The sequence below is a fragment of the Blennius ocellaris genome (genome assembly GCF_963422515.1).
Source record: "Blennius ocellaris genome assembly, chromosome: 5".
Classification (NCBI taxonomy): Eukaryota; Metazoa; Chordata; class Actinopteri; order Blenniiformes; family Blenniidae; genus Blennius; species Blennius ocellaris.
The window spans coordinates 26,750,719-26,821,746 of record NC_137654.1 but is presented as its reverse complement, the minus strand read 5'-3'; the positions used below and the strand labels follow the sequence as shown (position 1 = coordinate 26,821,746).

Here is a 71,028-nt window from a genome sequence, read left to right as displayed (position 1 = left end):
ATAGCTTTTACACAGGGAACCCATCAGAACCAACAAGTCTTTTGAGGGTTGTGTAACATGAGTGGAGAGAAAGACGGACAGAGAGAGAGAGAGGGGGGGAGAGAGAGAGGGAGAGAAAGAGAGACAAGGTAACCTGATGTCCCAAGAGTTTTCTGAACAGTAAATGGTTTCCCATTGAAGTTTGGAGAACCCCCTCATTTTTTTTCTCCTAATCCTTTCTCGTATAGTCTCCTTTCTCCTTCCAGTCACTATGTCCATCTGTAAAAATGTGGGAAAAATACTCTAAATGACTCAAAGTAGTGACACAACACAGCAGCCATACATTAACAACTTTATCTTGTTTTTTTTTGTGTGTGTTTTTTCTTTTTTTAAACAGTACCCCCCTGTATGTTATCCTCAGCTGGAACTTTCTCCTCTCTGAACTTGCTGCTGCTGTTGGGCTCAATTCTCAATTCAGATTCACTCACTTTCACTTAATGACAGGTATGAATACAGCAGAGCTACAACCTCGGGCATAAACTACTTTTACCTGTTCCACATGGACACACACCCCACACAATTACACCATGTTTAATGAGAGTTTTGACAGAACAAGACAAAACTCACCACCCTGCAATGCCTCCTTCTCCTGAGTCCCCAGTGAGTGAAAACTCCCACAGAAAGTCTGATATATTCCTCCTCACTCTCCAGGCCACAGGCAGAATTATCCAAAGTCCCGCTCCTGCTTCTTTTCTTTTTTTTGTTTTTTTTGTTTTTTTATAACTGTGAATCCAGGTCCCGGGCCATCCACTTCTGTCTGTCTCCCTCCCACACTCTTTGGGAAATGGATTGTTCAAAAAAGTTTAGTGAGAGGAGTCCCAAAGCTGCTCCCTCCCTCCTGCCAGGCTCACAGCAGGTCCTAGTGCCTACCCTTTCCACGTGTTTCCGTGACATAAAGAGAAAAAAAACACACACTCTTCTTGCACATAGCTGTCAGTCACTTTCTTCCTCCATTCATCATTTCGCTCCCATGTGAGCCGTGTGCTGAACAGATGAAAAACGTTCCTTCAATCGGCTTGTGTTCCTGCGAGACCTGACGTCACCTGGGGGGGGGGGGTTCAGGCCTTTACCCCCTCCGTGCACGCAAAGCGCTTCACGAGATTTCCATTCCGGTTCCAGTACCCAAGTCACCGGTGCCTGCAGAGAACACAGTTGTGGAGGCCCAATTTAAAGAGTTTAGGGTTTAAAAAAACAACCCCCCCCCAAAAAAAAAAGTCGTCAGCTATTTCAGTTTGTGTCTAAACATTCTGTCATTTTCTAAAAAACCTGCCATTGTGCACAAGCGCCTGCGGTCCCGCCGTGAAAAAAAAAAAATGCGTACAGTCCAGTGAAACTTGTAACTCGTAGAGTTACAATAGAACTTTGATGGTCTGCTGCAAAAAGGAATTCATAGCTGCGGCATGTCAATAGTGAACGGAGAGCAAAAAAGGGGAACGAGAGCGACCAGAGGAGTCAAAACCATGCAATGATATCTCTTCGCCGTGGTTGCTGTCAAGCCACACCCTGCATTCAGCAGGGCCTCCAGGCTCCAGTATCACAACACTTCCCTTTCTGACATTTCTCTCCCTTTCTCGTTTATGCATCTTTATTTTCCTATCTCTCGGCCCTGTCTTCTCGCCCTCTTTCTGCTTGTACGCGCTTCTCCCTTTCCCTGACCCGAGCCATATCATTGTCGGAGCCCCTGGCGCTGAGCAGACAGACATCCTACCCATCTCCTCCGACGTGACAGCGAGAGGGGAGAAAGAGAAAAAAGGGAGAAAGGAAGGATTGTGTGTCAGTGTCATCCCTTTCTTCTCCTCTTGGGAAAAATGAAATTCCTTTAGCTTCGGGAAAAACGAAAAAAGAAGAAGAAGAAAAGTCAATGCCGTGGTGGTGTTAATGAGAAAAGTTTATTGGTTGCAAATGGACCCTGGAAGAAATAACACAGGTGAGAATTTGAGAAGGGTCTCTCGCTTTTTTTTGCTCCTTTCAAGAATTTTGACCCCGACATTCGAGTTCAAACCCGAGTGGGCATTTCCCTGAAGGTGGCACGGCTCTTTTTCACAGTTTGTCTGCTTGTGTGTGTGTGTGTGTGTGTGTGTGTGTGTGTGTGTGTGTGTGTGTGTGTGTGTGTGTGTGTGTGTGTGTGTGTGTGTGTGTGTGTGTGTGTGTGTGTGGGTGTGTTTCTGTCAGAACTGCCTTGGCCCTTGTTATCGAGACTCGGCTTGAAAGGGGAAACCCCAGACAGCGAACTCTAACCTGCACGCCACTCTGGGGTTGGTTCAGGGTGAGAAATGCTGAGGAGGGGTGAACACTTTGCTCTGTGAGGGTGGCGGGGAGGTCAAGAGTGCTGCGATATCCTCACATCTCAGGCATTCTGTGTGGCTGGGGTGGCTATCGACGAGCCGCATGCGTGAGTTTGACCTTGTTTTACTGCGAGGGGCTGAATTTTAAAAATACAACAAAAAACAGCATTGTTGGTCAGGCTTCCTCATGATTTCTGTCGCTCTTCCTTTTCTTCATGACATAAAGCTTCAAGATGTATTTGTGTATCTTGATCTTGTGTATTGTTATTTTTCTTGTTTGTCAGAGTTCTACGTGGCGAAATATGCAATTAATCATGATCACATGTGCGTACCTGTGTTTGTGCATGTGTGTGTGTTTTTATTTTAATGTTATAATAGCTGATGTGAGTCACTATCCATTCCCAATGTGTGGTCTTCAATTTACAGCTCTATAAATTCCAGTAAATGCCTGTAAAGACTTGAAAGCTTGTTCTGTACATTTCAGTTTAGGTGCTGTTCTTTCTGCACAATGCCAATTATTCTCAATGCCCCGAAACACAATTTGAGTACATACCGCCCTGATATGCGGCTGTAGGGCACAAATGCTGTGCAGCAACGTATGACATTCTGGTCCAAATACCCCGACCGTGTTTATTCAAGCGATGAACAGGCTAATCTTTAGCTATGCTTGATAAGTATCTCAACAATACCCCAAAGAAGTGGTTGGACAGGTTTTTTTTTTTTTTTACTGGCATGAATTCAATGTTCAGGGACACACACGTTTTCGTCTTCATTGTGAGGCACAGATTCATCTCAAGCACTTCAAGATGCCATAGACTTCTGACCTTTAAAGTTTTTTTGTATTCATACAGGTCAAAGTTAACTCAAAGAGTTACACAATACACCGAAAGAAATAATTATATCAGTTTGTCAAGATTTACACTCCAAAATGAAAGTTTAAAGATATTTAAAGAGTGAATTCAGTGATAACAATGTTAATGTTGGTATATAAACCTTTTGCTGAAGATTTATCTGAAGACCGTTTGGCTGCAAAAAGTTAAGCTCTCTTGTGTTTTGTCATATCATCTAATTTCAGTGACTCGTTTTATTCAGCAAACCTTCTGGTTTTGTTTGTTCAGTTTGAAATCAGTTTTTGTTTTTGCTCCAATTTGATCAAATCAAGAAAAAGAAAAAATCTGAATCAATTGAAAAATTTTCTTGGGGTGAAATCATGACAAATGTCCCTTTCATGTACTTTAAAGTTATATTCTGGAGGAACAACGTGAGTGCAATCACTTTCCTGATGAGACACTAACGGATCGTTCACAGCGAACTGAAAAGGTTTGATATAGAGCAAAATGAAAGCATTAGAATATAAACTATAACAAAAAAGATTCAGGATATTTCAGGGTTTCTTTTACTGGCCAGATTCTGCCATGATGACACACTCTTACTCTGACATGCAGCATTCAGTCTCGTTTTCTTTCTTTTTGTAATGGGCAGTGAAAACCGACACCAAAGCATCAGCCAGTGATTGATGCTCTCTGTCCTGGTTCTCCGTAACGCGAGGGGAAGGGTTAGATGAATGGCTTAATTTCACCTGCACCTTTGTTGACTGTGTGTACCTACGGTTGCATGCGTGTGTGTGTGTGTGTGCGTGTTATCCCGCGCAACTGACTGAATGACTGTGCCTCCAAGCATTGTTGGGTTATAGGGCTCGTCCTCCTACACCCTCATCATGGCCTTGTGCTGACGCATCCCAGAAGCCTCTTCACTCATTGACTCTTCTGTCCCCTTCCTCCCACGGCCTCGCTATGCAGAATCCTGCTATTGTCCCACCAAGGACGGCCTGTGTTGTCCACGGGCTAGCAAACAGCCACAACCGGCCGTCATGCACACGATCCGCCATTTACAGTATGTACACATGGACCGAGAGCAACAGGAAAGCATACCTGAACATACAGAGAGGAGAAGCAAAAAAACCCCAAAACCTCAACTTGGACTTCCATCGTTGCTTTTTCTCTGGACTTTTTACAAGTTGAATACTTTCCCAGTTGTTCCCACAGTTTGCCCTCCAACGCTAATCTCTTCTGCGCGGAAACTGAGCACTTCATTAGACCCGACGTCTTTTGCGTGTGTTTGTGTGTGTTTGTGTGTGTTACCGTCTGTAAATGCAGTAACCTCTAGCCTCTCTCACCATTGTTTCTGAGGCCTGCTCTTGAGACACATTCCCATCGAACTTGGTGAAACGTTGAATCGACCAACATCTTGTGTTGATTTCACATCTGGGTCCGTGCCAGGGTCCGGGGATGAGAGTCGGTCGTAAGATCGTACGCCGCTGTGCATCCCCACATAGAGATGTCTCGTTCACTCCTTCCACAATATTTCCTCGAAAGTTAAAGTGTATTCACCTATGATACGGAATTTCCACTGTTGTTGTTTTATTAACAGATAGAGTGTTTTTAGGTGGAAAACGTAAGCGATTGTGTTGACATTATTGTCAGTCTGTGGCCATATAATTGTGGTGTCGCGGCCGGTTTTCCCTGGCACACAGAACTCATTGTGTCCTGTTAATGGAGCCGCAGCCTCGGGGTCTGTCGCTTCACAGCTTGCAACTCGTAGACACGACAGCTTAGATCTCTGCCTTAAGACGCATTGTTGCGGTTGGACGTCCTTCCCAGTGACTGCAGTATATTTAACATACAACCAAGTACGAAGTTTCAAAGGCGGGAGCCAGTCGTGGTTTCAATAAAGTCTCTGAGGTCTGGGAGAAGACTGCAGATGCATGGGGATGCATGATCTCCCATGTGGAATAAATAATCAAGAAAAGGCAGGAAATAACTTGGCTCCTGTCCTGCACCCACATATCAAAATCTATTTTGTGGTTTGACCCTTCAGGAGCGATCTCATGGTGAGGCCCAAGATAGCATACGGACATGCCTTTTCAATGCAGGCCATTTCCATTAAAAAAACAAAACAAAACAAAATCCTGCAAACTCCCTGATTCTTATTGAAAACTAAGAAAATCATTTTCTGGATTCCACAGAAATGAGCCACGTACATACAGAAATTGCATCTTCCTGCCAAGCGTGAAACTCCAGTGACTCACATGCCGACGCAGCAGATGTCACAAAACATTGTCTCATGTCTGCAGCTCGCGCTGCACTTAATTATTTCCTCTCAATTTGTCTGAGAAAATTTTGCCATTCACTTTCACGCTGTGTTTGCGGTCTTCAGCGCATAGCGTAGGAATGAGCCGCAGACACGAGAAGGTGTCAGCTCCTTTGTGCCGTTGCCAACAAACAACTTGGTATCACAAGAAATACAGAGGTGTGACATCATTACAAAAAATGTTTTTGTAATTACTCAATGCAGAAATCTTTATTCATGTCACAACATATCTTGTCGTGTTTTTCCACTCCTGACAACTGCAGGTCGTAAAATGAGATCTCGGCTCAGAGAGCCTTTAACAAAACTGTTATTGAGATTTAAATTTTCGTAGTGAAGAAAGTTATGACGCGCTTGCCAAAAGGTCGACGATTCAACCCGCAGCGAATAATCACTTGTGGTTCAGTCTCTTGGGTCTCTTCAGCTTCGTTTTCAGCAGGACTAAAAGGAAAACTGTTTCAAAAAAACCACAGCCTGCCAGATGAACGGTCGGCAGTCAGTCAATCTTACAAACTAACTGGTGAAGAAAGCGGAGAATTAAAGATATATCCTTCAGGAATTGGTGGAGCGCAAACAAGAACTGAAGCATATTGGACTTAAGTATACCAGGTGGAGTCAGATTTACAAGATGACAACATATCAGTGTTGTGTTTTTCCCAAATTAAATCTCCAAATAAATCTCTCCATAAAATCCCGACAATGGGAATCGCAAGCAAATTAAAAGCCACGATGACAGTCTTGGTATAGAAACAGATCTGCATGTAAGCACAAGGCACACAGTGATGTGAAGCAGATTTTCTACGTCTGAGTGAGATCTTTGATGAAATTTGTCGCAAACGTGATCAATGCAACTGATCAGATCTTTTTCTTGCAGTTTGGTCTGACGTTATAACTAGCCACTGGAAACATGGCGTGACACTGTTCAACATGGCTGAACGCATGCCTAAGCATCCCAATGGAAAGTGATTGACATGCTCACATATAATCACACCTATTGCCCCAATATTATAATATTGTGACCATGAAGGACTTCAGAATGTCCCAAAATGGCCAGTAGAAGAGATAAATATGAGTATGAGAGATGATGTGTAGGTTGAGGGGGTTGTAGAGTCTCTTGATAGCCGTCGCGGGGGATTTGGGTGAATTGTAAAGGGTGAGGAGGAGAAAGGAGAGGGGAGGCAGGGTGAGTTGAAAGAGACACCTGGGAGGTGAACAAAGCAGCAGCTGTTTTGGCTTTACTCCTTGAAAACCTCACAGAGACTGTTTTAAAGGGTTAACCTGGGTCAACATGTACACTCTTGCAATGTAACCTCACACATATAGACAGCCAGGCGTTTATATACAGGTGAACGTGCGCAGGTCCGAACACAGCCTGCTCAGGGAGACGCTGCGTTTCCTCGCGTTGGGAGTGAAAAGGCCTTAATGTTTCTGCCTCCCGTCGTGTGGACACAGAGATATTTCATCGCCACAATACATTTTTGAGAGTGAAACAGGAATGAGCTTGTCCGACGAACGCGGCCATGTGACCTTTTTAAAATAATGGGCGTCTTGGCGAGACGTTTGCGATTGATCCGAGTGAACGCAAAGAAACGGCCTTCTCCTTCAGGTCGGGAAAACAAAGCAAAACCTCAAAACTTGTCGCGGAACATCAATTTCACAGAATTTATCCTGTGACAATCATGTGACAACAGAAAGCGAGAGAGCCCAGGGTGTTTCCCTCTCTGACTAATATGAGCAAATTCAACAAGGCAATGAATGATAGCCGGGCGAGAACCCTGGGGGTGATTACTATGAACGGTTGGAATGCGTAGGAGAGAAAATGACAGTGGCGTTGTGCTTTTCAGGAAAAGCTTGATTGCAACCCCCACAAACATCCACACAACACCCCCCCACATTCCTCCAATCAACAATACGGAGACTCACGGTCGGTGAAAACAAACAGCATGACACACCCTCCCCGCAAACCAAATCACATCCAAGATGCTGAAACCGGAGAATAAACGCTCCCTTTCCACGGTCATGCACCGGAAATCAAATCGCCTGATTGCTTCTCGCAACAAATCAACGCTTCTTCGTCGTCTATCGACATGTAAGCCCTCCAGACAATATGAGACGAGCCTCATGAAAACCCCCCCCAAAAAAATTCTCAAGCTCTTCTCTGTGAAGCCTGATGAGTAACACCTGCTCACACGGATCGGCGCACTTCAGCGATTTCATCATTCGCGCAATTCAACATGCCTAAAACTGGCTGCCTGGTCCGGCCTGTTTGTGGGAAAGCTTCAATCACAGAAGTAATTCCACGCAAGGAAAAAACCAAAACAAAACGGCAAACTCTACTCAATAATGTAATATATAGTATACATACTGTCACAGTCATAATATAGCAAATGTCTTACATAAACTGATTTTATTTAAACATCCATCTGAAGAAAGATTAATGACCAGCTACACGTCAGGGTGTGAAACCAGATGGGGTGGGAGCCGCGTCTGAAGTATCGGTTTTCTTTTTATGTGAATTTCCAAGGGGAAAAAAAAAAGAAGTTTAAAATGTTTATTTACTCATGTCTCCAACAAAACAAAGAGAAAAATTCAGTTCTCACAAAGAATTTAGTGCCTGAAGGTACTGAAGGTTCCAACAGCATAATTTTTTCCCGGTTGTGTAAAATGCTGCTTTGCTGATAGATTCATTTCAGTCTTATTTAGAACCATTTCGTGACTTTTATCCAACCTATTTTGTGGCTGTATGAAAGCTCCAGACCCAGACCTCGATCGTATGTGGTACTAATTCAGATCTTTGGCTACATGCGACTGCCTCGTCGTTGACATGTGACTGACGTCACAAATAAGCCCCGGAAGGAAGCGGCGACACCAAAATGTTAAAAGCTGTCCTCTCTTTTTTCCTCATTCTCCGAATTCTCTTACCTTTTAACGTTGTTTCTGTCGTGCATTTGTGTGCTCATGACGTGTTCCTTATTGCACATATATTATACCTGATTTCCACACAGGCTGAGATTTGGCTGGATTTTATTGAGGTGTGCGGGTTTTACGTTATTTGGGCTGGAAACAGTGAGTCACATCTGGCAACCCTGGTGCTTATCGACATGCCATTTATATTTACTTCTGTAAACGTATGCACGTGCGCTCTCGGGCCTGAAAATGCCCCAATCACATTCACACGGCACTCTGATAGAGGTTTAGATTAAAATGTAAAACGCACAAAAAAAATTGGAATCGAGCATCAAGACCTGCAGTGTGTACGGAGCCTAAGCCTGTACATTCACAATGAGAGAATTGAGAAACAAATGTTGAATTAATTTAAGTTGCTCTGTCCAATCTGCTGGTCCTGTAGCTGGAATCACTGTGTGAGGGAGATACAAATCGATCCCCACAACGATATAAATAAATCAGCAGAAGAGGGCATGTGTTATATATAGCATCCAAGGCATACCCAATTTCCTCTTGTCTGAACAACATTCACTGTAAAACCAGTTTCCAGCTGTTTTCTAAAAGTGTTTGGTCTCTAAAACGAGAAGAAAGATCTGTGACCCGTTACAAAAGAATTATGTCTTTTGTCAAACTTAATGGGCTTGTGGCTGAAAGCCATAGACAGGATATGGAAATCATTTCAAGATGGACTTCATTGTTTTCTTTTTTCTTTCGTTCTTTATTTTTTTTATAAGGGCTTTATTGACATAAGCAAAACCGATTGGCAGCGTCACCATGAAGCATTAAGCATGAAGACAGCGCCATATTTCATCCACCACTATTGGAATGATGAAGATGCGCACATAAAAGTGAGCAACGGCTCAGTGAATCACAGGATGAGTCTGGAGAAGAGCAACATTGCGTTAGACACGAGGCTCTAGAATGACTTTCATCATTCGCGCACACACGTAATGAAAATGTGCGTTTGATCTGAAGGTTTTATGAGCTTTTAGGGTTGTCCCGAGCTGTCCTCTGGTACGCTTAGACAAAGATCCGTGTAAGAGCAAGTCTGCAGAGGGGATTAAATATAAAATACTGGTATGACACACGACATCTAATGGAAATGAACTCACTAGCTTGATATGGAGCCACGGAAGATTCCCGGATATATTACACATTAAATCAGATAGTCTGCATACACCCCAGCGGCACACGCAGATCGAGGAGGGACAGTCGGAGACGTGATGCGTCCAGACGAAGTCTTCGAGATCTTTGTTTGTCACTCCTTTGGATCCAACCATTGCAGAGTTTACTGGAAAAGCTCTGCAGCAGGTGAATTAGTGCCGGAAACGGTGGCGTCAGGATTAGCTGCACGTCACATGGCTCTCATTCATACTAAACTCTGAACAATGATCCTCCTCCACCAATCCTCCTTTTGTTCTGTTCATTCAGCTTCACTTATTTATTTATTTATTTCTAATTCAGATGAGATGAAGGGTAGGGTGGGTTTCACTGCTGATAAATGTTCCTGGTTCAAGCCTGCTGCCTATTAGTGTGTATTTGAGTCAAGTTTGAAGGATCTCCCTGTCCTTCCATGGCGTTTCTCTGGTGATGGCTTGTAATCCACATTCAATTAGTGTTCAATTAGTGTTCATTTAATTAAAATGCCCGTTGAAAATAATCTTTTTTTTTTTTTAAATAAAGAAACAGCACTTCATTGAGGATTGTACATTAAACAATGGTTGTTTTAGTAATTATTTCTGTCATGTTTGTTTTTAACTGGAAATAGCGTAACTTAGCACACATTTTTAACAACCAAAACAAATTACCTTATTATTTCCTGAATTTCAGTAAACTGCCTCTCTCACCTCAACGAGGGCCACGTTCACACAATTTGGTGGAAATTTCAAGCTAAAATGGTTTTTGTTCGTAACATATATCCAGCAACCTGGAACATTTTAAGTCATGCAAGCATTTAAAATTAACACCACGGCTTGCAATAATTACAGAGTGGATGTGAGTAATAACCTGTAAGCGCCACAGATTTACAGGACCGACTGTGCAAACACTAGCGTTGCCCTTTAGGCTCGTGGAGCGCTCTCTGTGTGGCGACTCGCAGTCGACGTCTGACAGACAGCAGGGCTGGTACTGGCCCACGGGGCTTAGTAACAGTCATAAACAACAGCCCAGAACGCAGGACACATCTGCTGCCACACAGTAGCTACTATCTGCCTCCTCCAGACCGCATCTGTTAAACCACTCAAAGGGAATTCTGGACGGAGTGATGAGAGGCGAAGATCCGCAAGAAAAATAAATATGGAGCAGGACAAAGACCGTCCGTAACAGAGCTTGTCGAGAAGCGACGCAGAAGTTCGTGAAGACGCTTCATACACGTCAGCGATGCTTCCTCCTCGCAATGTGGAGAATAAATCAAGTCACAGGCGACACGAAGAGCGAGAGCTGAACATAAATTATGACACATAAAGTCGGAGGTCATCCTCGTTTTTTATTGAAGTATTGGTAATATCATTCATCACACCTCAAACATGTCTGCACATTTCCCTCCTAAAGGTCAGAGAAACAACTCATATCTTGGATGATTCATCTTCAATGACTGACTGAAAACGGTGTAGCGTTGTAGCATTTTTCATTTCAGAAAAGTTTTGCGTTCAACGTTTTTGAATGTGATCTCAGTACACACGGAAACAGCAGAGAATGCTGAAAAGGTACTTTTCCTGTAAGGCCAGGACAGTACAGTGTAAACTTTTAAGCATGTTTGAACTGCCTTTATTTGTCATTTTGATTTGAATGAAAGAAAAAAAAAAAACGTGTATTCCATACATGATCAGATGATGGTGCAGTCAATGTACACTTTCTAGGAAAAAGTTATACAAATCAAGGTTACCGGTACTTTAAAAATATCTGTGTAATCTTTAAGCTTCAAAATGTATTTATGGAAATTTGAAGAATTTAATAAAGCTAAAGGACAAATTCCGTTGTTCACCGCATTGTTTTTATTATTAAGGAGAAGCACCCTAAACACATTTTCTCACTATAAATCAACTTTTAATTTAACAGTAACACTTTAACTCTCAAATTTCAATATTTTATCAGTGATTGTATTAAAATAGTTTTACATAGTTAGACATTTTTTTAAGAAGAAGTCCAACATTTCGTTGATTTCAAATGTCCAAGAGTCAGATTTCCCAACAGCAACCCTTCAAACTAAAAATAAAAGTGGTTCCATGTTTCTATTTGTAATAGTACAACATTTCCAGGAAAATATCATTATATTTCTCAGATCAGATTAGGGGGTTAAATCTGTTTACACAGTTCCTATATCTTAGTTCCACTTATACAGTTTCATTATCTCGGTTTATTTGTGGCAAGAATTAAAAAGCCGCCCGTCACTGAAGACTCATTCATTTCTCCTCATTAAATCATTTCCAGGTGCGTCACCAAAGTATTCATAAGAGCACACGTTTCCTGACCACAGACATGAGATCAGCAGTGATCCATGAGTTTGCTCCGGAGTTAGTCATGTCCTGGTTACCACTTTTTCAACTTTTACGTAGGTTCAGACGCCCAAAATCTAATTTTGTCCGCTTTCATGATTATTAGTGGAAGATTGTTAAAGTCACGCCACAATTTGGACGTGTCATGGTAAAAACTGTTCTGCACCAACGTCATCGTCTGCCTTCTTTTCACCGTTTGAATTGACTGGCGCATTTTTTTTTTTCACGAGGCTGCGCCAGTTGATAATGACTGAATCCCCAGTTGTTGTGAATGGACGAGTTTGTGTGCGATCGTCTCGGCCCTGCGGACAAAGCGGGTATAGAAAATGGACGGACGGATGAAATATGGATCGACGCCAACACGTTTTCTCTCTCCCTGGATGGCTTTCAGAATGTCTGATCCGCTGACCGCCCTTGTTTATCGGCCTGTCAGGCTTAATTGTCGAAACATCACCGTGCTCACAAATCTCCAGAGCGACTCTGCGGAGAGGCAGAGGGAGACGAGATGTAATAACCGGGAATCTTTCTTTAAACACCAGCTGCATTCGACTGTTTTCAGAACGTAATTTCTAAATACTAAGGTTTGAATGAAATGTTGAAATGTTGTCCCTCGAGCTCGCGTTCCCTTCAAAGTCCAAAGATCTGTTCAAAGTAACCTTGAATACACCATTCATTTCCTCTCCAGAAATCTCTCACCTCTTGGCCTTGGGACGGTTGGGGATTGTGTTTGGATTGGATTTGCAGACCGAGCCAAACCTTTCACAGCAACTCAAAGCTACTCTTGATGTGGATGCAGGTCCAGCGAGCCCAGAACGGTCTATTGAGAGGAAATACGCGTCTAATTTTCAACTGAAGAAGCTCATCATAAACATGAAGCCAAAGGATAACAAAATCATGCTTTAAGAAAAACAAATGTGTTTCTGTCTTATGGTGAAAGAAAAACTTTGAATTTCATTGTTTTTGGCACCTGGTTTGTCGTGGGGAGAGCACCGGACAGATGTTTCAAACGCAGATCTGTATTCTGTCTGGTTTTCATCTTTCAGCTATTTGTTATGCTTTTCTTACAGTGGGAGAGGCAAAGTCAATAGCTCACAACATCTCTATGCACCAAAGAGCATTAAGGGCGTGGCGGCAGGAGACGATATAGAACAAAGAGTGATGGAAATGATACGGGACGATGAGTGAAATGTCTTTCTGCTATTATTCTGGCTTTTGTGGTTTAGTTTAGGAGCTGGTCGGAATACAACATTCATATAGCTCATGAGCGGAGGCAAAGCTGGCGAGGTTAGTGGGATATGTTTCACAATCGGCATGATGCTTCCAGAAATAAGCTGCTTCTCACCCCGTTGAGTCTGTGAGGCGGAGGAAACATCAGCCGAATGGAATGAGCTATAATTGATCCCGAATTACTGGAAACGACGAACAGCACAGACTCTGATCGGTATGAATCCAAAAAAAATGTCCAGAGTAGATGCTTTTTTTTTCTTTTCTTTTCTTTAACAGAGGCCAGCTTCTACTTCTGTGCTGGAGGAGAAAGATTGAAAAATGTAATTGTGTGTGTGTGTGTGTTTGTGCACATGTGTGTTCTTGGGTGGTTACAGCTTGGCAGACACACCCTGCCTCTGTGCCAGGCACTGCTCTAATCAGCGCAGGTCACTGGAGCTCGATGGCTGCTCGCTAAGCCGCCTTAACTGGGAAAAGATGTGGTGGCTTCACCCGCCGTTCGGCTCGGAGCTCCAATATTTCACTCAGGGATGGGGACCGTTTTATAATCATTTCATCATGGAGCCCAAAGTGATTTCAATATCCCGAGTCGACGCAACCAAGGTGGGGCTGCTTACCGTGTTACACAAAATGTTGCAGTAAGCATTTCCAGCCAGCGTTTATGGCCAAGTTTAACTTTCACTGTAATTGCTGCTGTATTTTTCCACTCTTCAGTCTTTGCCATAGAAAGCGACCCCGATGCTGTCTGATATAAAGTAACACATCTTGCTTTATCACTTTACTCTGGATTGGTGAAAAGCGACAGCTGGATTTAGAGCAGTGTCTATCTTTTTTTTTTTTTTTTTTTTTTTTTAAATTGCCAAAATGTCAAAAATATGTGGAGCGCCATTTGGAATCTATTCTTGTGGGAGGAGGCTGCATGCGTGCACACGCACACATTTAAGTCCACACACGTCATGTTCTTGGGCTCCCAGCGGTCTGCTGAACCTATCCTGGTGTTTAGTGTTGTCTAGCAGCAAGCGAGGGCCTCACGGCCATAAAGATGTCTCTTCCACTCCATTCATAAACCGATGACGAATTCACTCCGAACCCGGCGGGACCACACAAGACCGCTTCTCAATCACGCCGCGACCACGCCGTGCCCAACCTCACCACTCCTCACCGATCCCTCATCCACATGCAAAGCTGCGTTTTATCATTTTTTTAACACTGAGCAATACCAATCACACGTCGCATGTAAACTGTCAGAGTGCTTCGACTCTCTCGCTCTGGAAAGCCTTGTCATCAATCTTATCTTCCTTCAGTAGAAAGTTAATGAACTCTTGAGATCTGGTGGCCTTTTAAAGATTCACGTCAGAAAATGTCAATATCCTTGGTGGGATTAGATTCATGAACAAGTGTGATTCTTTTTCAAAAATAACATGCAGCACTTTGTATTTTTGACATGTGGATGAAAACTGGCTCATTACAACTGTTTCAGGGATTCTGGTTAAGCTGTACTGATGTGAGGCACACCAAAATACTTACTTACATGCCTTTGAATTTTAGATTTACTGTGGATATATGAAATTAACTAATGAGGAACAACGTGTGGATGCCTGCTGCTTGTCTCCCCTCGCATTTTCAATCATCTCTCCTTCTCATGTCAATCACCCTGATGTGTTCCACCTGTGTCTCCTTACCTCCCCGTGTGTATTTAACTTCCTCTTCCTCTGTATCTGGGATTTTCAACCTCTCCATCTTTCCTTTGTTCATGTCTCTGACCATCCACTTGGATCAGCCCTTTTGACAACTTCTTTTTACAAAAACAGCTATTTCCCGCTCTACGTTTACCAAAAGAATCTTCATTGACACAGACCTGCATAAACTACACACCTGTTTTAGAGCTACTATGAACATGCCAAACCTGATTCCTTGGAAAGAAAACAAAAACACAACGTCACTAATTGTGATGTAAATATCTACCTTACCCCCCCCCACAAACACACATGCAAATAGGGACATGGGGTGCGTCTGAATAATCCCTCCTATATCCTTTCCTGTCTACTTTTCCTTGAACACCCCCAGAAGCGTTTAAGTGGCGGCCATGATAAGGAATGTTTGAATTCTCAATAATTCAAGCAAAGGACTTTCAATGCTTCCTTTATAACCTCCCTTAGCAAAGGAAGCACTGACGTATCCGTTACTAAAGGAGACGAGATCATGTTGCCTGACAATTCCTTGTGGCTACTATTCTCAGTTTGATTGGTTATTTACTCACCTGGCAGTATCTTTTTCTTTGATTTCAATTCAGACCTGGTGATATGATATTTGAGATTATATCAGTGGTTAGGGGCACAATAGAAAGTGCTTATGAATGCAATTTTTGTAGTCCATTTTTGGAAATTTGTAGTTTTTTCACCACGGCAGATGTTACAAACCTGCACCGCCGGAGGATTATTATTCCGTCACCTGGTGGAAGTGCGGTCCAATTGTCAAACTAATGCGATTGCCTTTCCCTAACTCCTTTAGGAAGCCTCCTAACACCTTTCTTTAACCCCATGACGTCATCCACGGGGTAAAGGAAAATTGAATAGGAAAGGAGAACGGATGAACTATTCTGAAGCACCCATGGAGGTTTTCCAGATCTCCATTGTGGCCAGGGTTTCGAGGAATCATCATTTGTGGTGAGTTGTAGCTGCATTTCTGAGTAAATACAAGGCCCAAACGCAGCGAAATATCACAGTTTTTTGTACGTGTAAATGTGGCCTTAGTGAACTGAAAATAAACTCTCTAAACTCCAGTCTTTGTGGAAGTCTGCTTAGGGGTCTGCCGTGTTTGTGACATAGTCACATCCAGAAATGAACCCACCCCAAGTTTCCGGTATGCATGCCCTGGTTGGACATTTTTTCCATGTCCCTGTGTCACCGCAGGCATGTCTGACACCGTCACAGGTAATCTGTGCTAACAATAGAGATACCTCTCTCGGCAGTCATCAACATGACAAGCTTCCTGCAATCTGAGAGGTTTAGGACTGTTCTGTGGATCACTTCCAACTGTGCTGCGATGCCAGCCCAGTGGTAGAACGGCTGGTTCATTTCAAAACTTCCTGCCAGTCGAAGGATGCCAAGAAATCCGGAGGAATGTCAACTGAGAGGTTTTACACATTATGCCTATAATATGAGACAAAATAGAACAAGAAGTTCAAATAAGTGGAAAACCAGTTGTAGATGTTAAAATCACAGTTTGAAATCATGTAAAACGACAGTGAGAGTTCACAGGTCAAATGAGGTTTTAAGTCTTGGAGGAGAAACAAACACAACTCAAAAGCATCAGGCGCATGCTATATTAACAGCTTATTGGCCTGCGACAAAGAAATAGTGAGTGATGTGCAGCTCATATCATGTTCACAAAACAGTGTCTGGATGAGAGATGTTCTCTGCTGATGCCACGTGTTCCCGCTGCCACATCGAGGGTCTGCCGAGTGTTGGCCGCTCGTCAGGCTGAGACAACAAACAGGCCGAGCCTTCACACGTTTCATTTCTTTGTTTACTGAGAGATGCTTACTGTAGCAACAACTTCCTCTCGTGTGCTGCCAAGAAGAGGCCGGCTCTGGTTTACATCTCGACGGCAAAAAAGGAGCTGGAGAGGAAAATGAAAAAGTAGAAACTGAGGACACAAAAAAGGGAAATGGATCGACACGGGACAGACAAAAAAGAGAGAGACACACTTTCGGAAAGAATGACATGGCACCGGGACAACGCAGCCATTAAAACCAGCTGACAATCCCACTGACTGATTTCACCACATCAGAGATGGCACTGAGTCTCCGTCTGGCCCAGAGGAGCTCTGGATAAAACACAGGCACTGACGGCAGCCTATTTAAAGCCAAAGCGACTTCTGAAACTCTACCTAGTGCTGAAGGAAAGTGGGCAAACAAATACAACACAATGGGTCTAAAACTGTCAGACTGTTTAAAAAAGCACAATTGCAGTCAAGCGAAGTGTCCAAAGAAACACACAGAAACCCACTCAAACTCAACAACAGGGGGCCAGTCCATTGTTCCAAGACGTGAGAGAACCTGCAATCAGAAAGCTGTCAAAGGCTCTGAAACAAATCAGGATGGATTTCAGTGGCACTTGTCTGACCTTAGGAGCGCCGTATCAAAGAGTAGTGAAAGGAAAAACATGTTACTTAAGACTGCCTTTGTTTTTCTTTGTCTCTAACCAGCTCCAGGCTCTACCTGAGGACTGACACGTTGCAGCGCGGAGCCTTCGGTTAACAAGCCCGAGACTTTCAGCATTTTTTTTCCACCCGTCCCTCAAAAAGGCGATAGATGAATAGTTCTATATGGGCAGATAACTTGTGAGATAACTTAGTGTGTACTTATGTAATCTATCAGAGGTTTTATAAATAGACTGATGTTGAAACCGCACGGTGCCCACTCAACCCAGCGCGGCCCGTGACCCGATATCCCTCCGATGTGACGTTAAAACCTATTTTGAGCGTCTCACACATTAATGCAGCGTAATTGAAAGTGTGGCTTTAAAAAGGCCAGCACGTGTGGTTTTCAGAGTATTTACGGTAAATTTCTATATTTAAGCTAGCATGACACAGTGACCACAGGCGTCACGGCCTGTCGGGGCTGAGACATCGAACCGGGCCGACGGACGAATGGATTTTAAAGGTTCTCAAAGCTGCTAAGTGTCGTTGCATCACACTTTGTCAAATCCAACTCAGTCCTCCCTCCTGCTTTGCCAAACCTTCCATGAGTCCTCCACCGCACTAAAGACACTGTGATTTTAACCCCTGGCCTTGACTGATTGTGACCAGGTGGTCTCCATTGCCAGTCCGCAGGAGGGATTGTGTGAGTGTGTGAGAGTGTGTGTGTGTGTGAGAGTGTGTGTGTGTGTGTGTGTGTGTGTGTGTGTGTGTGTGTGTGTGTGTGTGTGTGTGTGTGTGTGAGCTCGCACACACATATGGAGATGACTCACAAAGAACAAGAAAAGATAATAACATGGAAAAACCCGCAACTTTCTCTACATGCACCCATTCTGACAGATACAAATGTGATTTGGACGGCTTGGACGGGAGATAAAGATGATTGTGTGAGAGACTCAGAGAGAGAAAGACCAAACAGGAGAGGGAAAGAGAGAAAGAGAGAGAGAGGGAGAGAAACCAAACAGGAGAGGGAAAGAGAGAGAGAGAGAGAGAGAGAGAGGGAGAGAAAAAGAGGCCCTACAGTGAAGTATTCACAGGTGTCCATAGCCATTAACGTGTGTTTATAGCTCTGTCTCAAACTCACACAAGTAGGCAAGGTTATTCTCGATGTCTGCCGATGGAAAATCACTGACACAACGTTCTCAGAGGCGATGAATTAAACACAGCCTAATAAGCACTGTCACACATCTTGAGAGGCTAAAAATGTCGTAATCAGGACTGTTAGCGTCCAACCCGACAGTAGTGAAATATTACATCAGTGCCGACATTCAGCAGAGATCTTCTCTTATTAGCGGCGCTGAAATAGGCTGCAGTGTTTATTGTTCCACTTAAAGTGGATGGGTGAGTGAATATTTATGGGCTTGTGATTTATACTTTGTTTAAATGAAAGGTGAAAACTGAGCTTTGGGATTGAAAGAGAAGGTAACGCTTATATTTATGACATAATCAAAGGTTTGATTCGAGGCGTTCAGGAAGCATCTCAGTCTGTGGTCGAACGGCCTTTATTGTGCGTAAACACGGCGATGATGTGGGTGTTTTTTGATTACGAATGACACAAACAGATACAAATCTTTACAGACATTTTACCCGGAACCGTGTTGCTCTAAAGGTCGTTTGAGTCGAGTTTACTGTCAGTCACAGAGCACCAAACACTGTTGGAGAAGTAAACATGAAAACGTTTAAACTGTTTACATGTGGAGAAGTAGGTTTTTTTTAACCTCTTTGAGAGGATCTGTAGCAACATGTTTTAGACCGAAAAGTCTGAATGCAAGAACTTGCTATAGGAAGATGACTGGTCATACTGTGGGCACATTGGCGAAGCACCAAAATGGTGATTTAAAAGAAGAAGAAGAAGAAGAGGAAAAAAAATGGCAGAATCGACAGACACCTAACACCCAGGCAAAGCACATTTCCAGAGATAAACATCCATCACGGTCATTTATGAAGTGGAAAGTGGGATAAACACGGATCTCGGCTAATGTAACGGAGATATTCATCTCTAAGTAGCGTTTTGGCCGCAGAGCTCTGCTCTCGCGCCGAATGACTTCCTCTCTCTTCTCAAGTTGTCTCACTGGAGGATTGCTGGTTAACATGCTGGTGAAGAATGTGCTTGTAAAACACATTCATGGTCAGGTTACATCTTGAATTAGTTTTATTTATGTCTTCCCGGGGAAGGAGAAAGAGATTTAAAACTCCACATGTGACCAGCAGATTTTTGGGGAATTTACCCACTTGTCCCGTCAAGATGCAAAATAATTCAGAAAATGCTTAAGCCGGCACATTCGTAATCTTGTGTATTATGATTTTTTTTCTTTTTTAAAAGACATGAAGCACGTGCCGTTGCTACACACATACAGCAGCCTGTGTGCGGCTGAGCAAGACAGACTAATAGGTGGTAATTGTCATGTTCCCCCTTTATATTTAATGCTGTGGGGGTTATTACAAGAGAGCCATCCAAGCCCGCGGTTTTAGGTTGCTTCTGTGTGTCTTCATGTTCAGATGAGTGTGACCAGGGGCAGTGACATCTGTTAAATAAAACATCATCCACAAATAGATGTAAACTTGCGCCTGCATGTAGAGATCAGCGCACATAAAACCAGCGCCACGTTGAGCTGCGAGCCGCCTGCAAAAGTTAATCCGTCACATCTGTAATTGACTGTTGGTGAGTATTTGTCAATGCGCCTTTAAACACGGGGTAACGTGCCCTTATGACAGACACACACAAGCGTGCGCACGCACACACAACCACTTTGACACGTGCTAAATAAAACATTGGCCCCCAGTAAGTCAATCCTGCCCACATATGCTGAGCACAGCATGGGCAGCACGCTGCATTGTACTGCTGTATGACATTCTGTGGGCTTGAGTTTCAATTTGGAAACCATAACACAGGTCAGAGTTGAAGAGCAGAGGGGGGGGGGGGGGGGGGGGGGTTGTTCATGTTTTACAGGCTAATCTAAATCACATGGATTTTTGTCACTGCTGATATTCTTACCAGCAACATTATTATTTATCCAGAAAGTCTTTTTGACTCAGGAGCGCAGTAACGTGAAGGAAATCCAGTCTTTGATATGCCAGGTGATGCGCTTAAGTTTCGGACTCGACACACCCGGACCCATCTGGAGGAATGTGGCTGGAGACGAGGGGAGGCGGAGAGAGGGCTATACAGCCAGGAGAAATTCAGCATAAACATCGGCCATAATGACAAATTATGAGATTAGCTCTGGAAAAGCTGCCCCACCCTTTGATTTCTGCTCAGCATGGCTCATTACCTTTAATTGGATGAATAAACTGTTTACAAGGCACGAATATGCTGCTCCATAAACCCCCAAAGAGAGACACGTCTGTTTGTCCTTGTTGCTTATCGCACGTTTATTAACCCTCACTTAGTCCAAACACGTTTAACACTTCTCTAATGAACGTGTAAGCTCTCAGACTCTTGCAAGCATGACTGGTGGAGATTTGGTATTTAATACTGAGCACGCAGAAAGAAAAGTCATAAAGTTCGAGCGTTTGCCTGCTCAGCCATAGCAATGTTATTATCAACTTGTCATAATACGAGGCCTTATTCATGTAGATATGCAGACCTGCACAAAACACTTTTTGTGACCACAACGGATAAAGGAAAGCTGCGGGAGGGTTGTAGCTAAAACCAGAATGCCGACACTCGGTGTTAATGCAATTAGCTGGAATGGAAATGATGTAATGTAATTGCCAGGTGGGAGTCCCGATTAATTGATATAACATTACATTTCCACCGTGTGAACTTTCTCTCTGGTGAGTCACAGGTGATTACTTCACCGTTCAGGGGAGACAAGCCATAAATCTGGATGTATGTGCGTGAGTGCACACGGGCATGACTGTATGCACGTCAAACGAAAAGAAAGAACGAAAGAAAGAAAGAGAGAAAGAAAGAAAGAGGGCAGTAGCTGCTGCTGACTGAACCCATGTGGTAAAGTTTCCTTATAATGAGCCGCTGTGTCTTTCATTAATTCACCTCATAAAGACAAGGAGAGACGCCCACGGATCCAAACATGTCTCCCTATTTGAGTGAGCTTCTAACTGGCTCATTAGGATCTCGTGTGGGTTTTAGCTCCGTCTTGAAAATTTCAACATTTCACCTATGACGATTGTGGCGTGCAAAATGGCTGTAAAAACTAAACGGAATGAAACATAAACCACTTTATATCACCTTCTTGGTCACTATAGATCTATACTAAGTGACGCAAGTTTCTGACTACATAACTACAGTATGTCGGAGTGACAGGGGCTAATGCAGACACAGGTGCATGTTCAGTATCTCTGTGATACAGTGGTGCAACCTGCCCCAGAGACACTGCACATGCATTACAGACAAATTGGCGACTCTAAAGTAATTGTAAGTGCAAATATGTGTTGTTGTATAGCCCAGGGGTGGACAAGTAATTTTCCCACAGGGCCCCATGACAAATTAGCATTGCAAACGACGGCCGAGACTCAAGTTGAGGTTGAGTTTTGCTCAAGAAGAATTATCTCTTCATATAAAGCTGTTGCTTTGTGACACGTTTTCTCAGAGTCAAAGCCTTAATGTGGAAATCATGTTTCTAGTTTTACTAAAAATCGAGTAAATAAGTGCATAACAAATCTATCTTTCTTTTTTTTTCTGTGTGGAAAAACAAATAACAGTTGCTAGACACAACTAATGATCTGATCATGGCCAATAACATGGGCCTTATGATGTCCAGCTCTGGTGTAGCCTGTCCAGGTTGTACCCTACCTTGGCCAGTAGTCAGCTGTGATTGGTTCCAGCAAACTGAAAACCAAAGTTGGCTAAAGCGATATAGAAGATGGATGGATAGAGTCACTTCAGACTGTCACATCCAGCACATTTGAGAGACCTGTAAGCACAATTTGTAGTCTTCTTTTTTTTTTCTTCACAGTTTTTAATACCCTTGTAGAACTTGGCTTCACTCCATAAAAGACCATTTAGGTCAAAGTTTACAGCAACAGTAAGTTATGGTTCTCAAAGTTGCTCTAAGGGACTGTTTCTCCGTTGCTTTATAAGGAAGGAACAGACCAGTTCATGCCTTGTTTATGATTTAGGGTTTGGGCGAGGAGAGTGATAAATTCAGTGGCGTTTCTGAGATAAACAAACAATTGGGCTGCGTCCAACAGAAACATGCAGTTTTGGACCATTTTGTTTTTAGGTAATCTCTTCCGTGGTGTCTCATCCTCTGGTGGGACCGAGCTGTGGATGTTATCGTCTGAACGACGTGAGGCACGAGTTCTCGAATAGCATATTCTGCACGCAGCGTGGCTGCAGACTAAAGTCCTGAACAAAGTGGTGTTTATCATCTCTGCACATGTCTGACAGATGAAAGCAGCACTTCCTGCCCTGCATCAGCAGTCACAGCCAAGGTAGTCCTTTTCACATAAAGCTCAAGTGCAAAACAGCCGCATCCGCTGGCAAAAATTCCACCTGCTTGGAAGGCAATTGGGCCTGTGTTTAAACTGTAAAAATTCCTGCCATTGCTCCAGAGCACATTAGGCCCCTAGGGTCTGTATTTATGACACGTCCGACCTGACCTTGCTCTGACACAAGAATTTCATTAAAACACTTTATAACACGCAATGAGAAATCGCTGAGAAGGAGAGATCTGTAACATTAAAAAGAGAAAAAAAAAGAAGTAGGCATCGTGTTTAGAAAGAAAACGTAGAAGCAGAAAATGAGCTCCTCTGGAAATAAAACTGTGTTTACTGCTGGTAGACTTCGGTGCCTAGATGTGAATTTTATACTGGGGCCTCGTTAAAAAGTTAGTGTGTGTAGGACACGTTCCAAACTCAGAGGTGGGTATTTTCTGGAACGCTGTTGTTGAATATCTGGATGCGAGTATGAGCCCTGTGATTTTCTACACCCAGCTGAAGTGACGGGAGCTTTCAGAGTGACATAAATAGCTGACACAGTCTTGTGGCGAAGTACTATTGAGGAAATCATTGCTATGAGAAGCTGCAGAAAGAGAAAAAGACCAAAAATAAGCCAAAGTGTATTCAAGATGCATCTTGCATAATGAAGATCGGCTTTGGAGGAGCTGAAGCTTATTACATAATATGGTTGGAAATGTGTTTTTGCAGGAGTTGGGCCTCAAATAAAGAAGCGAGATGACTTTGAAGCCGTTTCAAAAAGCTCCGAGCTACAAAACATGTTATATCTGTCTGTTATTTAGGAATCAGCTCACGATTTCTCCCGACAAACAGTCTTGGTTTGTATTCTATTGCACGGCTGCTTTTACATTTAGAGTCATTCTCAAGACACAAGTTGTGACTGATGAGGATTTGACACATGAGCGGACCCCCGACTCCCCCGTGAGCCACCTGCCTCCCCATCTTTAACCTAGTGAAACAGGATCTGAGCCAGAGGGACACAGAGAAAAGGGGAAAAGGACAGAAAGAGGGGACCGGGACTTTTCCTATAACCGACTATTGCAAACATTGTACTCACTGCCCACTTTCCTTCCCCATGGCCAACCCCTCCCAACCCGCCCAGCTCACCCAGGACAGGAATCAGGTGTCCCCCCCCCCCCATTTTGAAACCTGGGATGGGATCAAACAAGGCGCAGGCTCTTGAAAGGACGGCCATACCGCCATCAGGACCCTTAATAGAGGAGCAGTGCGACCGGGACCTGAGCCAGACGCTGCGAGTGAAGAGCTGACGGAGAAAGAGAAAGAAATATGTAAACCTGGAGATTTGCTCTGGGGCCGCTTGATGTGTGTGTTTTGATTTCAGGGTACATCGGAAAGCAAATAGGCCAACAAAAGCAGCGCAGCAAAGCTTCTGTGCTGTCCTCTACTCACTCTGTGGCAAAGCTCAACTTGCAGACGCCCATCTGGAGCGTATTGGCTAATCACAGATTTTACAGTTTAGACTAATTCTTGGAATTCGTCGGTGAAGAAAAATAGAAAAAGGCCAATGCACCGTTTGAAAAAGCTTCACATCACTCAACAAAGTGATTTTTTTTTTTTTTACATGGAAAATTTATCAAGAATGGATTCTTTTAAATAAGCATTGCAGTCTCCAAGACAACCCCCTCCTCCCTTTGTCCAACCAAATCAGTGCAAATTTGGTTTGGAGTTACATAACTGCAAGCCATCGGGGGAACATGGGTGGTATGGACAGTGGCCAAAAAGAGAAATAAGCATATACTGAGACGCATGTTGTTTCTCCTCGAGTCTCGCTGTTGCCCACAGTAATTGTTCTCAGGCTTTGGTGTTCTGTATTTCATATATTTCTGCTGATCTAATGATTCTACTTGTCTAGGATGTAATTTAGTCATTGTTTTGTGGTCAATTACAATTGGCCTGTTACCATTTAAATTATAGCTGTGGAAAGATAAAAAGATACAGACGGCTCATATTCTCTTTGAATGTTAAGTGGAGGAGCGACTGTTGTTCGACTCTCAGGAGTTTGAAGAAATCCAGAAAGTATGTTACAGATTATGTTAGGTTGGCAGTACCCTGTGAGGAATTATTAGCAGTATAAAATATAAGGGTCATTTTAACCTTTTTCTCATTGTTGTAAGATACTTAGAATCTACAGAGGTCTAATGTTTAGCAGGTAGTGTTTTCCAGGGTTTGTGTCTTGGTTGGCATTACAGCAAAGGACAGAAAAAGTGTGGGACAGATTACTGTACGTCCAGGCTTATTGAAATTTCTCCGTGTACTTTTACTTTAGTCTGTCACTTCAGGAGAGATGAAGTTTGAATCATGTATTTTAACAGATCAACGTGACTCTGGATGACATCGCCTGTATAAATATAGTTGAAATGAATGAGTGTGTTTGCATGATAAGTTCTGTTGGGGTCATTAATGTCTTTTTTTTTTTTTTTTTTAAGTGGTAGTTTTCCATTCAGAAGTGGTTGTATTCAGACCCACAAATATTGTATCTTCGTGCTACTGGCAACCGGACATCATAATGGCTTTATTTATTTGATTTTTTTTGTAGTTAGGAAAATCAGTACGTTAGGCTGGTTTCCTGTAACTGAGAGGGTTGAGTAATCATAATTAAGAAATGTTAAACATTATCGTGCGTCAGCAAATTTCCTTCTTTGATTGTGCTTAATCGTCTTTCTATCACTCTCAGGCCTCGTTTACACAACAGATTTTTTGTGAAAATGAAAAACATCTATGTTTTGGGTGTCAATTTACATGACAGTGGTACTCAGAGCCACTGAAAACGCAACTTTTTGAAAACAACGTCCAAGGTTGAACTTTTTGAAAGTGCTCTGATTCCATCTCCATGGAAATAGGGTAAATCCAATTTTTAGCAAATGCCCCGACAATGGTTAGGGCACCCACTAGTGGCGAGACATGACAACTGCATTGATTTTAGAGGTTCTGCCGTTTCCACGTGAACAAACGGTTACAAATTGTTGCTGTCTAAACGTGAAACTTAAATGAGTGCGCAAAAACGATGCGTGTTTACTTGACAGGTCGTGTAAACCGGGGCTAATGTGAAACCTTCCAACTTTACTATTATTCGTGAACCCTAGAAAGCCATTTTACTGAAATACCCAATGAAGTTTTAACACAAAGACAGTGTCACATTGATTCTTGTTAAAAAAATAAATAAAATAAAACTCAAAAAGGTGCTCCCTCTGCCTCCCTGTATGGAGGGCGAGTCTCCACATGTGGTGATGTGAACACATTTTGTGCCCACAAGTGTAACGTATTTCATATAGTTTTCTCAGAAGTATCGTGGAAAACGTGATGGCAAGACGCCAGATAACCTGAAGGTGTTACCATTAATATCAGTCTTTTACTAACACCGGCCTCATTCATAGAGAGTTTCTTCTTTATTCTTCTTGAGCTTTAGCTAACTCAAAAATGACTGTAAAAAAAAAAAAAAAGAGAGAAAACAAGTGCCGTTTTTTCTTAACATAAATAGAGTGGATTATTTAAATTCTCATCCTAAAGACGACCCGCTGAAAACTCTCTAAAAACATGTTGGGGTTTCAGATGAGTTACACGCACTCATCCACGCAGGCTCAGACCACGGTGGTGTTTTGGACTCCACACAGAGAGCAAGTCGCAGACAAGTTCTCACATTTCACAAATGCTTACATTCCACTTGTTAGCTTGTCTTGCCCCGGTCCCAGTGTCAGTCTCCTGAGTTTACACAGTCAGACAGGCGAGCTGAGGGACGGCGAGTGAAACATCCAAGGCTTTACAGCTCTGATGGACACACACACACACACACACGAAGGAATCGGCTTTTATTTTTTTTGTCACTTTGGGGGGAACGAGAAAGTGGGAGACATTGAAGCTGAAAAGTCGCTGCAGAATTGGCGGGGCTGATTTCACTAAAGATCAAATTAACCCCGGAAAGCGACCTCTGCTGCTCTTGAATTTTTTATTGTTTCCCAGCCTGCATGGCCCACTGCCTCCAGACTTGTTTCATAAAGATGACAGCTCTCTAATACACTGTGCACACACACACACACATACACACACACACACACAAACACATTAAATCGCTCCTCACCTGGCTATCATGTTGTGTTTATTCTCTGTCTGTCAGATATAGCTAAATATATGTAAAAACAAATGAAATGAAAGTGGAAGTCACAACATTGTCTTACAGTATACTATATCTGGCAGTCTTCACTTTTTAGTAGTTGGATTTATTTGAGGTTTGGACATATCAGAGTGGCATATTGTTTAAGTTTCCCCTGTGGTTTCTTAAATGTGGGTACAATTGAAGTATATATGTTCCCGTGAGGGAAGCCAATTTGGGATACTTTGAACATCTACCACATTAAAATGATTTGAAAGAAAGCATTGTTCTTCACCGATTCATTCAGTAATGACAATGTGTAACAGTGTCGTGTAATCCTGGAGGTGAAACTAGTGTCATCAAGGAATTACAGTCAAGTGTGTGTGAGCGGGAAAACATATAAAACACGTGGGAGCAGAATTCAACAACACTGCTGTAAACGATTATGTAGTAAAGTATATATAAATAAAAAAAAGAGTTTGTTAATGAGCTGCACACACATGAGTCGGATGTAAAAAAAGGAAATCAACATTGTTTGGACTTCCATAAACACTTACAGATAACATTTGTTATGCTGTTTACATTTCAGTTGTTTACAATTCAGTGGTCAATGATCGTAAAACATCTGCGGCTCACCTGTTGGAGTGTGAGAGGTTGACGCGAAGTCCAGCCATGCACTTTAGCCAAGACTGACGTCATTACGTAATTATGACGGATGTATTTACAATGCTTACACGTCATACTTATTCAGACAAAGGTTCTGTGTGTTTTATCTGACGAGGCCCCCGACTGTAAGGATGTAGTAAAATAAAACTTCTCCTCCTGTCAGACTGTGCGCCATCAGCGTTGTCTGCTGCCCCCAGGTGGAAAATGATGATAACACAGAAGAAGTGGAATAATTGTGCTGCAGCTTTACTCCTTTTGAGATACTAAATTGAGATAGATTCATATTTTGACACATTAAGCTGCTCCAGCCAGACTTATTAAAGTGTCACTTCTACTCCCCGTGTGGCAGTTTGAGACTGACGGCTATTCACTGATATCTACATCAAGCACCCGAGTCTGCATTGATACCCGCCCGCCCCTCTCTGCCCCCTCGGTCCCCTGGCTCACCTGGGCCCAGCTATGGTGCACTTGTAATGGGCAGCTCTGGAAACCCAAACCCTCATTACCCCCCTCATTACTCGCTGCCGCACAAAGGCGACCTGTTTCCTGGCTTTCTCTCCCTTTCAGGCAGACACACACATACAGTCAAATGCACCTCATGCCCTCACCCGTCTCCCCCTTTATTCCTGCAGACTCCCTCCCTCTGGTCCAAGGTCCTGGTGATCAGGTGTCCACGCTTCTTTGTCTGCTGCTTTGTGCTGGAGAAGAAAGGCAGGCTGTCTCCCTCTCTCTGTCTCGCTTTACCCTCGTTGTTGTTGTTTTCTCTTTTTTTCTTCTCCTCTAAATCATGTTTTAAGAAGATATAAATATTTCAATTGCATCTTGTGTATATAAAGGCTTCCCCTCTGATATCTTGAACAGAAGACTTTCTCGTAGGAAACTTTGGTTTTGTTCAGTTACATTTATAGACCACTGGAGAGCAGCAGTGGTTGTCAAACTGATATCAGAGGGAAAGAGTGGAAAGAGTTCATCTCAGTGACAATCTGAAGTCCTTTTATGAAGCTCTAAATCCAGGTTTATAGAGCACAGTGATTACAGGTTCTGCAGACAGAGTCGGTCACGGTGTGTTTGTCTGTCAGGTTTTAAATGATCTCTTCTCAATGTGGAGTTTGACTCATCTCTGGGGGAAAAAAAAATCTCAGAGGACCAGGGACATGCATTATTTAGTCTTTGGGATTATAGTTCAGAAATCACCAGGAGAGGTGTTCAAAGCAGTACTGGGTGGTGAGCAGGCTACGTCTACAGAGGCTGAGAGGAATTAAAAAAACAACAAATCTGGAGCTGCAGAGCAACAGGCAGATCCAGGAAAATATGAGAAGCACCATTTGGATCCAGTTTGTGACTCAGACGCCACATGTGGCCCTGAAGCACCTCCACATCAGCTACCTATACACTCAGCTGTTTGTCCTGCACAACACACACACACACACACACACACACACACACACACACACACACACACACACACACACACACACACACACACACACACACACACACACACACACACACACACACACACACACACACACACACACACACACACACACACACACACCCTCCTTTTGACTTTATTACTAGGCGAGCCACTGAAACTGCAAAAGGCAACACTTAAGATTCACATGGAGGACATAAACACATGTTTCTAAAGAACAGGCCGTGCAGGAGAGCCGGTCCAGTTGCTGGAGTAACGAGGTTACCTGCTGTGGCTTCACAGAGACACTCATCAGATTAAAGGTCTCTTATTTAAAACTCTGTCTGCAGACATTATGTGGACTGTAAGTCATGATTCTGGAGATGATGAGATAGGCCATGCTTCGCAGCCTGCAGTCATAAAGGCAAAGTGCTTTTCTGTGGGTATCAGATGGAAAGTGCATGGCAAGAAGAGAAAAGAGGATGCTCAATCTCGAAACATTCACTGTCCAAATAAAGGAGATATTAAAAAAAAAAAAAAAAAAAATATATATATATATATATATATATATATATATTATGCATTTGTTCTGCTAAATCATCTACATTATGGAGGGATTAAAAAAAACAACCTCTCTGAACATCAAATAAAATCCTTTTAAAATAACAATAGAGCTGTACTAACTCACTGCAACTGTCCCCATCTTATCTGCACCACATAATTACATTTATTCCACTTGGAGTTGTGAAGCTTTGTCTTGTTTTCACCTTCTAATTTCTGTGGCTCGGTTGGATGTCACTCAGTCGTAAGGTTGCAGGTTCAGTTCCCCTTCTTCCATTGTCCACACGCGGAAGTGTCCTTGAGCAAGACACAGAATCTCACTGAGAGGATGGCAGCCGCTGGTGTGTGACTGGGTGAATGTGATTAACTGTGCAAATTGCTTTGGAGGCCAGCACAAGCAGTGAAAAAAGAAAATACTATAAAAGCAAACTTAATTGACCATTTCCTTTCATTTCATTTTCATGCAACCACAAACCCTCCAACCACCCAAACCAGCTTTCATTAGTAATCACAACCTCAATACAACAAATACACAAAACCCCATTTGAATTCACAGTGATACCCCAAGGCCATTCAGCACAGAGTGTATGTATTCTATGAAATGCCAGGAGTTGTGGACAGTTTTAGGTTATTGTGTCTGGCGAGTTAAATACACGATGCTCAAACTATTCCGGGCCGTATCGAGCACGATCTTTCCCCGGCGGCTCGCGATTGTGTTTAATTCAATGCGCTCACATCTCCATTGCAGCCCATACATTGTTTGCCTTTCTATTATGTAGGTTAAGTCTGAAGCGATCCAGACAACTGTGTCGAGTAAACGTCTCCGGCACGGAACAGCCTTTTTAGGTCGCGGCGACAGTTTGAAAAATGTGCACCTGGTAAAATAAAACAAACATCCATCGTTCCTTTCTTTCTTTCTTCCTCCACGCCGGTGGCTCGACGCCAACGCGAACCCATTTCAACTTCCCACATCAAAACATAAATAAAGTACGATGACTAAACATGTTCGACGGTTGTGGATATTGGAAGGACACGTGCCACCGGAGGAACCGCGACAGACGCGCACCTCGGTCAACGCACGTGCTCTTCAGAAACCCTGTGTTTGAATTTTGTCTGAACTAAAATCAGACTCTGGAAAGTGACAGGACCTCGCCACCTCACTGTCAAGCACTTTATGTTTTGCTACCCACTTAGCCAACGGCTTTCATGGTAGTTTTTCGAAGTACACATTTATTTTAATTTTTTTCAATTCTACTGGGTAAAATGAACTCATTTATTTAGAGCAGAGCAGCATCGTGTTTGCGTCCGTGTGTGTGTGTGTGTGTGTGCGTGTGCATGTGTGTGTATGCATGTATGTGTGTGTGTGTGTGCGTGTGTGTGTTCCTACGTAATGAACAAGTGGTGGACTGCAAAGACGAATTTGATTATGGAGCTCTCACACAGAGAGACTCCATCTGGTTGCTTGAGGCGTTATTCCACCATGTGTAATCCTGACAAAAACAAAACTCAACAACGTCTTACCACCCTCGACACGCACACACACAAGTGCATGAATGGATGCATGCACGCATGCACTCTCACTCACACACACACACACACACACACACACACACACACACACACACACACACACACACACACACACACACACACACACACACACACACACACACACACACACACACACACAAACACACGGTCACGGAGAATTGTGTTTCCATCACTTCAGAGGACATTACATCAACTTGCATTCATTTCCTGAAGACTTTTCCAAACCATCGCCACAACTACCACTTGTAAAACACCAAGTCTGACCAGAGCCTCAGTCTGACTGTAAAGCACCTTTGAACCAACGTTTAAGGCGTTTATGTTACGAGGGAAAGCTTTGCAGCTTCAAAAGGAAAGAAAATCTTCACATTGGGATTGTGCAAACAGATTGATGTCTCCACAGCGTAACACAAAAACATGCACACACACACACACACACACAGGCATGCAAAACCGGTGTGTGGAAAGATGAGGTTTCATCCAGCAGTGCTCCACCACACACACAGGGTCGCCTTCAGTTCTGGAAAAAAACTGTAAACTGGGTCAGGAAGGACAGACTGGTGGGGTGGTTTACTGTAGAACACACACACGCACATGCATGCACGCACACACACACACACTACTCAAAACCTATATTTGAGCTAATATAATTGTATTTGTAGATATTTCAGACAACTGTTGAATCTCACATCAAATTATTTATGAAAGACCCAAACAAAAAATCCAACATGCAAAGGCATTAAATTGGCGATTCTTGTCATTCTAATACAAAATCACTATCTCTGTTTATGTGTGCACATCTGTCTTTTATGCACGCACGTGTCAATGATTATGTGGCACATTTCCTTTTGTGCCAAAGGCTCCCAATTACAAGCATCTTTCCATTGCCGGCGCGAGAACGACGTTATCATATAAAGGCTAAATTTATACAAGAGCTCAGTGTGTTTAAGTCACTAATTGCTTCCTAATGACTAAAGGTTTGCCAGGAAGCGGTGTGTTTCAAGCACTGCTAATTGAAAGGGCAGGAAGTGAAGCTGTGTCTGAAGGCGGGGACTCCAAACAGACGTGAGCAGGAAACAGCATCTCGCAGAATCTGTGACCGAGTTCGCCGAACAGTTGCGAGCCTTTTGCTTTTTTGACTCTCCTGCATCCGTGAGTGAGACGCTCCTTCCTCGTGTCCTCTGACGACTTGCTGCTTCTTGCCTCGAGGGGGGAGGGGACGGCGTGTCGGCGTCCCTTAGGGTGGCTGCAGCCGGTTGTTTGGCGATCTGCATTCCTATCAGTGAGGGGGAGAGATGGGCACGCTCGTGCAGCTTTCTCAGGCCGCTCGCCGTCGCGTCTCAGTCGGAGCGTGAAGAGGGAACGAGGAGAAGAAGGAAATCTGAGGCAGGGACAGATATGAACTGTCACGCGAGAGATTAACAAAAGGGGGAAATGTGTTTTGGGCTCCGCTCTACAATAGAGCGGCGAGTTATTACAAACGTAGTGGGTCAGCTCACCACCGACTGCCTTCTCCTATTATGACAGGACGTATTTGTCCTGATCTGTTTGAAATAAAGCACAACCCACTGCTCCCTTCTTTCAGCTCCAGAGTTACGTAACAAGTTAATACGTTCCTTGTCTTTTCAGTCTGTCTCCCCCTCGCCTTTGTTACGCTCACCACACCTCTGTGGGTCTCTTTCTCCTGCTCTCCCTGCCAGTTCTAATCAGTGCCTGTGGTGAATAATTCACTCAGTGCTGTGGGGACTCAGACCCTTTGATTGGCAGCTTTATTTTCCCGTCTGCTACATTATTAACGTATCTCTACTGGGCATTGTTGCTATGGTAAAAAGACTCACAGGCCAGAGAGGAGTCAGCAGTTTAATGGGATGACCACCCTCAATCTCTCCCTCCCTCCATCCCTCCATCTCTGATTTCCGCACGCCCGGTCTCTCCTTCTTTGGTTTGACTTGTCCTCCTGGGTCACCGCTTCAAAGTGAGCTTCACGGAGCCTTTCGACTCACCATTAGTGAGTTTGGTGATTCATGGATAGAGACGGCAGGTATATTTGGAGCGCCTAATCTGGACAAATGTGACTTTAAGCTACAGATCAGACATGCTTGAGACTGATATAAATATAAATATGACTAAATGCCACTTTTGTGTCACAGTGAGAAACTCTCCAGATTGAATCTGAGCGTCGAGGCCTTTTTATGTGAAGTTCTCCATGTGCATATATAGATGTACTTCAGCTTTCTACAAAAACTTGATTCAGAGGTGAAGTGGTGAATGGTGTAAGTGTTTGTGTGATTATAAGTCTTTGTTGGTGAACAAAGACTTTTAATGGGACTAAATTTAATAAAGTGGTATAGATGCAGATGGTTGGATAATGGCGTGTTCATTGACACTACACACAGAATAAAGTACTAGAGCTCTTAAAGCCACAGAATTGAAGTGAGCGTTATATCACATGACTGTTAGAGGTGAAAAGGATTCACAGAAGTCACACTGATAACCCACTGCTGTGGCTTTTTCGTTTCGTTGTCATTTTTCTCTCAGTCATATTTGATGCTTTTGTTCAATTAAAAAGTACTTCATTGTTTAATCAGCTTGTATTTTCAACTATATTGAAAAATGTACATGTTACAAAATAAGTTCAGCTGCTTATTTTAGTGGTTAAGTCTGTAAATTCATTAAGACACAATATTGCATCTAATTACTCAGTTCTGCATTTGGTTGATTATCTGTAGATTCCAACTTTTATTTGTACAAGAATTTAACAAATCACTGGACTTTCAGGTAACAGAATAACTCATTTGACATCAATACGACCAAACGTGCCTGAAGCAAAAATAAAAAGTCACTTGTACCCAAATTTAACACAATAGTGACCATACAAGGTTCAAAAATACAAAAAATATATATAAAACAGCTACAATCCCATTTTCCTGCCTCCAACCTGTGGGACTTCGCCCACCTGGATGGGCAACCCAAAAAACCCACAAGAATAAACCAAAAAAACTCGTGCGGTCACCTTTGAAGCCCTTAAGCCATCATAGTTATGTAAAAAGGTCAGTCGACAACAGCTCATAGGCCCTCGTTCTGCCACATGCGACTAGAATTACTTCCCCAAGAACAATCATCTGTGCCACAGATATATTTTTCTCCCTTTCTCTTTTTTTTCTTCTTCTTTCAAACACTGGTCTTCCCTCAGGACGAACACTCACATAAAGACTTGCAGATACATAAAATCACACACAAATCCAAAGAAGCGTGCGCAGATTTGCATGTACCCGCATGATACAGCCAAAATAAGCCTGGCATCAGGGGATTGGTGGGAGAATTGAAAGATGGAGGAAACAAAGAATGATAAAAGGAGAGAAGATGGGGGGGGGGGGGGGGGGGCAATGGAGGACAGAATGACGCCAGGTCTTATGGAGATTGAAGGCACCGCAGTTGCAATGTAATTGAGATTAAAGCGTGCCAATGTCGCCGTGTTCAGGAGCGGTGTGGTTGACCGTTTATTTCTCTGCAATACTGTGAGCGGCCAATGTTTCCTTCTCTCTCTTTTTTTTTCTTTTTTCCATGAAATTCAATTCACACTGTCTGGCGTCCCCCAGACGCCCCACCGAGGAGGTCATCTGTCAAAGTGGGGGCGAGGGTATGTGCGGCTATAGCATAAATCTATGTGTGTGTGTGTGTGTGTGTGTGCGTGTGTGTGTGTGTATGTGTGTGTGTGTGTGTGTGTGTGTGCGTGCGCTCGCAGGGGTTTGTGAGGCAGGTTTTTTTTTGCTCTGATTCCTCCAGTTGCTGAGGCCTTCCTGTAGTCTCGGCGCTATTAGCCCTGTGCTCCCGTTCTAAAGAGGAACACGGAGCCAAACACCTGCTGTACTTAATGTTATTCTCTCAACCTCCTCATTTTCTCCTCCCTCCTCTGATATTGCGGTGGGAGTCCCTGGGCAGCAGCCTCGAGTCCACCAACAGTGACTGAAATGCACACACGAGTCGACTGTAATCTAAAGGATTCAAGGCCGGGGTTTTCTCAACGTGTGAAAATGTTCAACTCCTCATTGATTCGGGTTGCAGGAAGCTCCCGGTTCCCCGGGATGTGGCGTGCGTTACGACGCGTTGCGCACGCATCTGTGTGTTCTGTGTGCCGCTGCATGTGTGCACTTGAGATAATCATATCAGAAGAATTTTATGGAAAGCTGTGAGAAATTGGGTTAGAGCTTTCATCACATTGTCGTCTCCCACAACAGGGAGCACAAAGCCTGCGCGTCTAATTAACGCCAGCAGAATAACAGGCACACATTGTACTCAATAACAAAAGGGGGAGTTAAAAAAAAAAAAAGAGCAGTGACAAAAGAATTTTAAACATTTCTAAGAAATTAAAAAAAGAAAAACAAACTGGTAATCTGTTGATATATTAATTGTAAAACAGGTTGTTTTTTTTTCCATGACAGTTTAAACACAGTTTCTGTCAATTCATCTCTTATTTCCTAAATTGAGCTTTAATTTCTACTCCACGCAGCAGGAGCGGCTTAGTCTGATTTGCATCTTTTGTTACTTTCAGTCTGATATTTTATTCAGGGATGTTTGATGACAGAGTTAGTTATTCTAACGGCGTCCAGTCAATTAAAACTTTACAGCTCCCGGGACCACGGGCCTTGATAAGCTGAAAATAGATTCTTGTTTCCGTGTGCTTCATTTAATTGGTCTCTCTTTGCTCCAGAATACTGTTATTGGTGGAACCTGATGGGAATGTTTCCCAAATGAGGGAGAAAGAAACACAATAGAATCAGTGAAATACTGCAGTGATAATGTAGGATCTTTACATCGCATAATACTGTGTGAGTGACTTTGCACCATTACACTTTAATCCTTACTGACAGATAAATCCAAATCCTGTCCAAATAGTTAAATGTACTAAAGGAAACGTACAGTCAAGCGATACAAACATGTCATCCAAAATGTAATAATTAGATTTATGGTATAAATCAGGGGTGTCAAACATAGTTTAGTTCAGGAGCCACATTTCATCTTAAGTGGGCCAGATCAGTAAAGTAGCAAAGTAATAAGTAGAATTTCAAAGATTTTCTTTGTTGTGGTGCACTATACATAATCAAAATGTCTATCTTTTCACAAAACCTAACAATTACTACAGAAAAATGACTACTATCTCAGCATAAAGCCACATTTAATGAAACATTCTGGTGCAAAATGCAGTGAAATGTTTTAAATAATTTCTCACGTTTGACACCCCTGATATAAATGAATGTATAGATGTGTCAATGTGAGATTTGATTTTAGTTCTTTTGAAAGAAAAGAATCCAAAGATGGTGCAGTTGTTGTGTTTTGGCATCGTGTATAAATTGATTAGTAGAGAAGGTTCCAAATCAAACTGGGTACAGCAAACGGGGTCTGAATACAAAATATGAATTTAACTACACAAATCTTTAAATTTAATTCATTCTTAGTATAATTAAGATAAATGGAAATTGAAACAGATGCTACATGTAAACTTCATAGACACTTTAGGTTAAAAGAATGTAACTTTTACGAGTCAACCACGTGTGTCTGCAAGTGAAATCAAGAAATAAACGAAACGTGACAAGTAACACTGGGTCGAGGGTGCCTCACATGTTCAGGACAGTTTATACGACACACACACTTAAATGTGTGTGTTCTGCGTTCACGAGGGCAGAGATTTCTAAATGCCAAAACTGAATAATTTATCAAGGCAACACCTTTTCAGAGCGGCCGGTGAAGGAGGCAAGAGGACTGACGGCAAGATTCTCATGAGTGAGTTAAAAAAAAAAAAAAAATGGAACTGTGCAGGACACAACAGCAGTTGATAATTGTATGAAAACAAACAATAAATAGGTGAATATTTCCTTTAGTTTCACATTGACATGTCCAGTGCGAGGTGTGTGTGACCTCAGATATGATCGAGTGTATTGACAGCTCACACAGGGAGCTGGGATTTAACTCTGAAGTCGATCCTGATGTGCATGTTGATCAGCAGCAGTCGAACATCATCTTTATTCATCAGGCATTTGTGGTATTATGCTGCACTATATGGAAAAGTTTCAAATGAAAAGAGCAACTACAGGTTTGAAAAAAATTATTCATGCCTATACTTCGTGGACAGATTTATACTTTTAAGACCGGAAGCATTCGCAGTGTGGCAGAAGTGACACCTGTGGACTGAGATAACCAATTCCATCCACTCTTTATACGATTCAGGGCCGGGAGGCTGGCAGGAGCCTTCAGCAGAGATGTTTCTGCTATTGTCTCGAGATACATTTCCTTAGCTGGCTCACCTTGATTTTTGTCCGTGAACACGTTTCCTGCGCTGCACATCAAGTTTCAAAGATTCAAACATTTTAAAATACATTTTAGAAGAACTATGCATAATAAACAGAATGAAATTGTTTTTATTTTTTTTGAGCGGTGGGAATGTATATGTATGTATGTGACTAGCTGAAACCAGCAGATGGCGGTAGTGTCACCTCACGGATGCCAACTGCCTTTTCAACCCAAGTGAAGAAGAAAAAGAAGAGGAAACAGTCATCAGGGATGATGGGAGCTGTAAAATGGTAATCATAGATCTCTGGAAGGTAACACGTGTAACTAAAATGAGTTTCAGCTGAGAGATATCAGCATTTTTTATTAATATATTGAAATAAATAATAGCAATCACTCAATAATGAATCAATTACAAAAATGGATGAATAGTAACAATGCTTGTGGAGCACCTTTCATTTAATAAACTCTAGTTATGCAAATATAATCACTGCTATTCGAACCGTTTAGCAAAATTAAAGCAATAAAATCACTTTTAAGACTTTTGGATTTGATGAAATCAGTTGTCAAGTGGTTTCAGTAACGTGGTCCAGCAGGTAAAAAGAGCAAACTGAGCATTATGTTAATGAGACTAAACTGTCATAAAAAAAAAAAAAAGCATTGTCGTAATACTAGCTATGCAACCTTCTACTCAAATTGGATTAACACTTACTTCATGAATAACTTATAGGTCCTTCATGCAACACACAAATTCATGCACGGCTGATTTGTCCAATAAACCACAAATGGAGGGAAAAACTGCTGAGACAAGAACGGGAGGTTCAAATAGCATAAGTTCTACTTTTGGGATGGACAAAGACAAGATGACCCAGTTAACCAAGGATGGACTGTTTAAGAGAGAAAGTCTGTGGAGGATGTGTGTGTGTGTGTGTGTGTGTGTGTGTGTGTGTGTGTGTGTGTGTGTGTGTGTGTGTGTGTGTGTGTGTGTGTGTGTGTGTGTGTGTGTGTGTGTGTGTGTGTGTGTGTGTGTGTGTGCGCGTGTACTTGCTTTTCTGTCTCTGTGGGGTCCAATGCCTGACATCACACTACACAGGCGGTGGTCTACCCCAGTGACAATCAGGATGTTTTACAAATTTAAAAAAAAAAGGTCACATGTAGATTTATGCTGCTGTTACATTCAGGTTCAGGTTAAAGGTCAAGTAGCACTTCACACTTGTTGAGACGAGTGTAAGAGGTGCGTGAACACGTGACGACAATTAACGGGCCTCATGAGTGATATATGGTGTGTTTGTGTAGGTGTGTGTGTGTGCTTGAGAAGTGTTCCCTATTGACTTATTGCATGTGCCTCCATAGAGCTCACTCTTGCTGTGAATAGATATTGGACCTCCCATGGTACTATTACTGATTCCGCCCCCCCACCAATACACCCTGGAGCTCAAACACCCTTCTATTCCCCTTTCATCTATCTGTAAAACACACAGTAGGGGGAAGCCACAGAGGAGAAATATGGAAATGGGGTTGATGGGTGGCCTCCAGTGGAAGCCACCCTTCCTTGAGGCTTCCTACGAAGCGGTGGTATTGCAGCAGCCTCTGGCCCGACCCCTCCGCCGACACCGTGACCCCACAAAATAACCCCGCAGGTTAGTCTGACACAATGTTTGTGCCTGAATGAGCAATATGTGGATTTCTGAAGTTAAGTCGCCTACATAATCATCGCTGGAGTGTCAACCTGACCCTCACTTCTGCTCAGTTTGAACTATCAACATTTTCCTTCTGCAAGAAAATTCCCGTATTTGTCAGAGTCAAGGCTTTTCATGAAGAATTTATAGAAAAAAAAATCATGCAAATCTATACGATTTACTTTTCTTCTACTGTACTTTAGGATCAATAAGCCAAAGTGTGCATGCTCAATGGCAGAAACCAAGTATGTACAGATGTTAAACATCTAAATGTTTGCATTAATGTGAATACATCATTTATGCATTTTTTTCTTACACTTAGAATTTCAGTGCCGCAATGAGAAACTCAGAACTTTTGACTTTCTGACTTGTTAGTTGTATTCTACAATTCTGTGTGCTAAATACAAAGTGTTGCAGTATCCATGTATCCCATGTTGCACAGTGCAGCTTCACGGTTTAGTGGCTCCATATCGCATAGCGTATTAAAACCTTCTGTCCTCGTCATGTAAAGTCCATATGACATATTGTGGGAGTTAGTTAAGAGTAAACCATCTGTGAATATTTCAGTTGCTGCTACTAAACCTGTTTGCTTGAGCCATCTTTCTCAGCGCGAGGCCAGTGTGTTAACCACGACACCACCGTGCCGCACCATGACAATATAATCACTGTGTGATTGTGTTGTATCACCAACCTGTTCCTTAGCAGACACTCCGAGCATACATATCATCCAGAATCAACAGTTAATTATCGTTTTGCCAACTGAAGGAGGAAATGTACTTTGCGACGTGGAGGGCAGAAGGCCTCGGTGGATGCACAAGCATATTTTTCGCCGCATGCACGAACAACCATCTGGACCAACTGGGGCCGGAGCAGCTTCCTGGGCAGAGCCTTGATGGAAGGACGTGGCCGGACGGCGGTGCAGAGAGCACTACGTGAAACAAAGATAAACTGTAAACACAGATGGGCTCAAACATGATCTAGTTATAAAAATATCCGCTCTCGAATGCACCGGGAGGAACAGCCCAACTCATTCAGACAATTAAAACCAAGAGATTATATGATGTCAGTAAAAACACTGCAAATTTATACAAAAAAGTAACAGTATTTTGTATAAAACCAAAGAATCTAACCATATGTACACCAGTGGCATGAAGATATATCCACGTAAAGACTATCTAAACATTTCAACCTGTGAGGTCATGAAAGACAAAAGATCATGGCTTCAAATGAAAGAGCGAAATGTTAAAAGAAGGAGGCCAAAAAAAAGAAAAAGATCATTAGGTGTGGAAAAGCATGAGTCGAGGTGAGAGACATGGAGGGAGAGAAGATGATGTGAGAAATTCAAGTGTGAGCAATGTCAGAGCGGTGGGGAGGAGGGAGGGCGAAGAGGGGATGGAAATGTGCCGAGGCGCTCACAGTCCCTGTGTATAATCCCTTCTACAAACACGGCTCTCCCAGTTCTTTACTGCCACTGCAGCCGTGGGAAAGGAAACACCGACACTGGTTGACGTCTCGCGGATTAAACAGCCGTCACGTAATGGCGTTGTTGAGCAACCGTTGTGGTGGTTGTTCCTCTCATCCATCCTGATGCCCGACTATAAGACGGCGATTTGGTTTCTAAGCAGGGTTTAACTGGGGCAGAACACAAAGACAAACATTCTAATTAATAGATAATTACAAGGCTTTATAATTCATCAAAGTCCTTTGTGGTCTCAAGAGCTTCCGTATGGATAAGATGATAAAGGCCTGAGTTCAGGCAGCTTCAGCCTTGGACTGGGCTTTTGTGATTTTTTTTTTGGTGTGTTTGTGTGTTTCTATCCTCATTTTGCATCCAAGTGAAGGTGAAGGCTGGTGTGTGAAGAAGGGAAGCCCCTCTCTTTGGCTCTTGCAGCTGATAGACTCTGCTGGAATTGTATCTATTATGCATACATATCGCCTGCTGCTACATTTTCATATTTATGACACTTCAGTCATGCTGGAAGTCTCTAGAAACCCCAACTGGATCTAATCCAGGCAGAAAAGCAGATGCCCTGCAAGTGGCAAAGTCAATTTGCAAGCAATTCAAAAAAAAAAAAAAAAAGCAAAGACCAGACAGACTGTGTCTGTAAGTGTATTTCGTTGTGCCACCATGCGTGCAGGTCCACACGCGTGGCTTTACTGGATGCCCACTGTTTGTTTATGTCTTTAGTCTGCAGCCAGCGTGCACATACACACTATAATCGGGGTCAGACAATAACAGAGTGCCGCGGCCAGCCGAGCTTCAGATGTTGTTCTTCCTCTATCCTCACTGTTTCTCCTGCATCCTTTCCTCCGTTGCTGGGGTTACAGCGGGGCGCGACGAGGATCCTGGCCAGTCGGGCTTTGTTCTGCAGACGACCCTGGCCTCGCTGCCTCTCCGCTTCCTCCTACCGTCGACCACCTCCGAGTCTCTGTCATATGCAGATGCACTCCAGCCCTGACATCTATAGTTATGCTAATATGAGCAGTAAATTAATTAATCCACAGACACACACACACACACACACACACACACACACACACACACACACACACACACACACACACACACACACACACACACACACACACGCACACACACAGGTGCTTTGTCCATATGGACCTGCTCTTAATTTGCAAATATTCAGTTCACAGCTCCCCTGAGTGCTTTCACTGTTTATGTGCCTGTGAATAGGAAAAGGGGTGTGAGATCGGTGAGGACAAATGACAGGCTGAGAAAAAGGAAGATATACTTGTGAAAAGAGGGTACCCTCTGTCTGCGGTGTTTAGTTTTTTTTGTTGTTGTGTTTATTTAATAAATCATGTTGTTTTTTTTCTTTAAATCTAGGTATGATAATAAATCTGCTTGTAATTTTGTTGCAAGATCGCACAACCGCATGCTGTTGTATTAAGTGGAATGGTAAATTATTTCATTGTCTATTATGGAAATTGAAAAAAATGTGGACTTGTGAGGGTGAAGGTGATGATGTCAACTGCACATACTTTAAGAAAGGTCACACCACAAATGTCTTCTGCATGTAAACCGTGCATACAATATATGACTCTATCTCAGCTCCATAAGGATGCTGTGTGCATGTCAGTGCTGCCTTTAACACAGTTGTCCCTCTTAAACTGTGCAGGAAGTAAAACTAGCTTCCTGTTTGTATACTGGACTTCCTGAGCAACACAATCTTTACACTGTCTTGCAAAAACAGACAGATTTGCTGGTTACGCCATCAGATTAGGACGAGCAGTAAATTAAGGAAGCATGTAGCATCAGGTGAAGGTCTAGCAGAGGGGAACAGAAAACACCTGCATCAGGTGGTGGAAGTGGCAGAGCACATCATAAAAGCAAGGCATTCCCACTGAAATGACAAAAAAAGTCAGTTGTATCTTTTAGACATAATGTTTTCTCTCTACTGCTCTCTGGAACTATAAAACCAACATTCTATTGCATTTGAATAACCAGAAAGACATTGCAACAAATACATGATCAATAGAGCTTCTTGATTGAACTAAAAATCATGAACAATAAAAATAAAGTCACTTTAATTTTTTTCAAAACAACCTTAAGTGATCTCGGATTATCTGGTTCAAAAAGATCCAGACCAGCAATAAGAAAGGAATGGGTCAGGAGTCTATTCTAAACAAAAAGGAAATATGAAATTGGGTGTGCAAAGTGAATATTACATAAATTAGAAACAACATGGCTGCTGATCAGCAAAATGTTCCAACACTTTGGAGCAGAGGTGTCAAATATAAGGCCCAATGGGCCAAAACAGGTCCACAAAAAGCCAAACCACCAAAGTAAATGGTAAAAAGGTCAAAGAACCCACTGATTTTTGAACAAATTCCTGAACAAAACTCAACACTGACACCTGAGCTGAGATGTCGGCGATGCTTGAAAGAGTGGTTAGCCTCAAAGCCATGCTGTCAAACTGGGTTTGTAAAAACGCCCATAATGCAGCAGCTATAGGAAATCTATTTGGACATTTGACTCTATTTTGCAACAGAAAGTTTTAATGAAATTGGCTTTATGTTGAGACTGTAGTCATTTTTGTTGTAATTGTTTGATTTTATGAAAATATAGACATGGACAAAAAGCTTGACACTTTAAATTAAAAAGGTTTTTGTTGCATTATTTTACCCTGTGAAGCTGAAACTGGGCTGAATGTGGCCTCTGAACTAAAATGTTCGACACTTGAGGAAATAAACACATGTATTTATATATCAAACTATCGTTGGTTGAAGAAGTATCAAAGAAAAACACACTGAGTTTGTTGTCTTTAGGTATAAACTAGACACTCGTTTCTGTCTTCTTCCAGGAGCGTTGTGTAAAAAGGCTGCTGTGCATCCCTCGCAAAAGATCTGAAACAGCCCAGTTTCTCAAGTGTAACCAGATGTTTAAAACGTCAGCCAGCAGCACTCGTCCTCCTACAAAATGAGCCCCCCACCCCCACCGCCGTATGCTGTTTGGGCCCATTTCAATGCCTTTCAGTCAGCCACATTCCAGTTTGAAGCATTCTGGTGTGCAGTGCAAGGTAGCCTAATTTCGTAGGTTAATAAGGGAGTTGGGGTGGTCCTATATTTAACACGGGGAGTGGAAACCACATTAAAAGGCCTGTTGGCCGTCCCAGAGCTTTTTCCCTGTAGGCTGACTGGCCCTTTTAATGTAAGACGGCTTCAATGTGGCCTCAATAGGAAAACAAGGTCTGCACTAAATGAAACAGAGCTGCAATATGAAATATCATGATCAGACATGCATAAAGCTGTCAGAAAGTTAACATTGACCATGAAGCAGAACAGAGATTTCCTTTCCCTACACCTCTTATCATGCTTTCCATTTCCAGCCCTTCTATTGCCCTGATAAAGGGCTCTGCTTCCAGGGCAGGTTAAAAAAAAAAACAAACAAACCCGGAAACAATCAGCCTCCAGAACTTTGACTTAACCTTTTGAATCAGGGCAAAATTAAAGTCATAATAAGTGTATATCCAACGAAGTGTAATTAGAGTAATTGATAATAAATACATGTGTTACGAGCTACAAACTGTGCATCACATTCCTAAAATTGTTGCTTTAATATGTTAATAAAAGTACTTAAGATGACATGACTTAATTATATTCTCTTTAGTATTTGAATCTCTATCATATAAAAGTGAAACAGGTTTGCCAACTGAAATATTTCAAGGTGAGCTTCTCGATGCATGTTTTTAAGCTTCTGTATACTCCAGTACAGTTTAGATTAGTGTCTCGTTTCTCTCCAGTGACTCACTTCCTGTGTGGATCAACAGGCTGGTGAGGAAACAGGAAATATTTGTGTGTTTGGTATCAAACCATAATTAGTGCCCCCCCCCCCCCTCCTGTGGCATTAAACAAAAGAGAGGCCAATAACAGGTGTCACTTTAAGGCTCCTGATGAGTAAAACCAGGATAGATTTAATAAACATGAATGCAAAACGATTGTTTTTCCTCAAGGGGATTGTGCATATTTGTGTCTGTGACTGGGTGAGTCAGTCTGGGTGTTGCCACAGAGTGCTCATGTCGATGGGAGACTCCTCAGATTAGTCCAGTCATCCAACCCTGGTTTAATTTAATCTGGAGGAAGCAGATGTTCAGGAGCCGCAAACAAAGTCATCCCTCTCAATTAGCTCGAGGTCTCTTTCCTCCTCTTTTCCTCGCAGGGGTGTTTTTGTTCCTGCCACTTGTTGATCCCCAGTGACAAAGACCGTGTGTGTGTGGTTGTGTGTGTGTGTGTATCCTGTGATGTGCGTATAAAGGTAAAAACACACAGAGTAAACATCTGCGAGGTCAGCTCCATCTGTTAAAGACATCAGAGAGGCAGGCTGCTAAAAAAGTTAATGGCTCTCGGCTTGAACAGATTCATCTAAGTTATCAGTGAGCGTTCTTTCATATGCTTCCATTTCATTTTATTCTCAGCTCACATGTCCACCACCCACGCACACGTACACACACACACACACACACGTGTGTGTTTGAGAACTTTCTATTTTTACACTTATCCTTCAACCCCTGAGGAGCACTTCATAGAAGAAAGGACAAACACGACGTCCCCACCCCCCCCGGTAGACTGCCCTCGTTTCTCCTAACCTTGTGAAGGGATCCTTTTCACTCCCAAACCTTTCTCATCATGTGGAGGAGGAACCACGATGCAGATGGTCCAGCTGATGTCTAGTAACAACTCTGAATAACAAGCAATCCCTGTGTAAATAGGTCAAGATTATTATGCCAGCTTTCCACAATGCCATCTTTCAAAGTGAGCAACGCACAAAAAAGAGCAAAGCAGGATAATCAGGAGTAGCTTCAGATCGAGTTTGTAACTCTAAACACATCAACATGCTTCAATAGAATACAAAAGAAGTGAGGACAGTGGGATGTTTACTGTAATTTCAGACAGATGAACATTTTATGTCAAGAAGCAGGGAGAGAGGAAACTAGATAAGGACGAGTAAGTGCAGTTTGAAGCTTGGATTACATGCACGATTGGCACAGAATGAAACAAACACAACCAAAACAAATGGAAAATTAAGTTAAACTTTGTAATTTAACTAAAAAAGGCACACTTCTTTCCTCTTTGGGGATATACAGAGGTGGTTGAGAAGCACTCAGGTCAAAACTCGAACAAAAATTGAAACAATAAAAACGTTTTTGAGTCACACGTGATCTAAAGATTTGCTGCACAATGGCTGTACCCAATTTCTCTTCTTTACTTTTGAACCAACTGTAGTTTAGTTCTGTGGTGTCGTTTAGGTTTAGGTTGTGCAACATGTGCATCTGCTCCTACGCCGGAGTTTTGTCTCAGAAGACGTTTTATACACAAGGATTCTTGGCCTCTTGCCATTTTTAACCCACTTCAGCACCCCGGACAGCAACTCTCCAAGAGGCGTCCATTGAGGAAGTCATTGTGATGTAACTCTAAAATGTATTCATCAAACTTAGAAAACTATCAGAGGAAACAACTGGAGCAACAATACTGTAAAAATGTTTATAGGACGATGTTTGAAGAGACATAATTTTTCTTCCAATATACCAAAGCTTAATTCTGATGTACTTTTTGGTCATATATCATTCACATAATATCTAAACTTGTTAGTTTTAGACAGAATATTCATTGAAATAGATGGGGAAAGTGGGTTTGGTAATCTATGAATGTAAAAACTGGTCACGTGCTAAAACAGGACAGGGATAGCGCCCTGTGGTTCTTCCTGTGTGATTATCTGATGAAATCAGTCACAGAACCAACACTGCTGCACTGTAGTTGCCCTTTTGACATTGGCCATATTAGATCTTAAATATTATATGAGGTCACAGTCCGTGTTGTACATGCAGTGATTACTCACTGCATGCCACTTGTTTTCATGCGCGCACACTGTATGTGTGTTATTGTTGTCCACGCTGCTGTCATCTAAACATTTTTTTTCCCTCCCACATCGACCTGTGGGATTCCTCTCATTCTCATGCTTCGCCTTGTTATTCACTTAAACACGCACCATCGCCACTTAGGGGCGAGCGCATCAATTATGTCGCTTCAAATCTGTGCGTAATTGGAAAACTGTAGAATTTGACACAAAGTCGCGTTTTAAGACGTTCAACATTATTGCAGTATGTCCAAATTCGTGTTTTGGGGTGGAAAGTAGATGTCCTCAAAAATGTGACGCGTAATAGTGGCGATTCTTTTGAGACAGTCGCGGGGTGGAAAAAACGCCCTGTATTTATGAATACCCGATTTATAAAATGTCCTATCTTTGAGCAATGACCTTGTTTTAAAGGGAGACTGATTGCACTCAGCAAGTAAGTGTGTATGTGCCTCAGCGCGTGTCTACAAAACGGGGAGAGGGGCAGAGGGAGGCGGGCACGCCCAACACGATGGTGTTGAATGACGCCCGTGTGTTGCTTTTTTCTGTATAGCGGTGCGTCCTGCGATTGGCGGAGGAGAGTGAAAGGTACCCAGCGCTGGCGCGCCGTGGGCGGGTGGAAAGCTTGTTTATAAACCCAGATCTTCCCCTGTGGGCGGGAACAGCAACAGTAGGGAGTGAAAGTGGAGCGAAGGAGGAGAGTGAGGGAGACGTGGAGGAGACAGGGCTGTGGCGGCGGCTGACCGGGGTACGCGCAGGGGGCGAGGCGGCCGCCCCTGTATGCGTCTTCAACCGCGCATGGACGACCACCTCAGCCTCCTGCAATCACCCCCGCCAAGCACAACCAAAACCCGGGGCGACAACCTGGTGAACCACGGATACACTGAGTCTGAGGCCGACGTGATGACGGTGGTGGCGTGTGACAACATGCTGGAGGAGTCGGCGGCTCTGCCGGGCCACCACTCTCTGGACCGATACGAACCGGATCATGAATGCTGCGAGCGGGTGGTCATCAACATCTCAGGGTTACGCTTTGAGACGCAGCTCAAGACTCTCTCACAGTTCCCGGAGACGCTGCTGGGGGACCCCAAGAAGAGGATGAGGTACTTTGATCCTCTCAGGAACGAATACTTTTTCGATCGGAACCGACCCAGCTTCGATGCCATACTCTACTACTACCAGTCCGGTGGGCGCATCAGGCGACCCGTCAATGTGCCCATTGACATTTTCTCTGAGGAGATACGCTTCTATGAGCTGGGAGAGGAGGCGATGGAGAAGTTCAGGGAGGATGAGGGCTTCATCAAAGAGGAGGAGCGACCCTTGCCAGAAAATGAATTTCAAAGACAGGTGTGGCTGCTTTTTGAATACCCGGAGAGCTCGGGTCCCGCGCGGGGGATCGCAATAGTGTCTGTCCTGGTCATTCTCATTTCCATCGTCATCTTCTGCTTAGAGACACTGCCGGAGTTCAGGGACGATAACAGGGACCCGATCACCATTGCCCCAGTGATAAATGGCACACTCCCATATTTCATTAGCCCCTTCTCGGACCCGTTCTTTGTGGTGGAGACTCTGTGCATCATCTGGTTCTCCTTCGAGCTGCTGGTGCGGTTCTTTGCATGCCCGAGTAAAACCACGTTCTCCAAAAACATCATGAACATTATTGACATTGTGGCCATCATCCCTTATTTCATCACTCTGGGCACGGAGCTGGCCGAGAGGCAAGGGAACGGACAGCAGGCCATGTCATTAGCCATTCTGCGCGTTATTAGACTTGTTCGGGTGTTTCGCATCTTCAAACTCTCGCGTCACTCGAAGGGGCTGCAGATTTTAGGGCAAACTCTCAAGGCCAGCATGCGCGAGCTGGGCTTGCTCATCTTCTTCTTGTTCATCGGTGTGATCCTCTTCTCCAGCGCTGTTTACTTCGCCGAGGCGGACGACCCAGAATCGGGTTTCAACAGCATCCCGGACGCGTTCTGGTGGGCTGTTGTCACGATGACGACTGTGGGCTACGGCGACATGCACCCCGTGACGATCGGAGGCAAAATCGTAGGGTCTCTGTGCGCGATCGCCGGAGTGCTGACAATTGCCCTGCCTGTGCCTGTCATCGTCTCCAATTTCAACTACTTCTATCACAGAGAAACGGAGGGCGAGGAGCAGGCACAGTACCTGCACGTGGGCAGCTGTCAGCCTCTGGCGGACACGGAGGAGCTGAGGAAGGCTCGTTCCTCCTCATCCCTCAGCAAGAGCGAGTACATGGTGATAGAGGAGCACGGGATCAACAGCGCGTTCAAACAGCAGCCCAACTTCCCCACGACCACCCCGAACAACTCCCAGAACTGTGTGAATATAAACAAAAAGATCTTCACCGACGTGTAAAGCCAGCTTTTAGAGTTCACGAGCCTGAACTCAGAAAGTGGTGATGTGTCAACGCGCAGCTGGACCTGTCGTTGCGCACCAGCGCGTGGAAGCAGCGGCAGCTCACACGAGGACAAAAAGAGTTGAGGAGGAGAGAGAAAAGCGCAAACCCTGTCTGTACAGAGACGCTACTTTGTACTCCATTCAAAGAATCAGGATTTTTCATTTCAGTGATATCAATTCATAAAATCTGTATGGTTCCCTTGCGCGAGATGAAATAGCTCCTTAAAGTTTAGGCCTATATTTATTTTCCCGAGTTAGGGGATTTATCTGTTGTGCGTCATGTGCAATAGTATGCTTATCACAACAGGTAGACATAGAAGCTTTACGACTGTGACAGTTGAGTGTATACTACTCGAAAGTCACTCACTTTGTATTAACATGCGTTATGAGTCGTGATCCGTCAGTCATAGCCGATGTATAATAATCAGAATCATTTAAATGTGTGTGTGGTCGAACACATGTGATGTCTGAAAACGCATTTCAGCATATATTATCTTAATTAGACCGTTTTGTGCTATGCCTTTATTGTGCGTTAAAGTCTAGTCCAAATGCTATTGTCTCTATGAAAAAATCCCGACAATTCCTTGATATGGACTGAACAGGTAGGCTATTAAGTGCGTTAGTGCGTAAACGGCGCCGTGTAAAATGCCAACAGTCCACTGTCAGTGTTTCGTTATCGTTGCAGGGCGCACGTGAGAGAGGCACAGGTTGACCTCACGCGGGGAGACAGGTTGGTTTGGACCCCCACCCCCGTCTTTGTTGTAAAAAAAAGATAAAAGACAAGGAAACTATAGCTATATTTTCAATTACATATCAATAAAAACTAAGAACATTTGTGCCAATAACTTACATGAAACTATGTATTTAATTAAGCTGTATGGATCACGTCTCTGCTTTAGGACCCCCGCAAACATTGTTTGAGATGTTTTTCTGTGTATACTCTTCTCAAACATGGCCTGGGATTGCCATATTTAGTGAGAGGAAAAGCACATGGAAGATTTCGCGCATATAAACAGCGATCAAAGATGGAGCGTGCTTCTATTTGGACGTCTCAAATATAGCCCACTCTGATGTAGTCTCCATGGCGACGGTCGTTTCCTCGGTAACCCCAGTCACCGTTGCCATAGCACCCTTGTTTCCACAGTAACCCCCCCCCCCCCCCAAGATGGATTGGAAGCTATATTGGAGATTTTCATCATAAATAGGTTGTCTCCGGTCTCTAATGCGACTGTCTTGTCATTACGCGTTGCGTGCGTAAAATACAAACCCAAACACGTCTGGCGCCCCTGCAGCTGCAGTCAGCGAGTTCAATCACAGAGGGGGTTGTCTGGACCCCTCCCTTTGTCGAAGAACGGTTTATTGACCCCCCCCTGATAATTCGTTTTGGGGAAAATTTAATTTTTATGATAACATCTGAATTGCCATATGCCAAAAATATACAAAACAAAATCCGCATTTGTAGAAGTATAAAACTATATGAATCAAGTCGTCGGTAGCCTTCAAAATGATCAAAAAGAAAAAAAATGCACTCGCAAAAATACAGTTTATTTGCCCTCCCAACAATGAATTTAAATTTCCACAAATCGACACAATAGAAAATTGAAAAACGCAGGTCTGTTTTTTTTTTTTTATTATTGTCCAAATGAACTGCCCCACAAATGAAACAAGAAAAAAGAAAAAAAAAAGGAACAACAATGAGTCGTCCATGAGAGGACAAAGGAGGAGCAGCAGCACGTGAGGAATTATGAATGGATTGGGAGTACACTGTCTGGCTGTCCTGGCTGCGCTACCGTGAGTGCTCAGCAGAGGCTGCTCCTCTCCCACTAACACAATTGGTAAGTGGCGAGCACTGACGTGCTCCTGTCTCCTTCTGATACATTCCATGACCTCTAATATTTTCCCTGTTTACATACACTATCCAGTTTTGTGAATCTAAATTCTACTTCACTGACATTACACGCCATCCGATCAAAAGGTCAAGTCTAATGTTTCGCTTTAACTTACTTATAACTGTCAATTCAACATGTGTTGATGGAGAGGTGGTTAAATAGCCGTGTTTCATTTGCAGGAGGAAGTGAATCCATTGCTGTTACTATTGTAGAACGTAATGCTTCGTGCAATGCCGCTCGTGCAGTGTGTCCAGGTTGTGTTCACCTTCAGCTGACTTTGTCTCTTGAAAGCAGTGCGAGCACCAACAGCATGCCCACAAAGCTTGTCTGGGTGCTGCCCCCTGGTGGCCACCACGTCCTGATCACGGAACAGGTGGCTAATACCTGCTGAACTGCTGGGCCTCCAGATTTATGGCTAGATTTATGTCCTGTGTCCTCCCATGCTGTAGTCACTGTGACTGAGGCAGATAGGCGAGTGTGAAGGGAATAAAGATTTTAAAGGGCAGTCAATCTATTTGTGTGGTTGCGGTTGCAGTAAAATTTGCGTTTGTGAGCACACGAGAGCAGTATTGCAATACCAATATGTACAGCTCTCACATCAGGGTTGTATGATAATTAGGGCAGTCTCATTTTATGACAAACCCCAGGAGGAAAGTGGGACGTCCCGCAGAATGACCTCTTCATCGATTATCCAATTCCTGTCCAATTTGACCCCTGACATTGGCTTTATAATTTTCTTTTTCTGCGAAAACCATACAACAGTCATCAGGTAAATGGGCAGCTTATTTCTCGGCTCTCGTAACATCTCCTATGAGGGAAAACACTGGTCTATTGATTAGTTAGAGACATATATTATAGAGGAGACATGAGCTACTTGTTTATCCTCTAACTAGATTGGTCTGTCTGGAAGCTATTCTCCTGGGCATGGGCAGTATGGATTGTGAGAGACAAAAACACAAACAGCACACACTGCTGTGTGCTCATGTTTTCAATTAGTAGCGTGTGGGACTCCCCATAGGTCGACTGTTCCCTTTGTTTATTAAACTGTACGATTAGTTTCCTGTAAGTTTACGATTTGACCGTGTGAGGGTCACAAAAATTAATAATTACCAGAGTGCTAATTATGACCAAGCACATCGAGGACATGGATTTCTGAAAATTATGGAAGTTAATCACTTGAAAAAGGAGTAATTGTATGTCTCTGATTTTCAATCAACAGTCATGCAGACTTGACATGGTAAAAAAAAAATTTTTTTAATAAATTGTGGCCACGATATAGCTATAATTAGTATTTCGCGCACGTTATAGCTATGTCCTGGCCACAATTTATTTATGTTGAGAAGTTCAGACACTGTGAATTATGCTCTTACAATGTGGAATTAAAAAAAGAGCAACTTATACTTCACTCACTGGCATCCTAATGGGAAATGCTGTTTAAGACTCCCATGTTGTTACATTAAAGGTTCACAGTTACATCTTAAGTATTTAGAGCTGGATTTTCACGAGTGGTAACGAGACAAAGGGCATAAAAGCGTCAAGCTGCAATGTGGCTCAAACTTTTCATGTTTCTTTTTTTGTAATTTTCTCCCTCCATGTCTCCATCTCAACTCTTCCCCCCCCCCCCCCCCCCCCCCCCCCTCTCTCTCTCTCTCAGGTCAAACATTTCTCTGCTCAGACCTCCCGGAACCCCCGTCGACCCCAATTAGACTGCCTCCCTTTGAGGTACGCTGGCAGTATTTTGATTAGGAGAGTAAACTCGACATTAAGCACTTGTAAAAAAAAACACTCACCGATAATGACTTGGAAAAGTTTTCTCATGTTTAAGCCGTTTAGATGGGCCATTAACCTGAGCTGACCCCCCTCTCTCTTCTTTTCCCTTCAGGGCTGCAGTGACTCTGGTCTTCCTGTTGAGCCAGATGGGCCAATGTTAGGAGATGAGACTAAATTAAAAAAACAAAAAAAGTCCCTCTGGATCAGTTCTTCCTCCCATGGTTTGAACTGGTGCGGATTAACAAGTGGTGCCTCGCAATTCAAATCCCCCCCCCCCACCCCAGTCGGGCCAGCGCTCAATCCGACAAGCCACGAGATACATTACGGTTTTGTTGCTGCCGTTTTAAGACTGCTTCTGTCTTCGGAGTGGAAACACTGTGAATGGAGCCGCCACAGGATCAAAGGCGATGGGAACATCTAACATTCCTCAACTGTGCTTTCTAAGTGCAACGCAAAGGGACAAATTCAGGAAACAGCCGACCGTTTTTGCAAAGCATGCCTCACATTCCTGGAATTTCTCACGAGGATACTGTCTGTAGCTCTGCAAAGCCGCACTCGCCGTGGACAATAACTGAGAAGCAACTTCAAGACTGAAGTGGCAAAAAAAAGAAAAAACAATCTGAGGCCATCTGCGAATTACAGATATGAAACTGTGATCCAAATCAAAGACTGTTAGCCATATGCCTTTGTTAGCTCTGTGTGCTTTGTATCGCTGATATGTGAAACACACACCTATGTATGTGTACTGGTTGCTGCTATTCCCTCGATGTGTACATGGAGAACCTGTTCATGTACACACTGACACACACACTCTTTTATCCCAGAGTGCACTCTTAATTTTTGGGATTGAGCAGAATGTTGTATGTCAGTATTTGTTCTGTGTGATTTTGTGCTGTCTCAAACATGACCCATATAAAAGAGATTATGAGCTGTACTGTCTTCTTTTGAGAGCAGTTTGCTTTCAATCATGTACCAAAATACTTTTATTCTCCCACGCCGAGTGGATGGAAGCCTGCTTCTATGTTTGGTTAACATGCTATTGCAGTTTTAGCCACTACAGATCGAAGCTATATCTTTGCCTGTTTGAATATTATTTTTTTCCCCCTATGTTTTACAAGTAGGTCAGAGCTTTTCCCATTAAATTATTAAATATGCTTTAAACTTTTTTTATGTGTTTCTGTAAAAAAACAAACAAAAATAAAAACCCAATTAGCTTTAACAATATTATAAGTCACACCTATATGAGTGGATGTCACATACTCTAAAAGCATATTCTGCTTGTTTTTTTCCCCACATACACACATAACATATGTAATATAATACATACCATTCAAATCAACTCACTGCTTAAGCCAAAAACAAATAGTTTCTATCGTTAATGATATAGAACGTCCTTTTCACACGATTATACTTTAACAGTTTACTTTAATAAATTGAAGTTTTCTGGGTATATCAGTAATGATAACACAAAGAAAATGGTGCCATTTATGAAGTGTTTCCCATGTGTGAACGTTGTGAACGCCAGTGCCTTTTGGTTTTGGATGAAACAAAAACACCACAAAATGACAGCAAAAAGTAGAAAAAGGATCCACCGTGTGACCACCAGGTTGTGTGACTTCTGCACAAGTGCTGCCTCTTCAAAGGGAGCGCATGACGAAAGAGCAATTTTTTCTGTCTGGCAGGTATAAGTTTCAATGCGCGAGATGATTTTTCTCATGTTGCCACACAGTTCGTTGCGCCCTGAACCGCGCAGCCAAACCTTAAACAAACCCGAGCCGCAGTGGAAAACTTCATATCATCTCTGGTGCCGAGGAAGTAAATATTAACATTCTAACAGAGGTCCGCAGCAATCATACTGCCATGGTGTGTATGAACAAGTGTGCTTTAATATTTCACTGAGACGACCCACTCAGGAATAAACACTGCCTCCCCCCCTTCAGCCTCTGTGGGTCAGAATGAAAAGGAAGGATTTCCCCGTGTTTATCTGCAGCTGCACAGGTTCAGCTTTGTTTGTTTTGTGTTTTTTTTTTTTCTTTTTCTTTCACGTGACTCAAAAGGTGTAAACACTGTATTTGGTATCACTGCAATACCTGTGATGTCATCAGAGCTCAGCACCAAACCATGGCACTACAGCAGGAAATCTCCATAGTAACAAGGGAGGGCTGCTGGAGAGATGGAGTGAGCGGCAGATTGAGCTCTCTATGCTGGAGCACGCACACACACACACACACACACACACACACACACACACACACACACACACACATGCACACGCACACGCACACGCACACGCACGCACGCATGCACGCACGCACGCACGCACAATAGTTTTCATGAATTCTCTTGCCTGTTGTAAAGACATATGCAATCACTGCTGTGCTCAGTGTTTTTCAAAACCATAAATAGGCGACAAGAATAAAACAGATAAATATAATTTGGTAACACTTGTGACTTAAGTTTCTTTATTTTGTGAAGATGTATATATTTCACAACCTAATTTAATGAAGAAAATATGCTGACTCGGCAATAAGTCACTCCTTGAAAATGTTTAAATACAAGTACTTTAATTACTCTTATTCAAGTAGGTTTTTTTTTTAAATGTTTTTAGTTAATGCACACGCTTTACTTTGAAGTTACGTAACATGAGCAGTTGATGTAAAAGTGGAGTGATATTTGTCGTTGTCCCTGGGCGAGGAGGCCTTCTGTGGGGTCTGGTATAAGTGTGGCGGCGCCACACGGAGGCTCTGTGATAGTGTTCGCTTACACTCTGCGGGTGAGGCAGTCCATCACTGAAAACAATCTTCAGCTCCGTCAGGGGGAGTAGGAGTCACTCTCCCACATGGATGACATGACCGTCTTTTCTCTCACCCTCAACCTCCGCAGCGTCCAGGAGAGCAGAACGCAACACAACCACCTTCGCCTTATCGGGTTGTTGATCTTCTCCACCGTGGTGTGTCACACCTCCGGAGCAGGATACACTCAGCTCTGGCCTTCCTCGTGGGGTTGAGTTGTGAATCGAGACACTCAGACTGCACTCCAAACACTTGAAATGCCGTCATCTGTTGAAATTCTTATCGTGTTTTCAAATATTTGCTTCACGCGACAAGCTGTTCTCTGGCATTTTGTTTCTGACTATTTGACAAATGGAAAACTGTTCATTTTACAAACCGCAGAGAGAAACTGTGTGGGTCTTTAGCTGTGAAAATGCTCCAAACTGTCTGCGTGAAGTGGGTGCCAGTAAACCGTTGGTTCTGCAGAGTTGTTTTTAATCGGGAAAAGAAGTTTGTCGTCGAAAATACAATGTTTATGTCAAGTGCGGTGGCGCTCAGAATTCCTGTTGCAGAACATGCACTCTCTCCTGCAAAAGCTGCAACACGAATGCATAAAGTGCATCACAGACGCTCACCGTGAAGCTCTGCAGAAAGTCCTGCTGGAAGCTTGGATGACCAAAATTCTTTTACTTTTTTGTTGCTGACATCAGAAATCAAACGCACGCCGCTTCAAAACTCAGACCTCCTGGAATCTGTTTTACATTAAAAGTGATTCATTCAGATGAAAAGACCACTCATGAGTCATCCAGTATGAAAGATGCACAATACCAAACTGATAGTACGTTACCAGCTTCTAATTCTCACACACGTTTTCTGTCTCTGTGACTCTCAGCAGCAGCGCCACATCACCGCCAGGGCGGGGAGGGTGGGTTGCTAAGGACGATGATGCTGTTGCTACTGCTTGCACAAAAATCTGATTACTTCTGGCCGCGGATTGGCTTTTCGCTTTTCAGCGGCAGGCGCAGCAGACGAGGCGGGGCTCCCTGACACATCCAGCCATATGTTGTACATGTGACGACCAAACCCAAAGAATGAAACCGCCAGAGGAGTACACGTGTGTACAGTCATAATACCGCACACGTGGAGTCAAATATGCAGGATAGTAAAACCCAGTTGTTTCCTTTTTTTTTTTTTTTCTTCTTCTTCTTTTTTTTTTTTTCCAACCGTCCATTAGAAGGAGTGATCCGGTGCCAGTCATCTCAGCTTCTGCTGTCAAAACAAACAGATGGTGAAGAGGGTGATAGTGTGACACACACACACACACACATAGAGAGAGAGAGAGAGAAAGAGAGAGCGAGAGAGAGAGCGAGCTGCTGTTTTACTGGATGACTCATCACTTTGCCACAGTGACCTTTCGCTGCTACCCTATCCTCCTCTGTCGTCCTGTCCTTTCCCTTCATTTTCGCCACACCTCTCTAACTGCATTTCCCGGGGTCTATGTCACCTTCCTCGCCATCTGCTCTATTAATACCCTTTTGAGTCAAATGTATTTTCAGACACTATTGTGCATGCCGAGGCCGTCTCCGCTCCCGTCGCTGTCATCGCTCTGGGGGGAGGCGCCGTCTTTTCAAAAGGGATGCCTGCTGTCTGGATCACAGTGACTCCACAAGTTGCTGTACAGACGGGAGGATAGTGGATGATTGTGGCTGCTAAACCGCGGTCCGTATACATTATCATTCGACTGAACACTCCAGGCAGACAGCACTCAACAGCTGGACAGAGTGTCAAAATAAAACATTTTCTGGAGGAAGATTTCCTCTATGACGCTGCAGGTTTTGTCCGACATTTCCTCGTCAGGCTACGAAAACCGCACTGCAAAGGAGGATCTCTGCATATGACATGTTTTCAGCTAAACATGTCCACTCATGCAATAGAGATTATTATTAAACTCCTCTCTCATCTATAAGCCACACCTCCAGATTAGCTAAGTCATTGATTTTTCCTTGTTTTCAAAGGCGGTGAAAACAACAGAAAGTGAAACCACAGCTCGAATCAATACTGGAGTACTCTACTCTGAAGGTGAAGACATATCTCATCACGATGGCAGCAATCATGATCAGCCTGGCTGCTTTCAACAGGCAGGTAGAGAACTCACAAGGTCAATTTCTAAATATAGAAGAACCACAGCAGGGAGCGTGCACGGAGAGGAATTTACAAAAAAAAAAAAAACAGTGATGGAGACACTTGAAAAGTTGATTCCGAGGATGATATTTCTCTGCCAACGTGCCATCTTGAATTGGGAGCACAAGCATGAACTTTGCAGGTCACGAAGCAGCCTCGCATTATTAAACAAACTTAAACATTTACAGTTTGATAACAGGTGAAAATTGGAGGAACAGGCATCGAGTGATATCTTCTGTAAATTCGTATATTCTTGTGCGTTTACTTGATTCTACCAGTGTGTGTATATGTGTTGAACTCATCTTGGTCGTCACAAAGAAACATGAAGTGAGGAGAACTTTTTTAAAGAAGCATGTCTCAGTCAAATGTTTCTGTGGTATTTTATTGCACATGACAATGAAGTCGTGGAAACTCAACGTGGGCGCTGCAGTTTGATGTGCGATCACCTGCAAACGGCATCGGGAGAGGTCAGCCAGGACGGAGCTCCTCCTCCCCTGCAGTCTGCTGTCACAAGTTGGAGCAACACCTTCTCCTTCGCTTCTCCTTCTCCTTTCCTTCCTTCACACACGCTTCTCCATGTTCTGCTGCAAAGGGCAGAGTGGAGCTTCTAGGTGTGCAGGTCTGCTGAGTCACACTCTGGTACACAAACATCTCGCACTTGATCACGACTCCACTTTTTTACTCACATTTCAGACTCACATTTTTTTTTTTAAATGCTAAAAAATGCCAGATGTAAACACATTTTGCTTGGCGATGTTGTTATTGCAGTCTGGGGTGGGGTCCGTGACGGAACACAAAACAAAATCAATGGTCTCGTTTCACACTTGGCTCACCCTCAAGGTGGAAAGGAACCGGAGAAAGACATTTAAGGGCAGTTCAAGATGGTTCGAGGAGGCTTTTGGATGTTACGAATACCAGTAAATCTTCAGGCATACACATGACCAGGGCTGTTTAAAGTCAAATTGGCAGCTGAAAGAGCATGACATGTTCAGTCTAATAGGACACTTTGGGAAGTTAGAACTCCCGAGCTTAATATCTTATTCACAATCTGTGTTTAATGTAGATGTAGATGTTGAATTTGTTGAGCAAAATACAAAGAAATATATTTCAGACTTAGTCCTCTGTTATGTAGCAAGCAGCCACTAAACATCTGGATCCATACGACTGTGACCGCCCTCCTTATAAAGCAAGTCAAGAAAATCATGCATTTGCAAAGGAATATATATTAAAAAACAACAACACTGCAATGAATAGATGACATGACTCACTCCTGTCTCAATCAAAACAACCCCATATCCCATATCTACTCTAAGTGCCCTCTTCCCTATCCCGTGAGTAAAACTGTGTTATAGATAATTGCTGCAAATGCAGCGGCGGATGATGAATCATTACACTACTGACACAAAGCCCTGGGTATTAGTGGCTGGGCTTTCAGCTGCCCTGCTTTTATAGAAAGGTGCCTCCGTTCATTTACATTCGGAGATGACGCCGATTCCACAGTTCCTCGCCATCAATCAGCCTGCCCATGTAAAAGTGTCAATAGCCGAGCACTGAGACCTTCATCCAGAGTGGCGAACAGACGATCAGCTCTGTGCAGGATGAGCTACTGCGTCTTCCCCGTGGCCCCATGTCATCATCTTCATCAGTATTTTGGCACTTCGATTGGAGAAGGATTGCATACCATGTTAAACTTGTCCTTGGGCGGTGTAGAGATTGGCAGAGTACACGGGGAGGACATGTAGTATTCCTCATGTATTCACAAGGGAGCCGGGGAATCTCTCCCTCTTGCTCCCTTATGTGCAAGTCTTGCTCTCTGCCTGCAGACAGATCTGGGTTTTCACCTGGCCCACTTTCAAGTAATTGTGAAATCTAGAAGGCAAGAAAAGACTGTTTGCAGGATACAAGCCACAATACAGCAGTTAATCTGACGTCTAATAATTTTCAGAATGACAGGAGTTTCGTGGTGCTTGTGAGTGCGAGTTGGAAAGCTTTTAGCCTCTGAGTATGACACTGTGTGCTTAATAGGTCTGGGTAGTAATTAGTGGATAGAGATGTAGTCTACAGTTCTGTGAATGATCAGAGCAAAAAAGCAACATAACCAACGAGAGTCCCAACATAGGCAAATAGAACACGTGACAAAATTATTGTAAAGAGAAAACGGAAGCAACCATGTTTGATTTCAATGAAATCATATGAAAAGTGGGATTCAGATACAGCGGAACAAGGATGTACATTTGTAAAAACTCTTAAAATGTTTACTCCAAAAATCCCATATTTACATTCCTCCATGCAATTTCGTATTTTATTCAGTGTCGCCGATTAAGGTGCTTGTTTGTACCGTACAGTAAGAGCTGAATAACCCACACGGACCACGTCAAGCCAACTTTAGTGTTACTCATTATGAATTTCACCCAGAAGTGGCCGAACTACTTTAACTAACAACATTTCAAGACGATCCGATCATCATATGTTCGCCACACGACATCACAGATGGTTTCATCCTCTCCGGAGAGGTGCGTGTTTGTTGGGAAAACATTTCCCTGCTGTGGTGGGCGATGCTTCCTCTTTAATGTGAAACAGTGAGGACAGGAGTGTCGGGGAAGGGGGGGCAGAGGGATGGGGCGAGGCGCGCAAGAAGCTTTTAGTATGCGCTGCAATGCTCAACTGCAGCCCACGCATCTCAACTACGGTGAATTATGCTGAAATATGAGAGACACGGGAAGAGCCGGCAGCTCAAAAACAGTTAGTCGTGATGAGATGACACACCCGCCGGGGAAATTAGTCAAATAAGGGAAGGAGGACAGAGATGAAGGCAACGGACGAACGACCTCAAGGCACCTTTTGAGAGAAGATACTTTGGATTTAAAAAAAATATAGAGAGAGATAGATGCGTCTGCACACTCAAGAGAATCGCGGTGAATTCCTGCATGCCATCATCTGAAATAATGCTGTAGACCGACAGATAATGCTGTGCTGCTTTGGTTTCTTTTTTTTTTTAGTGCATGGAGACTGACTGCTGTGGCTGTCCATGATCCACACAGGCTGCAAATGGCTTGAGCATGTCTGGCACCTGCCCCTATTATACAAAACTAACTCGCGCTTGCCAATCAACGACAACATTTCCATGTAATGTTTTGACAACCCCGGTGCATGAGCCTGGCTGCTGCAGCTCAAATTGATGACACAGTTTCCCACCCATTAAAAAAAAAAAAAAAAAAACCGCCATCAGAGGAATGCGTAATTCCATGGAATGGGTTGTGAACGTCAGCCTCCGTTTGTTACTAATGTGCATAATTGGTGTATTGATATGGATTTACCCCATCAGAAAGAAAATGGTGGATTTTACGCGTAAGGAGATAAAAAGAAAAAAACAAAAAAAGCCCTTCGTACAGAATGGGAACGTGTTTCCCGGATCAAACAGGTGATTTCGCCTTAAATAATATCTGCTGAAGCATGGAGCATGGAGAGAGCGAGAGAGAGAGAAAAACACCGCCTTCTATAATAAGTCTCAGATGCCAGGCTGGAAGATCACCTTTGCGGATGCTGCATGTCGTTCGTCACATTTCGACGAGATCAGCAGTTTCATGCTTACTTGACTTTCACCCACTTTAAACCCGCTTCAACCTGTAGCGTTTAGCGCGGCATCCCGACATGCGTCTTCCGGCCACCGAGGCTGGGGACGGTAACCTCCCGCATCCTCACCCCTTGTCCCCTCTCCCCACTCCCACTGCCGCCCTGCTGCAGAGCCGGAGCTGCTGCGGCTGATGTATGACTGACAGGACGGAGCCGCTTCCACCGACGGGACAAACTTGGGGTCGGACACTTCTGCAAGGCCCTTTTACGCGCAACCGGAGGACAAGCTGCGCGCGAGCCATTCAGCTGCCAGTGCAGACAGGTACGAGCTTTAGCCATTATGCACACATCTTGCACCTGCAACTTACCTTAAATGTAACTATTGCGTGTTGAAACAGGACTACTTCCCAATGCAATGTAGTATTTATTTGAAATTAATAACGCAATTTGGACAAATAACCTGAATATAGTCTGCTGATATAGTATTAATTTAATCGATGACTTGATGAAGTTTTCCTCAGCATTTAAGTGGCATGTTTTTCATATCACACTCACAGAGAGAGGATATCCACCTCAAAGATCTTAGGGAGCACTCAGCATATAATCAGATTTCTTGGTTGTAATTGCACCCTGTGAGAGTGGATACAGTATTACTGGCTGGCATATTGATCCTCCAGCGTGCTCAAATGAGAGAGGACTCATAACCCAATGCACAGAGACACAATGGAGCCAATGTGCTCAAATGGTTCTCCTCCATGTATGTTGTTTTCACCTATTTGTCTGTGCATGTTTTTTTTTTTAAAGCAATTTCAATCAGTGAATACAAGTTATTGAATAAACATTCCTGAAATCCAAAGTGAAGAATTATATCCTCACCTATATGTATTAAATGCTTTTATTTAATTCCACGCTTATGGCATGCTGCATTTGTTTACCGAAATAATATTGCAGCCGGCTTCTGTCCTGTCTTGTAGCTCTCTGCAGGCAGATCCGCCTGTGCCTGATCCCACGAGTGTGTGGTGCCTTCGTCTCCTTGTGGCCCGTCGTGGCCCCCCTCTGTCTGAAAGCTGCAGGTCCCGTCGTCCTCCACCATGACGGTTGCTACCAGCGACCTGGCGGATGAAGCGGCGGCACATCCGGGTCAGCCTCACGACCACTACGACCCGGAGCCGGATCACGAGTGCTGCGAGCGGGTCGTCATCAACATCTCAGGCCTGCGTTTTGAGACGCAACTGAAGACGCTGTCCCAGTTTCCAGAGACGCTGCTGGGAGACCCTAAAAAAAGAATGAGATATTTTGACCCTCTCCGGAACGAATACTTTTTTGATCGAAATCGACCGAGTTTTGACGCTATTCTCTATTATTACCAATCCGGAGGGCGACTACGTCGGCCAGTTAACGTGACCCTGGACATTTTTTCTGAGGAGATACGCTTTTATGAATTGGGTGAGGAGGCCATGGAGATCTTCAGGGAGGACGAGGGTTTCATCAAGGAAGAGGAGCGGCCTCTACCGGAGAACGAGTTTCAGAGACAAGTGTGGCTTTTGTTCGAGTATCCAGAGAGCTCCGGTCCAGCTCGCATCATCGCAATCATCTCCGTCATGGTGATTCTTATCTCTATCGTCAGCTTCTGTCTGGAGACACTACCGGTTTTCCGCAATGACGAGGAGGAGATGTACAATTATCAATTCCCATCGATGTCCAATGCCACCTATACCTATGACGGCTCGACATACTTTACAGATCCTTTCTTCATCGTGGAGACCCTCTGCATCATCTGGTTCTCCTTTGAGTTTCTAGTGAGGTTCTTTGCCTGTCCCAGCAAAGCTGGGTTTTTTGGCAACATCATGAACATCATTGACATTGTGGCCATCATTCCGTACTTTATCACCCTGGGCACGGAGTTAGCAGAGAGGCCCGAGGACAGCCAGGCCGGCCAGCAGGCTATGTCTTTGGCTATCCTCCGCGTCATTCGTCTGGTGAGAGTGTTTCGTATCTTCAAGCTGTCACGTCACTCCAAGGGACTCCAGATCTTAGGGCAGACTCTAAAGGCCAGCATGCGCGAGCTCGGCCTCCTTATCTTCTTTCTTTTTATCGGCGTCATCCTCTTCTCGAGCGCCGTCTACTTCGCAGAGGCAGACGAGCCACAATCCCAATTCAGCAGCATCCCTGAGGCCTTTTGGTGGGCAGTGGTTTCCATGACCACTGTGGGCTACGGAGACATGGTTCCAACGACAATTGGAGGGAAGATTGTGGGATCCCTGTGTGCAATTGCTGGTGTGCTGACGATCGCCCTGCCTGTGCCAGTCATTGTATCGAACTTCAACTACTTCTACCACAGAGAGACAGAGGGCGAGGAGCAGGCACAGTACCTGAACATCCCGAGCGTGCCTAAAGTCGGCTCTGCCGACGACCTGAAGAAGAGCGGCCGGAGCGGCAGCGGATCCACTCTCAGTAAGTCTGACTATGTGGAGATCCAGGAGGCGGTCAATCACAGCACCGAGGACTTCAGGCGGGAGGCGATGAAAACGGGAAACTGCACGCTGACCAACACTAACTATGTAAACATCACTAAGATGCGTACTGACGTATAACGAGAGCAACTGTTAACGGTTAACTTCTGCTGGGATCTACAGGAAATGTAGCGGGAGGAATGAAGCCGTGTCTCCCCGTACCGCTCGGCGCACGGCACCCAGTTTAGGGGAAAGGGTCAATAAATGACACCTTGGGTTTTTCCTACATATATGGACCTATTAACGCATATCATAGAACTGCCACCCGTCTAATTTTGGGACATTGTTAGTGTCTGCATGGAGTTACTGTAGTCTTATCTGTGACAGTAGTTGTCCTGCTTGCAACAGTAGCCAAATAGTAGCCTCACAAGTAATAATCAATATTAACAAAGTAAAGGGACCAGTAGTTTTTAACCTTCTTGCTCAAACAGCTACAGAGAAAATGAATAAAACAATAATTTAGATTAGGCAACAGATTTGTTTTTCTTTCTCTAAATAGACTAAGTAATGTAAGTTATTACCTTATTATAAAAACAAGACATACTTTCAGCATTCACGAGCAGCATTAATCTGCCGCTCTAACTGCCAAGGTCCTGCGTTAGAGAAAGACAGAAGATGGGAGCCGTTATGTCAGGGGAACATCGAGTTGAGCGACAGCGGGGAAGGAAAGAGCGAGAAACGCTGAGCCTTGGATGAGTATGCCAGCGTTTCTTCCCTCTCTAGATCTGGTCTCGTGGCCTTCTTAGAGGCCATCAGACAGATGACTGTGCGCTCCTGTACTTCTGGACCACTACAGCACACCACACCGTTTTCCTGCCATTTTCTTCTCGACGAAGCCCAAGTGGATTTACAGTACGTATGTAGTATGTCGTGTGCAAACGCTTGCCAAGACTCTGCCTTTTCTTCTCGAAAGACAATGGAGGCGAACAAGACAAAAGTCTCACGAAACAAAGCGAATGTCTTGTTTGAATTTCTACGTGTGATTTCTTTATTTGGTTTTATTGGTGTTTTTTTAGTACTCTGATTAAGATATGATGATTTTATTTTATTTTTTAATGGTCAAAACACCCAGCTCATGAAACAGTTCTTTTGTAGTGTTTTGAGTGAGTGCCTATTTCTCCTTTGTCTGGAGCGTTTCTTTCGCCGACACAGACGAACAGTAGAAAGTCTACAGTGTGACGCCGCTGCTGTGCAGTTGCTGTTGTTCTTCTTCTTCTTCTTGACTTCATAGCATTCCATGTTTTTGTAGGATTGAGTTTTAGGAACAAATGTCTCCGCTTACGTCGGCACACTTTAGGACTACTGGCAGCAAAGTTAACTAGTCTGAGGTACAAATAATTAACTGCTTAAGAGCATTTTAAACTTCAAAGCGTAAAGAAATCACAGATATTCAAAATGTCTATAACCAAAGAAGAATCTCAGTGATCAACAAGGAATAATACATGTGACTTTTAAGGTTCGTCTAATGTCACACCAGCAATGCCATCGTATCATTGAAACGTTACTATAAGAAGCAGCGAGAGCATTTTGGTCTCTTTTCAGCAGATTGTCACCAATCAAATTGCTGTATTCATTTATCCTCTACTGCCAACTTCTCATTAATATTCCCTCCCTCAAGCAATATGTCCAAACTAGTGAACTTTGCCTGCCTCGAGAGTATAAAACAGGAGTGTCAAACATAAAGCCCGTGGGCCAAAAATGTCCAAATTGTAAAAAATAGCAATGAAACCATTGACTTTTTAAGTATAGTTAAAAATTGGCTTTATGCTGAGATTGTACTCATTTTTGGTAGGCTACAAAACATTCAGCCAAAAAATTGACTTTTTCTAAACTTGTGCCCGGCGCCACAACAGAGAAAAAAAACCTAAAGTTAATATTTAAGGTTCATAACTAAGGTTCTGTTTTACCTCTCTGGACAACTCAAGATGATTTTGATCCATATGTGGCCCACAAACTAAGTTTAGCATCCCCGATATAAAACAAGCATACAAACAAGTCAACAGCTGGCACTCTGTATTTTTGTTTGCACAAGTTGTAAATTTCTTTTTTTCAAATTTTTATATATTTATTATTTGTTGTTTATTACTGTTAGATTTTTGTGATTTCTGCAGTCATTCCATTGGTCCATTTCCCCGTCCTCTGTTTTTACGCTATTCTGCGTTTGTAGAGCTGCATGTCCTTGAAGCTAAGTCAATGTAGCATGCATTAGTATGGCTCACAGTTAAAAAGAAAACCGACCTAATTATATTCCTGTGTGTGTAGATGTGTCGCAATCCACATGAAGTACTTATGCAGGGAGGGCTGTGAGTTTGTGAGGAGAAGGTGTGTTTGCTGTTTGAGGAAAGCAGAGGAGGTCGGAGGAAACGGTGAGGCGAAATGTTTGAACTTTACACCGACTCAAAGATCAGGGATTCCTAAACCTTACACATCCACACTGTGGATGTTTTTCAACCCCCCCAGCAGTTTATAGTCTCATGTCTCCCGCCGTTACAACCCAGTTCGCTGTGTCTCATAATGAAAGCACAACAAAAGCTACTATCTGCCTGCCAGCACCCGTGGATCCACAGAGGTTCAGAGTTTTTTGCTCAGCCAAGTGCATCATAATACGCCAAGGTATTGTCTGATTCCCCCCACCACCTCTCCTCCATCTGTGATATATAAGTCCATCACGCTGACTGCGTAGTGTCGCTGTGCGCCGGGGAGAGAAGCCATGACAGACACAGAGATTGTGCGATACGTGGACAGCTTTTAGATACGCACAAGATGAGTGTTCAGCTTTCAAAGGCCATTTTTTACAACACGGTTCTCTCTTGAATCCGGCCTCAGTCGCCACGTTTGCTCCAACTCGGCAAACTGTTTACAGCCTGCTTACTGTCCCGTAGATCCTCCACACGTACCGGTGAGATGCTGAGCTCGCGTTTGACTCATTAGAGAAGTCCGTCAGCCAGTTACTGGTAATTACGGCGAGGAAATGGTGGGAAAGGATGAGTAGTGGTATTAGGAATGGAATAAACACTGCCCCCAACCTCCTTTGCGCCCCCTCTGATGTATACACGTTTCTCTAAACTGCTCTTGTGCACTGCGACACCGACGTCTCTTTAAGCTTTGACCCGGACCGACGTCTTTTATCAAGGACACTGAACCCCTGGAGAAACCCACAGGATGGCACACACACACACACACACACTGCCTGTGAATGGTGACCTGTACGGACTTTTACCCGATGGGTTAACAAACCCATAGCCATGTAAATGTATCCAAGTGTTACAGCTGCTTTCAATGATGTCTTAAATTGCCTAAAGCTTCAGCTTTAAAATGAGCTTCTGCCATGTATAGATTTCTGTAGCAGGGAGTCGCAGTGTACGCTCGCTGAACTCATCTATGAAACTAAACTTGTATAGTCGGTTTAACAAACTCCACAGACAGAAAAAAACAAAAACAAACAACAAAAAAAACAACAAACATATATAATATTAAGAATCCCAAAAAGGTGATGCAGTTCCTATTGCTTGTGTATGTCACTGTACAATGTTGTTTTCTTTCTGTTTTGTTTGTTTATTTCATTATGATTTTTCTATTTGAATATGATTGTTGTTCACATGACGGCCTGATAAAGTGCAAACTGAGGTTTGATGAAAACACACGCGCAGGCCTTGGTCAACAGAATTAATTGTATTTATACCCGCATAGAAACATTTCATCACAAATGTGCAAATGGAATTAATTTGCTCTTCACACCAGACTGTATTGATATCTGTAGGATGATTGTTTTTCTCACCCCATGTATGGAAAAGAAACAAACGGTGTATTGTTACCCGACTTGCCATTCCTCTTCGTACTGCGGACTTCTAATGGACGTTGTCTGAGGAGAAAAGATTGTCCATGAAAAGACACTTTATTTGAGACTATTGTAAATTATAAGCTATTATCGATAATGTTAGTCTCAGTTATATCAATGACAATAATATCTTTATGATAACCTCAAGCTACTGTTGTTCGTCTCATGTGAACCATGCTGTCTTATGATGATGCTGAAATTGCATTACAACCTCAAAATCGTGACGGTGTTTTTGTTTTGTTTTTCACATATTTATACACATTCTCTATCCAGCCAAGTCAAAGCGAGGAAAGAAATACTGTAAAAAGTATCACTGTCTCAGGATGTATTAACACAAAGATACACACAATATGAAGAATAGTCTTATTGGGTATGTGTCAAGCATGTGCACTAACTGGAGCTGCTTTGCTCAATCAAATGGGCCAAATACAAGAAATACCACAAGAAAATTTCAATAATTGGAACTATAACACAATTTAAGACGAGAAAAAAAAATGTCTCCTTTATTCTACTGTTTTCCTCAATTCACCATTGTTATTTAGAAGAGAAAAAAAAGAGTTTTAAAGTTAGAAAATATGGTCATTGGCCTGATCAAAGGGTTAATATAAAATATTTAATGCCAATTCAGAAGGTGTATCTGAATGTAGTATCAACCTTCACCTCTTAAATTGTTTTGTGTCCCGCTTTTCCCCTTAAGTGAATCCCCTGCTCTCTGTGGATTACCGAGAAAGCAAAGAGGCCTATTTATAAAACCAGCAAGAAAGGAAGTGAGGGAGGTAGAGAGAGAGAGAGAGAGAGAGAGAGAGAGAGAGAGAGAGAGAGAGAGAGAGCGACAGAGAGAGTAAAATGATGTGACTTCAGATTCAACATGAAATATGACAATACAAGCACCTCTTCTGCCTCATTCTCATTGAGTCTCACACTGTCCCCACTCGCTGCTTTGTCTCTCTTCACATTGTTTTTTTTGTTTTTTTGTTTTTTTTTTTGGAGGGGGGGGTGGGGTGGGGGTATTACCCCTCTACTCTCATCAGTGCTCCTCCAGCTCCCCCCCCCCCTCTCTCTGAGCTATTTTCCCCTCTCACATTTCATTTCCCACACATTTTCTCCCGGGTCCATCTCCCCTCCGGCAGCTCTGAGCGGCACAGTAATGCACAGTGGGTGATCTGATTCTTCCTCCCAGACATATATTAGGATGAGTCTAATGCTCCCTCTGGAGGTCTCCGCTCACCGGATTCCGGTATGTCAGCCAAGGACAGCAGCTTTCAGGTCAACTGATCGGTACTTTCCACCGACCGGCCATGTATTAAATCACACTTTTCCTTCCACAAATTCCCCCAAAGTCTGCTCCACTATTCCAGTCGTATCACGTCGGCGGTTCATTCCGTCCTAGAATGAGTGTGACAGGCTGTTTTCTGCCTTTGCCCTTGGCGAGTCAGTTTAATTTACATGCAATTTAGTGACCTCCTCAAGAAAACAATCAAACACCAGTATGCTCTCCCACCCAGTTGCTCTCCTATTGCCTGTCACTTTCATTTACATGAGTGCACTTGTGTGTGCAAGTCATATGAGGCAGTGCTCAATAAGCCCAGTGAGTGCCCGGCATGCTGGGAACATTTACCCACTGCAGCACGAGTTGATTTATAACCTAATACACACCGCCCGTAATAGCCTGTCAACTCAAACTTTCTTTATAGTGCAGGAGGAGCTTGTGTATAGAGTGTACACGTGTGTGTGTGTGTGTGTGTGTGTGAGTGTGTGTGTGTGTGTGTGTGTGTGTGTGTGTGTGTGTGTGTGTGTGTGTGTGTGTGTGTGTGTGTGTGTGTGTGTGTGTGTGTGTGTGTGTGTGTGTGTGTGGAGGAGGGGAAGCCCTTTTTCACCTTTGCTGTCCGTACAGTAGAAATCCTTCACATGCACCTTCTTTGTTTCTGTTCACTGCTTCACAGTAAGTTCGCCAGAGGACGACATACATCGTGCACAATATATTCACCACATCACCAACATTGGTTTAAAAATGTACACAGATTACAAAGTAAAACAAAATTGGCCATATCTATTGCCGTAAAAAAAAGGTCATAGAAAAGGTGAGGAGTCAGAGAAATTATTATATTCTCAGAAATGAGAAGGTGGATGTATGAGGGAGGAAATAATGCCGCTGGGGAGCTTCGCTTGTCAATGAGTTTAATGAGCTGAATTGATTTACAGGTTTGGCCTACATTGTGTAGGCTGCTCTGCCTCTGCTAACACAGCAATATGCAGGAGTGTTTCAAGTGATGCGTTTAAAGAGAAATCTGGAAATGAGGATCAAATTTGCTCATTGAATTCTTTATTTAATCTTAATTTCTGCGGCTGCCTTGCAAAGGCTTATCACTTGACTACCAGTTTGATATATGGTTTGTATTATGAAACAAGAGCTTCTCATGGGAATTAATTGAATCTAATGCAATTTTTCTACATAATTTGTGCCACCTTCCTTCATAAGAGGATACATTATCTGGACAGCAAAGGGGAAAAAAGCAATATAAATGGTTCATATGGTCAAATGTAGAGACGAGAGGAAGGCGTACCCTGCAGATGGTACAGAATAATTCCACACTGAGGCTATGCATGAAAATGTGTATATTAACAGTCTATCAACAACTTTCAGAAAAATATTTTCTATTAATTTAACTGAAAAAAGCATGACAACTCGAGAAATGTTTTAAGACTGTAGAGGTAAAACAGCTTGGAATCAATACAAGAACACACACAACTTCCCTCAGGTGAAACTGTTTAACGCTCAACCTGCAACACCTGAACTTAATTACTGCAAAACAGGGTTTTCTGTCAATCAAGTAATGTTAAATTTAAAAATATTACATTTCCATTTTATGGATACACAGTCAAACATTTTCACTTCACGTAGATACACTTGAAATCTCTCGTTCTGCCCTCTTGTGTCCAGAAAGAGTCACGACAATCTTGCTCATAGTGTGTGTTGTTTTGTTTTCGTTTGTTTATTTCATGTTTGGCCTATAATGCCAAACTGCAGGACGTTTTTACAATATTTCATCATCAAATTACGAAATTAAATACATGTTAGTCTACAATGTGTGGGATATGCTTGAAATCAGTCGGAGTTACACTATTATTCATTATCAATAAATCTCACCACGATCAATCAAAACAAAAAACCTAAAATATCTTTCAATACCGACTTCAATGTTTAATTTTCTTTCTGTTTACTCTAAATATGTCTACTAGTTCATTTTTACATATCATATTACTTAAGGTATAGTGTAACATGTTCATCGTATCATTTTGTCTTTCGAGAGCAAAATCTGTACAAAACATATACAAATGGAAGATATTTTTAATTTTAATTTAATACAATTTTTTCCTGAGTTGAGTTGACAGACATCAACTCTTCTTTACTTGCTACTTTCACATTTCAGTGTGAGGCAGCAAGTTTTCAGTGTGTGTTTGGAAGTCTGCGCACGAGTGTGTTTCAAAGCCCAATAATAATCACCAGGGTGAGGGGAAAAGGCAAATGATATCTACTTCCTCTCCTCGGTTCCTCCACCCACTCATTGCTCACAGACATTATATGGTGGGGCTTAAAATATCCCACCTGCATGAATAATTCATTGGCTCGAGAAAAAAAAAAAAGCTAAAAAAAAAAAGAAGCTCTACAAACCCCCTTCGCCTCTTCT

At 43.2% G+C, this 71,028-nt stretch overlaps 3 protein-coding genes across 3 annotated transcripts in view; 2 read left to right on the top strand and 1 right to left on the bottom strand.

The window, feature by feature from the left end:
- Positions 1–799, bottom strand: part of ngfa (nerve growth factor a (beta polypeptide)) — an 18,623-nt gene extending 17,824 nt beyond the window's left edge. Inside the window, exon 1 of the mRNA XM_080496448.1 lies at positions 607–799. The gene's annotated coding sequence lies outside the window, so the exon portion shown is untranslated. The remainder of the gene's footprint in view (positions 1–606) is intronic.
- Positions 800–47,087: 46,288 nt separating this feature from the next.
- Positions 47,088–53,379, top strand: LOC308130641 (potassium voltage-gated channel subfamily A member 3). The gene is made up of 3 exons (XM_080497053.1): positions 47,088–50,639; positions 52,348–52,415; positions 52,576–53,379. Exon 1 carries the CDS (start codon positions 47,167–47,169, stop codon positions 48,760–48,762), a length of 1,596 nt encoding a protein of 531 aa, XP_080353179.1. The 5' UTR covers positions 47,088–47,166; the 3' UTR covers positions 48,763–50,639; positions 52,348–52,415; positions 52,576–53,379.
- Positions 53,380–62,079: 8,700 nt separating this feature from the next.
- Positions 62,080–63,582, top strand: kcna2b (potassium voltage-gated channel, shaker-related subfamily, member 2b; the record flags this gene model as incomplete). Its single annotated transcript, XM_080496396.1, has 1 exon — positions 62,080–63,582. The coding sequence occupies one exon, from the start codon at positions 62,080–62,082 to the stop codon at positions 63,580–63,582; it is 1,503 nt and encodes a 500-aa protein (XP_080352522.1).
- Positions 63,583–71,028: the final 7,446 nt, after the last annotated feature.

Excerpts from the sequence above, each read along its gene's own strand:
- LOC308130641 (XM_080497053.1), top strand. The coding sequence starts at position 47,167 with ATGCGTCTTCAACCGCGCATGGACGACCACCTCAGCCTCCTGCAATCA.